At 43.8% G+C, this 69309-nt stretch overlaps 1 protein-coding gene across 1 annotated transcript; it reads right to left on the reverse strand.

Annotated features, from left to right (window-relative positions):
• Positions 1–35552: 35552 nt before the first annotated feature.
• Positions 35553–53002, reverse strand: DACT2 (dishevelled binding antagonist of beta catenin 2). Its single transcript, XM_006259392.4, has 4 exons — positions 52613–53002; positions 45305–45437; positions 41558–41845; positions 35553–38229 (listed from the first exon to the last, which is right to left on the reverse strand). Exons 1-4 carry the CDS (start codon positions 52823–52825, stop codon positions 36443–36445), a joined length of 2421 nt encoding a protein of 806 aa, XP_006259454.1. The 5' UTR covers positions 52826–53002; the 3' UTR covers positions 35553–36442.
• Positions 53003–69309: the final 16307 nt, after the last annotated feature.

Genomic DNA, 69309 nt, shown 5'->3' on the forward strand with positions numbered 1-69309 from the left:
TAATAGTTGTTGGATAAAATGGATGGAGGCTGTAGTAGAGAAGTTTCTACTAGGAACAAAGATCCAAGGTAGAATCCAGGGCTAGTTCCTGTCTGCATCCAGGGGACCAGCTTCAAGAGGAATGCTGGAGATAAAGCTAGAAAATGTCTGACCTGTGGCATGGTGCCTAGACTACTAGGCAGATGATTCAGAGAAGTATAGTTTCAAACCTTGCCTGGCTGAGTACCCCAATTGATTCTGAGGGGTAAAACATAGGTGAGGTCTCCTCCTCCTCTAGAATCTAACATCAGTTGATCATGGATTGCTCTCTGGTTGTGCTTTCATAACTTAGATGGAAGTACATATCCCAAATGGACATGTATACATGCCTGTGTGGTGCATGCTCAGTCTACATATGCTACCTTTCACAACTATGCTGCAAGGGAAGCCAAACTGGTCTGTAAGTGCAAAACTGCCAATTACACAGCAAGAAAACTTCATATTGACATACAAGTGGAAGTAATATTTTGCCCAAGGTGGGGATTTAGTGCTATGTTCTGCTTCCCCCTTCCCTTCATGCCCCCTCTCCTCCCCTCAGTTCAGGGCAAATAAAAGTATTTTTATTGATTGAAATCTCATTAAGCAACATTCACATGTTAGTCCTGTCTTGTTTGCACTGCAGCAGAATTACACTCAGTCACACTTGATGGAGAATCTGGAAAATGGTCTTTGACAAACCTCACACTTATCACATTGTGGGTGTGTCTATACATGCATTAGATCTGGGAGCAGTTTACTCACAAAATAAACTACTCATGAGTAAATGCTCCCAGGCAGGGATCCACACATGCAGGGAAGGGGGAGCAGATTTGCTGCTAATGGCAGCAAGCTGCCTCCGCTTCCTGGGTCCTTGCAATGGCGTGCCTGTTCAGCTTTATGAGAATGGAGTGGGTGGGGAACAAGCTCTCAGCTCATGATCTTTGAGTGGGAGCTTGGAGCTCCCTGCTGCCAGGACAGGGGAACATATCACTTGCCTGGGTTCTGCTGGTGGAGCCTGCCTTGGCAGCAGGCAGCTCTCAGGGGCAGGGAGAAATCTCCCACCCCCTGGTGGCCAACTGACTGGGAGCAGATTTGCTCCCAGTCAGGCATCTACACAAGCACTACTGCACAGTAACTAATCACAAGTAAATGTCCTACCTCATTTGCAGGTAGCAAATTTACTCATGATTAAATGAGGTTACCACATAGTAAGCAAGCATGTGCACATGTAGATCATAGTTTCCAACTTGTGTAGACGTACCCACTGAGTCATTATAGGTGCTCATATTCTAGAAGGGTATAGAGCTAATATCTTCTCGGTTTTACACTGAACATGAAAAAAGCAGTAAACAAAGCACGAAAATTTTGCAGGCAGGTAGAATTTGGTATGAAATATATAGTGCAAAATCTCTACTACTAATGTTCTGCTTTGTAATTACATTAATTACTGCTCTTCTCAGTAAGTTCCCATTGGTCCTGTTTAGGTAACAAATGTTGCAAGAAGTTAGTATTTAGAAATGTAGAGCAATAAGACCCTTTGTGATACGTGATGTATATATAAAAGAAAAAACCCAGTTCACTCTCTCTTTCAGCATACACTCTGCCACTGTTTGACACAGGATACTGGGCAAGATGGACTTATGGTCTGGCCCAGTAATTGGCAGTTCTTACATTCTTATATTAATGGATATCTCTGGTAGTTTTAACAAGTACTGTAAAGCCACAGGAGAAAAGAGAGTTTAAGGCAGTGAACATTTTATGTATAAAAGATGTTACAAGTCAAGGCCTCAATCCCTCCCATCCTAGGCCTTATGCATATATAATTAGGGAAGGAGGGCGAGAGTAGGGAAATCCACATTTAATGGAAACATTTTAATGGCAAGCTGATTTAGAAGTTATATCTGCTCTTTGAAGCTGGTATAATTCTTCAATAGTAATTATAAATTCCAAAGGATTTATGGGTATGTGGCTTCTTCTGAAGCCTAAAGATATGGGCCATGTTAACCCTACTTCCATCTAATTTGACTACTTAAATGACCATCTTTTCCCCCAAAGGTTATTTTTATAAGTTGTATGTCTTTCTGAGGTTAAGCTAATCTTGATCTGGTTAGGATTTCTTTAACAACCAAGTAAAGTACAATTTTAATTGACCATGTTTTTTGTAACAATGTATTTCAAAACATTTGATTGCAAAAAAATATGTTAACTGAGAAAGAGAGACTAAATTGAAAAAAAGGGAAAAACTTTCCAAAATGAACATTTATATTCATTAGAATAATTATTTCTGCATTTTTCCAAGCCACTCTTAAAGCAATCAGTCTGTTTAGGTTTTTGAGCTTATTGTAAAATAAAAATAGCTCTCGCTCCCCCCCAAAAATCTCTGGACCAGACCTCAGAGGCATCATTGTGCAGTAACAAAAGCTTTTATTGGTAATTGTAAAAGCAGGACAGTCTCCAGCAGAGAGTTGCTTGGCTGCTGACTGATGCCTTGACAGATAACAGACAATCAATGCAGCACTCCAAAAATTCAGAGAGAAAAAACAAAAAAGACATTTAATTTACAAACAACAACTAGGCATCCATTTAGCTATAGCTATTATGTTCTGAAAACTGCTCTGTGCTTTATAGACACACAGTGAATGTACTAAGAAATAGGGGAAGAATTTGGTTTTGTATGTGTGGGTAAATAATGAAGAAATGTCTATGACACTCATTAAAATCCCTGAACCTTTCTTATCTGTGGTCAAGCTGTCTAGTGTCTGTACATCAAACCTCACTGTTAAGCATGTAGGTGTACTGTGTCAAGCCCAAGATTAAACATTACTTAAAAGGTTTTTCTATCATTCTGTTTGTCAATGTATTATTTCCTGGGGTTTGATCTACTTTCCACATTTAAAAAGGGAAGAAATTAAAATGTAAGAGATACTGATGGGAATTAACAGAGAATAAGCAGCCATACAATAACATGAGAAGTGACAGAACGAAGACCCATTATCACTGGTATTGGACCAGATTCTTTTTAAAATGTGGCCTAATAGCTCGACAGCAATAAGGAATACAACACTAGCCTGTGTCTTAAGCAATCAAAGTGTTTGGTACTTGTTTTGGGGAGGATGTGCAGAAATCTAAGATTAAGCCTTTACCCAAAATAACTCCTCTCCCCCTAAAAACAACATCATGTCCCCTGTGCTAAGAGGGAGATCTTAGTTTTGCATACATATGCATATAGTCACTGTTCCTTTGCTCTCTGTTTAGGAGATTCTTATGGTTACTAGTTTTATTATCATAGGGTGCCTGTACACGTGTGGAACGCCTGCTCTGACACGTTCTACTTAGAACATTATTAAATCAAGTGTGTCTCGACAGTGTGCCTCACTGTCGTGTGTATTCAGCATCCCCCCCATTTCAAAATGGCGGTGGGGGCATTTTAACTAAAGCTCATCGTCTTCATGAGATGCTGTGGGCATTTTAATTAGAGTGGCTCGGGAGAGGAGATGGTCTTTGAGTCACATTTACAAATATTAGACAAGAGACGAAACAAAAGGAGAATGCAAATAACGTAGGAACTATCCAGCAGCATTGTCAAGGTAAGTTTCATAGCTGTCATAGAAATGGAGATTTTTAGGGAACAGTTTGAAGTGGAATAATGAAATGAGGTAGGAGATGTTTAGGAAGGGCTTCTCCCAGGAGTAAGGGGGAGAAGAGAGCATGAAGGTGCCCACTTCAAAATGCAATGAACAGGAAATGGAGGTAGTCATTAGGGCTGTATGAAATTTCACCTGGCGTTTTGTTTTGAAGCTGTTTCGATGCATTTTGAGCTCGAAACAGTGAAATTGAAATGAAACAAAAGCCTTCAAAATGAAACAAGGGAACTCAAAAATGTTTTGAAACTTCCAAAACGTTTATGTTTCAAAGCCAGGCTTACTAGCTTCAGTTCCCGTCCCAGCTGGCAGCACCCACCTCCTGTCATCCAGCAGGCAGATCTGAGGCCTGCTGACACCCCCGGGGAGGGCTGTGGGGGCTATGCTGGAGTTCTCCTGGGGGTGCTTGCCTCCAATCTGCCTGCCGTGTCTCTGATCTGCCTGCCAGAAGCTGGGTGCTGCTGCCTGGGGCCAGTGGCAGTACTGGTCTGCCTGGTGCTGTGTGCGGGCTGTGCCCAGCACCCGTCTGTCATCTGGCAGGCAGATTGGGGACCTGCATCCCCGGGAGGACTCTTGCACGGCCCCTGCAGCCCTCCCTGGAGTGCAGGCGAGCCCCTGATCTGCCTGCCTGCCTGCCGCATTTTATGTTTCCCCGGAATAACCTCTGGGCGAAACATTAAACCAGCAAAACAGTTTCGATGAAACAGTGCTTTTGAAATGAAACAAAACACTGTTCCAGCAAATAGTAAAAAACCGGAAGTCGAATCGGAACAGTGCTGTTTTGCACAGCCCTAGTACTCTTTGTAGGCTAACTGGAAGTATGAGTCTATGTATTCATAGTGGATGAAAGATGATAGTTATGAAAGACCTTGAAAATTAATACGAGCAACTCACTGGGTGTGATAAAAAGGAGGAGCCACTGGAAGTGTACAGGGAAAGATGACATGGTTAAAGCAATGGGCAAGAAGAATATTTTTTGTGATACCATTTTTAAAGGATATGAACAAGGCACAATTATGTAAGAAAATGATGCTGCAGTAACCAAGACATGAGTTGATGAGAGCTAGTCGGATGGATAAGAAAGGCTGTATCTTAGAGATGTTATGTAGTAATGTAGTTGGATGCTCTCTTCATTACATGTGTGGGGCAAAAATCACTTATTATGGTATTCTATATGGGCTGCACTAATGGAACACCTCTGTGGTGACACTCCACTTCATATCTACTTGATGTACTTCTATTGTCCCTATTATGACAGTATCTGAATTCACCACAATTTAACTCATCCTGACATCAACAACAACAACTCTGTAAAGGAAGCACTATCACTCCCTTTTTGAGGAAGGGCAATGAAAGAAGAGACAGATTGAACAGCTTGCCCAAAGTCACACAGGAAGTCTGTGGTGGAGTAGGAAACTGAATCCACATCTCCTCAGTCATAGTATCATAGTAGCTAGGGTTGGAAGGGACCTAAACAGATCATCAAGTCCGACCCCCTGCCTTGCGCAGGAAAGGATGCTGGGGTCATACGACCCCAGTCAGGTGTCTATCCAGCCTCCCCTTAAAGACCCCCCCATGGTAGAAGCAAGCACCACTTCCCTTGGAAGTTGGTTCCAGGTCCTAGCCACCCTAACCATAAAGTAATGCCTCCTGATGTCTAGCTTGAACCTGCTCTCTATCAACTTGTGGCCGTTATTCCTAGTTATCCCAGGTGGTGCCCAGGGGAACAGGGCATCTCCTATTCCCTGCCGATTCCCCCTAGTGAATTTGTAGATGGCCACCAGATCCCCACTCAGACTTCTCTTGTGGAAACTGAATAGGTTCAGGCCCTCTAGTCTCTCCTTGTATGGCCTGCCCTGCTGCCCCGTTCATGTGAGTGGCCCTCCTCTGGACCCTCTCAATGCTAGCCACATCTCTCTTGAAGTGTGGCGCCCAAAACTGAACACAGTACTCCAACTGCAGCCTGACCAATGCTGCATGAAGGGGGAGAATCACCTCCCTGGACCTGCTTATGATGCATTTGTGGATGCATGACAAGGTGCGGTTAGCCTTACTGACAGCTTCCTCGTATTGGTGGCTCATGTTCAACCTGGAGTCAACAATGACTCCAAGATCCCTTCCCACCTGTGTGCTGATGAGAAGGGAGTTCCCCAGCCTATAGGTATGCTGCAGGTTCCTTCTCCCTAGATGCAGTACCTTGCACTTATCCGTGTTGAATTCCATCCTATTCTCATCCACCCACCTCTGTAACCTCTCCAAATCTAGTTGGATTCTATCCCTCCCCTCCAGCATGCCCACCTTGCCCCACATCTTGGTGTCATCAGCGAACTTGGACAACGTGCTTTCCACCCCATCATCCAAGTTGTTGATGAAGATGTTGAACAGTACAGGCCCAAGGACCAAGCCCCGGGGAACCCCATTGCCAACATCCCTCCTCCAGGGTAAAAGGTGACTTATCCACCACCACTCTGTGCAACTCTCCAGTCAATTAGCCACTCACCTGACTGTGTAGGCATCAATGCCACAGTCACCTAGTTTTTTTTTTATGAGACTGGGGCAAGAGAGAGTGTCAAAGGCCTTCCTAAAGTCCAGGAACACAACATCCACCCCCATGCCTTCATCCAAGGACTTTGTAATCTGATCATAAAAGGAAATAAGGTTAGTCTGACAGGATCTTCCCTTAATGAACCCATGTTGGTTCCCCCTGAGCATGATCTCCCCTGCTGGTCCCTCGCAGATGTGCTCCTTGATAATTTTCTCAAAGGTCTTCCCCAGGACCGAGGTAAGACTGACAGGCCTATAGTTACCTGGGTCCTCCCTTTTCCCTTTCTTATAAATGGGGACCACATTGGCCTTTTTTCAGTCATCTGGCACCTGACCAGAGCTCCATGAGCACTCATATAGCTGTGCCAGTGGCCCTGCAATGACCCCCGCCAGTTACCTCAGCACCCTTGGATGAAGAGCATCTGGGCTTGCTGATTTGAACACATCCAGCCCCTCCAGAAGTTCCCCAACTATGTCATCCCTAACCTTGGGTCTGGCAGTGTCTCCCCCGAGTCCTTCCGTACTCCCAGTGGGGGAGATGTCCTGGTTCCTGCTCAGAAAAATGGAGGCAAAGAATTTGTTAAAGAGATCCGCTTTTTCATTTGGAGCAACCACCAGATCGCCAAGCGCATCCTGTAGGGGCCCTATGTTACTCGGTGCCGCCTTCTTTTTCAAATACATAGGGAGCAAGGACTTTTCGTTATCCTTAATCCTGGGCACCAGCCCCAGTTCCATCTCAGCCTTGGCCTTCCTAACAGCCCCCCTACAGCCTCGAGCAACGGAGGTGTGATCCTCTTCGGTAATAGCCCCTTGCTTCCATTGGATGTATGCCTCCTTTTATGCCTCAGGCATTCCTGAATGCCCTTGCTGAGCCATGGGGGCTTTTTAGCACTCTTACCTGCCTTGGTATGCATTGGGACCGGCTCCCTCTGGGCTCAGAGGATCGTCTCCTTGAGGAATGACCACCCGTCTTGGACTCCCATCTCCCCAAAACTTCGGGATCCCAATGCCTCTCATATTAGTCTTCTTAACTCATTTAAGTCGGCCCTCCTGAAGTCAAGGACTTCCACCCTATTGCTAGCCCTTGACACCCTGTGCTGGATAGTGAATTCTAGCAGGTGATGATCACTACTGCCCAAGTGGCCGAGAACCTGCAATTCCCTCACCAGGACATGGCCTGTGGCAAGGACCAGGTCTAGCAGGGCATTTCCCCTGGTGGGACTGTGCACCTCCTGAGTTAGGTGGAGGTCCTGTATCCTGGCTAGGAATCTATGTGAGCGGTCAGACCTAGCTGACTGCTCTTCCCAGCAGATGTCTGGGTAGTTCAGGTCACCCATAACTACTACATCTCGAGTTGATAGCCTCCATGAGCCATCTTAAAAATTCCCACTCCAGCTCTTCCCCTTGGTTGGGCAGTCTGTAATAGATACCCACCATTAAGTCTTTCCCCACGAATCCCTTGTATTCTTACCCAGAGTACCTAAGCCAGCCCCTCTTCTGACCCCACCTTGCTCATTGAGGACATGTATTGTTTCTTGACGTACAGCACTATACCCCCTCCTTTTCTCCCTGCCCTGTCCTGTACAGCCTGTAGCCCTTAATATCTACTGCCCAAACATGGGTAGAATCCCACCAGGTTTCTGTGAGCCCTACTATGTCTGGATTTATGATAGCTAGCAGGAAGGTGAGTTCCTCCTGCTTATTCCCCATACTTCTAGTATTAGTGTAGAGGCATTTAAGACCCCCTGTGGGTGTTTGTGCCACCCCCTTGTTCCCAAGTCTATTGTGGCCAATGTCACTTACCTGGGTACTTCCTGTGCTCAACACCCGGCTTGATTGTGAAGTGTCCTCCTGTGCCTCTGTGGCCCCGTCCCCTGGAGAGACTAGTTTAAAGCCCGCCATAAGAGGTCAGTCAACCTGGAATAAAAGACACATTTACTTTTTGGGGAAAGATGAAGCCCATCCCACCTGAGCATGCCCCCTGCATGGAAATGTGGGTTATTGTCAAAGAACCTGGAGCCCACCTGCTAACACCAGCTCCAAAGCCGCCAGTTGACCTCACTGATGCAGGCCTTGTCTGTGTCTACTCACTGGGAGAAGAGAATACCACCTTGGCATTCCCACAAATGATGCGGCCCAGAGCAGTACAGACCACATCATGAAGGACTACAAGGCTCTGGGGGCCAAGCTCAAGGAGAAGGGGATGCAGGTGGTATTCTCCTGGTGAGTAGATGCAGGGCACCACAAGGCTTGCATTGGTGAGGTCAACCTGTGGCTTTGGAGCTGGTGTTAGCAGGCGGGCATCAGGTTCTCTTGCCCATGATCTCAGTAGCCTGCCGTGAAGAAGACTTCAAAATATTATCTGATATCTTTATGAATCTGAGATCAACTATAACAATGTAATACCCAATGTAATACTGATGGCAGTTGGGGAGCTACGTGTAGCCTGCCCATCTATCGGCCACAGGAAGAGGAGGTGGATAATTCCTCTATATGATCTTTAATTAACATGAAATGAAGAAGCACTTGCTCCTGTACTTACTGGATGGGTCCCCACATGTAGGGGTGTGCAGTTTGGGGTGCCACAAACCACACATGGGGAATGTAAAACATGCGCTGCACTGCAAGTTTGCAGCACGCTAGCAAAAAAAGCTCTGGGGAAAAATGATGCAGAGCATGTTCCAGTGCCTGCTACTGATACAAACAAAGGGCTGGCCATCCAGAGCAATTCTCTGGCTGGTGGCCAGGCTCCATGCTACCAGATTAAAACCCTGCTGTACCAGGACACCAGGTAACACTGCAGGAACCATGCAGGTGCTGGCCCTAGCCTCCCCTCCCCAACCTGGGACAATTCACTGTGCGCCAAAGTGTACATGCAGGGGCATGCAATGGAGCACAAAGTAGTGCTGCTGCTATTTGTGCCCCTACAAGCACACACCTCTGCATGTGGGGACTCACCCACTAAATGCAATGGGAAAGCTGCCATTCACTTGAGTGGGGCTGGATCAGGCACTAACTTGAATTCTGGGATATCTGACAGGAAGAACAGAAGAAGTGAAGCCGATCAAGTCTTCATTCATCTATGGAAAAAAGAACCAAGCAGGAAATCACAACAGCTGGGAATGTTTTAGATGGACAGGAGGAGGGAACTCAAAGCAATATACTGTTGGAGTGTAAAAGATGACATTATGATAGATTAAATGCACCACAAAATGGACTTTGCTAATGGCTGTCATCTAATCTGGGAATATAGTTGGATGCATGCATATACATTTTATAAAAATCTGCATAAATTAAACAGTATACTGGAGGGAAACAGGAAATTACCAAAAAAAGGAACAGACCTTTCTAGATGAGATATGTTACAATAACTGACCTTTTGACCATGTTCAGGGTTTTTTTTAAACATTGTGCTGGAATGTACACTGAACAAAGGGAGCAGGGCTCTGTGAAAACAGGTGCATTTGAGCTGGGCAACAAAATACAGACTAAACCAAATGGGAATGCTAGAGAGATTCCTCCCTGACCCCCTGTGTGGGGAGCTTTCTTTTAGAACTGGAAGCAGTTTTCTGTTGCATAAGATACAGTGTAGCTTTGTGGCACCCTGTGGCTAAATGACCTGCCATCAAAAGTGATCCTAGTCCTTTGTCATGGAGGAAAATCAGGATCTCACAAGTCCCTCCCCATTCATATGTACAGTAAGAGCTCAGAGAGCTTGCAGGGACTGGATTTAAAATTGTTCTCTCCAACTTTTAGCACACATGTTGTTTATTTCAGTACTTAAGTTTTGATAGTGCTGTGGTTACTTTTGAGACATCTGCTTTCCACTCAAGGAAGGTGTACCTGAAAAGGAAAAAGAATATAATGTTAGCATTGTTCAGCCCACCCAGCTAAGAATCCTGCTGAGAAAATTCCAGTCTTTTTTACCATAAGCCTTTATTTTTAAAACTTCTTTTCTTCAGAGTTTGTTTTTTTACCTTTTCAGTAAATTGTCTAGACAAATAAGATGGCTTAAGAGATTGATTTGCTAATTGGTTGTGTCTGTATTTTTTTTCCAGCAGAAATGATAATGACAAGTACTACTACAAATGTACATCCCCTTCTGTACGTAGATACTTGTGATGGGCGTTCTAGATCAGTTTTGTTAAAGACACAAGTTTTCAGATGTTTACAGCTAAATCCTCGAAGACTGCAAAATAGATCCAAGATCTAGAGACTATCATTTTCCAGTGTCTTAACTTTGCAATTTGCCCTAGGTGTAAAGTGAATATGCAACTGATGTAAAATACTAGTAAGTCAATGGAAAAAAAATCAGGCACTTTATGTGAATCGGCTTTTTAGTTGGATTTTTACTACTGTGGCTTCCAGGTATGTCACAGAATACATTTGTGATGATAGTTTATATAGCTATGCAATATTCTGGCTGCATTTGTGTATGGCACCTTTAAATCTATAAGTATTCTGCTGTCTAAAGAAGCTGGCAGCTGTTTTGCGGCTACTTTAGTTGAGACAGCTATAGGAGATGAATATAGCACGCTTGTTCATGGAGAATTGACGAGCTTCTGTTTTTCTAATCTAAAATCACGATCACTTAGACAAAGTCTCTGATGCTCTTGTCTATGGAAAGAATGGGTGTTTTGGCTCTTTTGCATCCTGAAGGTATAGAGTCGTACATAAAAAAAAAACTAATAATCATAATAAAAAAGTAACCAAATTTTTCAAAACCTTTAAAGAGGAGTAACATTTTAGGTTTACCTTCGAATGAGAAACCGAGTAAAAGCAAGTTGGGCTCTTTGGCTGTCTGTGGTGCTATCTTACCATGCCAGGAGGCTGCTATTCTGAAACACTCCATGTTCTTCCATGATGAACACACACAACACTTCAGCACAGATGGGACTTCCCAAATCAGAAGTAGGTAACTATATTGGTGCAACACTGGGTGGGCTAATTAGCTTTGTTTCTGAAGTAATTAGCCCAACTGCAGCATCATATCCAGGCTGCTGCACTACTTCTGGTTTGGGATGTAGTGCATGTGGAACAGTTCTGATATTCCTGCATGATGTTGCTAGGACAGTAAGTTAGCTGTACAGATATGGCCACTGTTCTTGAATATAGAACAGTAACAGGATAGTTAAAACTTCACAAGAGAAGGCAACAGAAATGGATGGAAGTCTACAATTCAAGGGTAGCTGCTTTCCAAGTGTTATTGCTTTTACTACATGTTTGCAAGTTTGCTTAAGCTCTTCTCTCCTTTGGAGTGCAAATAATTTAATCACCTGTTCATAAGCAGAAAGTAAAACAAGCTTATGGATGACAACGTTTTACATTTCAGCTATTTAGCCTTTGACAGATTCCTGGTTTCTCTTTATTGTTTGCTGAATCCAGGGTTTAAGTACATCTTGCAACAGTATTACAAACCTGTGCTGCATAAACACTATAAACTAGAACTAATTAATTATGCCCATCTATATGTATTTGCATCTTACTTGTTCCAAAATATTATAACAATGAATAATAAACTCAAACGCAATTTGCTTTAAAAGACACAAGATTTTACACCGCACCTTTATACCATTTGTGAAGCTTTTAGACATCCAGTTCATTAAATGCAATCTAATTCTGCCCCACACAGCAAACAAAACTATGAAGACACACAAATTCCCTCCTTGAAAAGATGCCTAGTTGACTAGAGTTGGGCTACTGAGTGTGCTTAGAGACAATCCACATATTTAACACTGCCGCAGCTCAGTTGTGACCCAGTTCCACCTAGGAAATACATAAACTCCATGCAAGTACCATATTTGTTAGACAGCAGAGGGGGAAAAGCCCTCAATCACACTGATAGCAGAGGACTCATCCATCTTTTGCTCAGTAGCTTTTAACCTGCATCTCCTCCTTTCAAGGGAAGTACCTACTCCATATCTCTGTGGCCTAGACAGGGCTGAATGTATCCTCCCTGCCTCCCTCCTCTTGAATTTGGGCCACAGTAGACAGGAACATGAGAGTTACTGGGGCTAGCAGAGTACACAAGGAGCCTGGTTCTGTAGTCCAGTGAGGTGAGCACTCTCCTGGGCTTGGGTTTTGATTCCTGCTCTGTGCCCCCAACTTCACTTATGATTTTGCAATGTATAATACAAGATTTTTAAACAGCTGAGGTCAGAATCCAGATTCCCTCCCCGCCTGAGAGTAGGAGAGCTATACATTGCCCAGGGTGCCCAGGATGGAACAGGAGGATGCTTCTGAGGGTAAAGCCATGCTTTTTTGGGCTAGTAATGTCAAAGAATTAGGACATCTCAGAGACAGATTTTGGCCCAGATCATATTCTATCAATAGTATTTAATTTCTTCCATTAATTCTGAAGACAACTAAAACTACCTAAAACTCAGACTGTTACACACACACACACACACACAAGTCCATAAATATTTGCTTTTAAGGCACAGCAGGTAACTTCTGTTTTTTCCTCTCAGTTCACCAAGGGGGAAAAAAAAAATGAAGTGAGTCTAAAGTCAAGAGACACTTTTTCCCCAAATGAGAAATTGAAGTGCAGGAAATAGATTGAAAGATGCAAAGATTTTAAATCTCAAAAGGACCTTTAGCTCATCTAATTTTTCTTCCTGTGTATTGTACACCATAAACAAGGTGGGGAGAAAATCACTTTTGCAGAAAAACAAATAGCAAAAAGGTGCTTTTACTGGACAACACTTCCATCTAGAGAACAATTCATAGCAACAGACAATTTTGTTTGACATTCAGCCCATATTTTTCACAACTTAAAAATAGACCTTATTTATTGGTAGAAATTGTTGTGGTTCAAATTCACAAATGCTTGTAAGATTACTAAAGGATGGTTTATGCTGCAGAACAAGAAAACATGATAAGATTTTTAGAATCAGGATTTTTAGAAGATGTTTCTCCCCCACTCCTCCTCCCCAATCATTTATTTGAAAATGTTTAAGATTTCATAGCTAAGTACTCGAAGTGAATAATTGTAATTTCATACAGCCTCTTTTGTAACCAACTCATGGAGCAATAGGTGGCTCAGGTGATTGGCAATGAACTATAGACTATGACATTTCCCAGCCAGGGTTTTTGAATCTTGTCTCTCACACCCTCATCCTGCAACAGGATCAGTAAACAGAGATTCTGGTACCCTTTGAGATCACTGATGATGACTTGAGTTGGAGTCTTCCTGGGCGTACATGCATGCATTAGAGAAGCCTGTTGAATGACCGGGGTCTGAAAATAGGCCATTGAAGTATTAGAAGGTGTTACTATGCAGCCTACAGGAAGGAGAAAAATGTATTTGAGGCTAAGAAAAATGTGGCATTAAGATTTTTTTTTAAACTTAGAAGAAGTAACATGGTCTTTCTGTAGAAGAGTGAAAAAGTGATAATGTAATCCAAACAGGTCCAGCAGATAGTGAAGCAAATTGAATAATCACAAAACACAGATTGCACCGAAGAGTGCTAAAGGAACCGGCAGAGATGATAGTGCTACCACTGGCGAGGCTATTCGAGAACTCGTGGCACTTGGGTGAAGTACTTGAAGATTGAAAGAGGGCCAATGTGGTGCCCATCTTCAAGAAAGAGAGGAAGGATGACTCAGGAAACTAAAGGCCAATCAGTTTGACCTCTATCCCGGGGAAGATTTTGGAAAAAATTATCAAAGAAACCATTCTTGACAGGTTAACAGAAGGTAACATTCTGAGGAATAGCCAGCACAGGTTTGTTGCGACTTGGTCTTGCTTGATCAACCTCATTTCCTTCAATGACCAGGTAACGTATCATCTGGGTAAAAGGGAAGAGGTTGAGGTCATATATTTGGACTTTAAAAAAGCCTTTGACCTGGTGTACCATGATGTCCTCATAGAAAAATTGGGCAACTGTGACCTTGACTATTCCACAATCTGATGGTTGGGGAATTGGCTCCGAGGTCAGACCCAGAGAGCGGTAGTTGATGGAACCGAATCAACGTGGCACTCGGTGACTAGTGGCGTCTCCCAAAGCTCCGTTCTCGGACTTGTATTCTTTAATGTCTTCATAAAAATCTGGACACTGGCGTCAAAAGTGGACTGGCCAAGTTTGCTGACAACACTAAACTTTGAGGGAAGAATGTCCACACTTGAGGCTAGGCTGGTGATCCAGGCTGACCTTGATAAGCTTGCAAGGTGGGCAGATGAAAACCTAATGGCATTCAATATGGAGAAATGCAAGGTGCTCCACCTTGGGAATAAAAACCCCACATCACACTTATAGGCTTGGCAATGTTACACTCGCTAGCACCATGATGGAAAGAGACTTGGGGGTCGTGACTGACCATAAGATGAATATAAGCCACCAATGTAATACCGCAGCTGGCAAAGCGAATAAAACTCTGGCTTCCATCTACCAATGCATCTCAAGCAAGACCCAGGCTATCATCCTCCTGCTGTACTTGGCCTTGGTGAGGAGTACTGCATTAAATTCTGGGCTCCACAATTTAGGAAGGATGTGGAGAAGCTTGAGAGTCCAGAGGAGAGCCACATGCATGATAAGAGGGCAAAAGAACAGGCCTTATGAAGAGAGCCTTAAGCCACAGGTGACTGGTGTCTCCCGAGTCAGGGGGGCAACTGCCCCCCCAGTGACCATTCAGCAACTGTAGAGTCTGCCCCTGCAGCATATCAGCCACTTCTGGGTGGCTGAGATCAGCTGCAGGGGGACTGCAGGGAAATAGCTTCTCCTGGCACCCCCACTCCCTGGCTGGCACTCTCAGGGGGGGCACCAGTGCTCTTGCCTGCCCCTCCTGCCTGGGAACGCTGGCTTTCAGGAAGTGCACCAGCACTCTCAGGGGATTCACATGCACCTCCTACACATTGCCACTACTGTGAGCTATATGACTCTTCAGCCTGGAAAAGTGCAGGCTCAGGGGTGACTTGGTGGCAGCCTATAAGTACATAAGGGATGTACATCAGGATCTGGGGGAACCCCTGATCCCCAGAGCACCCCAGGGGATGACAAGGTCCAATGGTCACTCTGGGCACTTTTAAGAAACATTTGGGCATTTATCTTGCTGGGATCCTTTGATCCTAGCTGACTTCCTGCCCCTGGGGTAGGGGGTTGGACCTGATGATCTTACAACATCCCTTCCAGCCCTAATGTCTATGAAACATGCCTTATCTTATTTGATTTTCCTGCACTAGGAGTTTGTCTGTTCAACAACAACAACAACAACAACATGGGCAAGGAGATAAGCTACTGGTTGTCTGTTTTCTGGAGCTCCTTTAGCTTATGGTTTGTCAGTAATTGGATCTTATACCAGGGGTGTTATGAACTCTGACCTGAAGCCATAGACCTTATGAGAAACAGTATAGGTGACCTTTGGTTGCAGACAGCTTTTGTTGTGACTGGTTCTATTAAAGAATGAGATTTGGCTCAGGAAATGTTTAATTCCAAGTGTTTTTGGAATATAGATAAAAATGGGAGCTCTGTCATATTGTGGCAGGTACATTGCAACTCTAATGCAGCAACCAAGTACAGCTGGTGAAAAAACAGACAGACCAGTAAGACAATTATACTATGCCTAAGGAAGCCATCCTCTCCCCACAGTCCCTATGTATTTTAGAAGAAGAGCAAATGTAAAGTTTCTATATAGACCACTGTAAGGAACACCTTTGTGTCTGCATACACATGGTCACATTAAAAATAGTGAGGCTGGTTGTATTAGTCTTTTTGTAGTCACATTAGGGGGAGGAAAAACATTGGAGCCCAATACCTACAAGTACCCTGAATCAGTACAGCACAGACAAGGTGTAATGCAATAAAAAGATGCATCTTTGTCCTAGTTTACAGCTATTGGGGAGTCCTAATTAGCACTAATGGGCATTTATACACATACTTTTTTGACCCATGATTCAGAGATCCACCGCTTCGCAAACTCCACATGTGAGCCAAGGCAAACTGCGCTGCACCACATGCAGTTGTATAAGCAGCAAAATGCATGTCACCATGTAGAAAAATGTTGGTAGTGCACTTTTGAACTAAAGCACCTCCAGTGTGTTTTAGTTCAAAAAAGCACACAGCCACCATTTTCTCGGTGTTGATGTGCATTTTGCCGCTTATACAACTGCAAGTTTTGAAAAGCGCCTGGTGCTTGCATATGTAAAAATGCCTTATGCGATCGTGATTTTCAGTGGCATAGATACTTGGCCAGGTGAAGATATGAGGATTTCATCCATCTGACTGATTTTCCTATTTCTTTTCCTCCTCTTGTGTTTTCTTGTTCTGCTTTATACCCAATTGATAATGACAGGAGAGAGACACCAGGTAAAACATTTCTATGATTTTAACCAATAGGAGTACTTCAATTGTTCCCAGCTGTTAAGCAATGGATAGTCTATTTTTCCCTGAAACAACCTTTTAATATGCCAGGCTGGATCTAAAAAGCGAGGCCCAATTCTAAGAGGGAAAAAAAAGGAATACAATGCAATATGGTCTTCTGTCAGGCAGAACAAACAGTTTGTATAGATTTGTGAATTCCTTGCCCCTCTTGCATTGATGATTTGAGGAAAGAAGAAATTATGGGATATTGAATCTCTTTTACTGATGCATTTGATTTAGCATGCACTTTGCATCTCTTTCAATCCTGGCACATCCAAAGTGTTTAGTAATCTCTGCCTCTCTAGAAATTCAGATTAGTATCTTAACGAGATTTTCTGTAGGAAAAAGGAACGGGCAATTTTAAAGTACTTGAATAATCTCTCACCTCTCAGAAATGACTAGTTCTGAGTGTTACATTTTAGGGCTGTGCGAAGCTTTGGTCCCCGATTTCATTTGGTGGAGATTCAGCAGCTCAATCTCTGAATCCAGAACGAATCAGAGGACTCTCTAACCTTTCCAAATTGAATTGGAACCCTCCGAATTGATTCGGCGATTCGGACATAGAGATAGCTTTAGATGTTTTTTCTACATACCTCTAGGTAGCAGGGGCTTGTGAGTGCTGCGATGCTGGGGTGCATGGAGCATCCCACTGGAGCATAGGGGGCTCCTTAGTGTGCTTGGCAGCAGACCCAAAAGTGGACTAGTAGCACTTCCAGTCTATTTCTGGGTCCGCTGAGGAGTGCGCTGCCCCCCGACATCCCCATGTTCCCCCAGCTCAGCAAATGATGCCTCCTGGGTCTGGGGGGCCCCCCTGTGGCTGATGGCTGAGCTGGGAGATGCAGGGAGGCTCCGTGCGTGCTCCCTGGCAGATCCAGAACTGGACTGAAAGCACTTCTGGGTTCGCTGCCAAGCATTTGAAATTAGCATCAAATCTTAAGATTTGGATGAATCGAATCAGGGACAGTGATCTGAATTAATGAAATGAATCACCATCTCCAATTTGGGCCAAATCAAATTGAATAGGCCCACTTCTCACACCCCTATTATATATCCTAAAAGCCTACTCAAGAGCAAGATGTTATGCTGATTCTGGACCTCCATTTTTTGGACTGCCAAAATCCCCTAGAGTTTCTAGGAATGCTCAGAAGCTGTTTGGTCATGTGAGTACTTAACTCACACCTCAGCTCTTGTCTAATCCACTTTGGTGTTGAAAAAGCCCCTAGATCCCTGGGGGGTTGCAATCTGATAGACATGTTCCATGCATACACAACTCACATCAACAGCAAAATGATGGTGGTAGTGATTAGAGACCAGGTCCTGAAAGTAGAAGATGTGGGTTCTAAGCCCTCCTTGGTTGGAGGGGATTCCTTCTACTGCTCAGGGAATACCTTAATCACCAGGCTAAAGAAAAAACTGGTAGGGTATACGGTCTAGTCCACCTGTTGTAGCTGGGCTATTGGACAGTCATGGGGTCAGAAGGAAACCAAGCAAGAGGGTGTCCAAGTCTGTAGGCTAGGGTTTATAGCTCTGGAACATTTTGAAGACCTTCTCAAATCGAGAGTCTGTTATCACAAATCCCTTTGAGGTTAAGATGGGAGTTAAGCAAAGCCGTGTCATTGTTTCAACACTCTTCTTGATATTCCCTGCTGTGATGCTACATCTGACCACCAAGAAGCTTCCAGTCGGAGTGGAGCTAAGCTACCAAATGGATGGTAAACTGTTTAATCTCAGCCTACTCTAAGCCAAAACAAAGACCACCCTGACCTCAATTATTGAGTTCAGTATGCAGATGATGCTGTAGCGTGTGCTCACTTGGAAGCAGACCTTCAGGCAATTGCTAACCAAGGATGGCTGGAATACATTGCTACTGCCAGCCTTTCCTTTGCCTGTGTTGGGGATAACTTTTAGATTCAGATCGTAGAGAGGTCAGTGAGGGGGGGAAAACTCTTCTCCACTTACTGCTCACAAACAGGGAGGAATTGATTGAGAACGTGAAGGTAGAAGGCAAGTTTAGTGACTACAAAATGATAGAGTTCAAGATCCTAAGGGGAGAAGGAAGGAGAGCAGTGGAATAATGACACTGGACTTCACAAAAGCAAACTTTAGCAAACTCAGGGGCCCGGTGGGCAGTAATAGCAAGAAAATGGAATTTAGAGGTTTGCTTTGGGGAATTGGCTTGTAGGTTAAGTAGATATTGCATAAGAATAATGGTCCAGGTTAACAGCAAAGGTTAATTGGTTTCTAAAAGCCTGTTTGTGACAGTCTTCCTTCAAGGCAGCAGACACCATGTCTAAGGCTAACAGACAAGCAAGTGGACATACACAGGCTGGGAAACTGAAAACATGTACCACACTGTTCTGGAACATGAGATAAGGGGAATCTGCCGCATTGGCCAAGTCACATTGACCAGCTGGAGAGCCCTTGGGATTTCTGGTTTTGGTGGATGGACCACATTAAGATGCCAATAAATGCCCAAATTAAGATGTGTCCATGTGATAGGTTTGTTGGAACAAGGAATATGCCAACAGAACAGTGTGGACAGTATGATGACTACAGGGAAACCAGTCAACAATGCCTGGAGATAGAGTCAGAGGAGGAAAAGAATACAAAAGGAGGTATTTAAGAACAGCAAAGGGTCCCCGAGTAGGGAACCCAAGTCCACCATGGATAGAGGGCACACACCAGCCTGTCTCACCCACCCCACTGTAGAGGGATGGGCCTTGGCCTTCAACCTCCAGGCTGCTGATATTCAAGAGAGAACCACAGGGTGAAGCTCACATACTGGCCATATGCATCTGCCCTCTGTGACAGCCCTAGGCCTAGTAGATATAGAGGGAAAGGGTTATTTTGTTTGCCTTGCCGGTGTTATTCTTATGTGCTATTGTTGTGTATCAATAGAATTCGCCTTTTATCAAATAGAGAAGTTGGGATCGCCTGAGGATTTGAGTCTACCCAGAGCAAGGTATCCATGTCATATGTCCAGTGCCAACAGACAGGATCCCTTAGGAGGTAATTCCAAGGAGACAAGGAGTCCAGGAGAGCTGGCTGTACTTTAAGGAGGTCCTTTTAAAAAGGTGCCAGTGAGGTAGAAGAATGGGAATGCAATAGGAAACCAGCCTGGCTAGACAGCAATCTATTCAAAGAATTGAAATTTGAAAATGAATCCTATAAAAAAGTGGAAACTTTGTCATAGTTTGTCAAAGGGAGCAGTTTAAAAGTACTGCATGGGTATGCAGGGAGAAGATTAGGAAGGCCAAGGCACAGTTTGATATGCAGCTGGCAAGGGACATAAAAAAGGTGATAAAAATGGATTCTATAGTTATGGTAAAAATAAGAGGAAGACCAGAGATTTCATAAGTCTTTTACAGAATGCAGAAGGCAATCTAGTGACAGATAATGCTGAAGTATTTAATACCTTTCTTACTTTGGTTTTCAGAAGGAGGGGTAGGTACAAGTTGATTATTGCAGTTGGCAGCAGAGATAGGGAAGGAGCGAAATAGTTTAGAGTAAAGGAAGACCAGGTTAAGAATTAGAGAAGCTATATGTTTTCATGTCCACAGGACTAGATGGGATGCACCTGAAGGCACTGAAGGAATTGGCTGAGGCAATTTTGAAGCCATTGGCTATCCTTTTTGAGAACTTGTGGAGGTCTGTATCAGTCAGGCCCTGAGGGCGGCCATGTCACCTCTTAGCAGCCATCTGGATTGTGCCTAATTTGCCCCCTCTGGCCTCTCTGGGTCCAACCCCTGTTGTCTCACACATCATGCTTTGATGTTAAAATAGAGTGGGGAAGCTGCCGAGAGGCCAGTTGAGCTTGGGGTGCTATTTCTCCCTTGGCTGCATAGTTTTTCTCTGTCTCCAGGGCTTTGACTTGGAGGGGCTTCCCCTGGCTCCCAAACACAGCACTTGGCCCCTTGTGCCTTAGATCTTTGCTTGGGCCTCAGCCTTCTGCCCTTGGCCCTCTTGCTGTACCTGGGCCCCTTAGCACCAGGTCCACTGCTCTGGACTCTGGGTGCCCGAGTCCCCCAGCTGCAGTCTTGCCCTCCTGGGCTCTAGGCTGCTCAGACCTAGTCTTGCCTTCTTAGGCTCTGGGCTTGAGCCCTCAGTCTTTTGGGGTTCATACCTTCCTTCTACTTCAGTTCCTTCTGGGATCCATTGCAGGCTCTGGTTCTCCGTTTTCAGTCTGGTCCTCCAGCAATGAAAGCATCACACCCCTAGGTTCTGCCTGCAGCTCCAAGCCTCCTTTCACAGCTGCTTCTGGTCCTCCAATTTAAACTTAAATACAAGTGTAAGTTAAATGCTATCAAACCAAATTTCACCTCCAGCCTGGGTCTATGTCACCACAGGAATGATGAATAAATATATAACAACAGGAACTTTGATGCTTGGCACTGCTGGGGTTTCTTCTCAGTCCTCCCAGGGTCTGGAGCTCATTTCCCCTGCTGCAGTCTGGAGTTCTGCTCTTGCAAATCAGAGCCAGCCTCCTTTTACAGCCTGTAACCACCTCTCTGGGTCACCTGATCCACCATTTCTGCCCCAGGCCTGTCAATCACTGGCCTGATTGTGCTGTCTGCACCTGGGGTGAGTCTTCTTAAAGGGTTTTCCACCCGTTAGTCTGTCCAGGGACCTGCAGTCAACTGGTTGCTCCCTAGTACTCTCTTCTCTTCAGTAATGGGATAGGAGCCCTATTACAAGATTGGATGAGTCCCTGGTGACTGGAAAAGCAAAGATATGTGCCTGCCTTTAAGAAGGGGAAGGAGGACCCAGGGAACTACAGGCCAGTCAGTCTGACCTCTGTACCTGGAAAGGTCATGGAGCAGGTCCTCAAGGAATCCATTGTGAAGCACCTAGAAGAGAACAAGGTAGTCAGGAACAGTGAGCAACTTGTGCCGCACCAATCTGATTTCCTTCTATGAAGAAGTGACAGGCTTTGTGGATGTAGGGAGAGCAATGATGTGGCATACCTTGACCTTACCAAGGCTTTTGACACAATCTTCCATGACATCCTCATTAACAGGCTAAGGAAATGCAGACTAGATGAAAGTACTGTAAGGTGGATACATAACTGGTTGGATCATCATAATTAGCAGGCGCATCCACATGCTCCTATGGTGCCATAATTACTGCATTGTGCCAACAGTGCACAGTTATTTTTAGCTGCTACATTGCCATGGCAATGCACTACAGTGAGGGAGTTTGCTGCTATGGTGATGTAGCTGCGGCATCATGGTCTGTGTCTGCCAACGGTACAGTGCCATAGCAATGCGCTATGGCGACATAGCATCGGGTGTAGATGCACCCAGTGAGTAGTCCTTAATGGCTAGTTGGGAGGAGGTATCCAGAGGGGTTTCCAAGGATCTGTCCTAGGTCCAGTATTGTTCAATATCTTCATTAAATGATTTGGAGGATGGGATTGAGCACACACTTATCAAATCTGGGAATCACACCAAATTTGGTGGAACTATGGACACCCTGGAGAGCAGAATTAGAATCCAGAGTGACCTGGATAGACTAGAGAAGTGATCTACAGTCAGATTAGATTCAACACTGACAAGTGCAGAGTCCTGCATTTGGGACAGAATAAACTGCATGTGCAAACATGGCCTAGGTAACTATGCGGCAGTACTAAGCTGCACGCCTGCCGAGAAGGATCTGGGGGTTACAGTGGACCATAAGCCGAATACAAACCCGCAGCGTGCTCTTGTTACAAAAAGGCCAGTAACATCCTGGGTTGTATTAATAGAAGTGTCACTTGCAAATCAAGGGAAGTGTTTCTTCCTCCATTCACCACTGATGAGGCCTTACCTGGAATACTGTATCCAGTTGTGGACCCCACACTTCAAGTAATATATGGAAAGTGTCCAGTGCAGGGTAACAAGAGCCTGGGAGGCAAGACTTATGAGGAAAGGCTGAAAGAACTAAGGTTATTTAGCCTGGAGAAAAGACAACAAGGGTGGGGATTTGATAACAGTCTTCAAATACCTGAAGAGTGATTACAGAGTAGCTGGAGATGGGCTTTTCTCTATGTCTGTAAGTGACAGGACTAGGAGCAATGGCCTCAAGCTGCATCAGGGGAAATTTAGGCTGGAGATTACTAGGAAGTTTCTGACTGAGATGATCAGGCATTGGAATGGGCTATCTAGAGAAACTGTGGAATCGCTATGCTTGGAAACGTTCGAAAGGAAAGTTAAATAGAAGCTTGGCTGGGATGAATTAGCCAGGATGATCCAACTCTGAGCAGGGGGCTGGATTAGATGAACTTGTGAAGTCCCTTCCAGTCTTACATTCCTATGACCGATGCAAGATGCATAAAGAGTCCTGCAGGCAGATTGCCAAGTCTAGTGGTGTGCCCCTCCCCTTGCAGGGGCATGACTTGGTTACACTCCCTGGACTCCTTATGCATTTTACATTAGACAGCCATTGGTTACAAGTTAGATATAACCTGGGCAGAAGTTTCTAACCACCAAAACTATTGGATGAAACATTGGGCACTACCACCAGTCAGTTAGGCATCTATCCTCGGAAGTGAGACTACGGGTTTTGAATTTTAAGTGAGCAGAAACACCCAATATGTAGCTCAAGTGGTGTGGTAAAGTTCTGGGTGTCAAAATTCTGGAGCAGAAAATCAGACATGTAGGGAACCTAAATTGCTACTTCCTTGTGGGGATCATTCGCTTTAATGCAAAGTAGGTATAAAATATTGCCCATTCAGATATTGGAAGAATTGTGCCCCTACCTTGCAATGGGATGTGTGACTCCACTAGAAGAAAAACAGTATCTTTAAATTTGTATTTTGCCATGAATACCCCTGTGACCAAAAAATAAACCTGAAGTCCAGAAAACACATTTCTAAAGGTCAGGCACTGTGGGGGGATTGCAGATAGATGTCCAAACATTCCCTTATTAACATTTCGTACACACACCAAGGTTAATCTTTACAATTTGAGGAGCCTCCTGAGAGAGAGAAATTCCTTCAGAGATGATCTCTTGCCAATCTACAGAGCATTCCCAGCTGCAGGGAAGCCTGACAGAGAGGTGATTGAATAGGAATGGAGGAGTAGTGATGCTGGGTGGCAGGGAGGGAAAGTAATCCCTTGAGCAGCTGTCACCATAGGTATAACTTGGAAAGAATCCTTTGCCTGTTGATGATGTAAACACATCTGTCAGTCTGTAACTCCAAATGCTTGGCTTCCCATCCATTTGTGTTTATACAACACACATGCCTCCTTGACAACAACATCCATGTTACTTAATTTGAGAAGTTGTCTGGTGTTTACATACTAACCACAGTGTCTGCAAATGATTAACCCTTAAATAAAAACATTTTAAGCTAGCCTTTTCCTTTATCTGCTGCCCCATCTACCTCTATCAGAGTCCTTCGTTATCTAATTACATGTAGTGTTTTTAGTTATTTATTTTTATACCACCCATCCCTATATTTTGAAGGGTTTTTTTGTTTGTTTGTTTCAAGTGCTAAGACATTCTTCTGTCTCCTGAGCTCTTAGGCTCTTCCCCCCCCACCCCCCAGGCATCTTCAGCGTATATTTTGAATATTGGCCATTAAAACTGCTATAACATGTCACATAATTGGGGTACTGATGGAATATAATGATGACTCCTTAGTGACAGTGAAGAAACCTCAGAATAAAGAGAAAAGATTGAGAATGAACAAGATCTAACAATAAAAAGAGCTGTGGAGTTGCAGTGGCAACACAAATAAAGGCATCTCAGTACAGTGCCAGAGGTCTGAGTTTGAACCTTTTTGTACTTGTGATGAGGATCACCCTCAACTGAACCAGCTGTAAATGGGTTCTTCAGAGTATAGACAGGGGCAGCAAAAGTGCATAGATAGGACACTAGCCACATCACTCCTTCATGCTGCTATAGAGATGGACATGCCTTAACTGCACAAGCCTGGTGGACCATTATGCTCAGGCAGTTAGGTGCCTCAGTGCGGCCTCCGATAACCCTCCCCCTGTGCCCACCCCTGGAACAAAGCAAGTCCTGGACATTTGGGAAGGGCAGGGCAGGAGCTGGGGCTGCAATAGGGCAGAGGCAGTACGATAGGGTTGCAGGAGGGAGGTTGCCTGCCCCTCCAGTAGGGGAAGGGATGGGGGCCCTCTAAGGGCAGTGGGAAACTCCACGGCTGGCTGGTAGCATGGGAGTTGGTGCCTGTGCTCACAGGGGCTGAGCAGCCAGGAGATGCTGCCTGGGGTGGGGTAGAGAGGAAAAGGAGGGAGTGGGGCTGTGGCCAGGCTGCCTGGCGCAGTACTGCAGCCCCATCCCAGGGCCAGGGGGTGCCACAAGCCTCCTCTCCTCTTCCCTCCAGCCTGCGCTGGGGCCCAACACACATCTGCCACCACCTGTGTGAATTGAAGCTGCTCTGCTCCAGTCTGGTCAGGACGGGGACAACTGGGGCCCCTCTGGCAGGGCTGGAGGTGGAGAGGGTCACAGGGTTGCAGGTCAGGAGTGAGGGGCACTAGCAGGGCTGGGTAGGGGGCAGGGGCTGCAGGTCAGGAGTGGAGGGCACAGGAGAGTGGGGGACTGTGGGTTGGGGCACTGGCAGCCTGAGGGGGCTGTAGGTCAGGAGTGAGGGGCACCAGCAAGAATGGGGGGGGATACCATCTTGGCCCAGGGGGCAGGGTACTGTGGTTTGGGAGCAAGGGGCACTAGCATGGCTAGGGTCAGTGGGTCAGGAGTGAGGGGCAGCAGCAGGGCTGGGGGGGAGGAAGGGGGCAGACTGCGACTTGGCAGTCAGGGGCAACAGACTGGGCAGGGGCCAGGCACCAGCATGTCACTGTCCTCTCAGTCATACTTTCTGCCCCATACCACCCACCCCCTGCATGTGACAGATGCCCTCTTTTTTGGTCCTGGAAATATGGTAACCCTAGGTTCCATCTCACCCCTCATGGCTTTGCCTTCACCCCAGTAAGGCAAAGTATCTCCTCCTCTAGAGCACTGGGTTTACCTTCCACAGGCCCCTACTCACCCTTACAGGGCTCAGAATAACCACATGCCCACCTGGCACCACTGGGATCTCCACCTCCCCACCAGCCCCAATCTGGCCCTCTAGTATAAACTATAACAAAAGGTAAACCCCTGGGCTATAATGGAAACAGTAAGTACCCTCCTATAAAAAAAATAGGGCTCTTTACAAGCATTCAGTTTCTTACTTATAGTCCTCAAGTCAGACAAAGCCCAGTCACTCACTCAACCACAAGCCTCTCCATACAGAACTCCTTCTTTGACAGTTTTGCACATCAGACTGCCTCCTTATATGCTGCCTAAGCCCTACCTGTTTTGGGTCATGTGGCTTCCTAGCCACTCACAGGTGTTTCTACTTAGGCAGGCTGCCCTCCAGAACAGCGTACAGCTGCTAGGTTAGGAAGCATTGCCATGCCCTAGCTCTTTAAGTTTGGCTCTGCTCTATGATACTATTCTATAGCAGCTAGCTCTGCAATAGGTGCTCTGTGACCCCAAGCCACCTCAGCCCTATGGTACTACTGCAGAGCAGCTTACTGTACATTAGGCACTCACAGCCCCTAAGACCCTAGCAGCCTAGTTCTCCTGTAGCCCACAAAGCAGCCTAGCCCACCCGGGGTCCTCCCTACTGCTGAGTCTCCCTTAAAGTAACAGGAAATCTCTGCTTCTCTGTGACACCCCCCACTTCTTATGTAACATACAAAGATCCTATAGCCAAGGATAGGAAATCTCTCAGGCTAAGAGCTTTGCACTCTTCCATTCCGCTGATAACACTGAAATAGTGAAACCAGTGATATACAAGACATTCATGTGCCTACATAAAGGCATGGTGAGCCATGAGTTAACTTAACAAATATGGATACACAAGAAAATCTCCTTTCTTCCTTGCACACAAATCCCATTCATTTACCCTTTGCTATAAAAACATTTATGGGGCAAGCGAGACAAGGAATCTATTTAATTTCAGTGGTCTCAGCATGGGAGGCTTAGGTTATGCTCCTAGCAATTAACTTGTTTCACCTCCTTCTTATGGAAAGAAGTTAAAAATGGTTCCTGGTTTCCAACTCACATGTTAAGATGCAATCAATTTTCATGCTGGCTGCAGTTGTTTCTGCTACTGCCTTTGTATATCCAAGTTCCTCAACATAGCATGTCAGGTCAGGTGACCTTCCTAATGAAGAATGTGAAAATTAACTTTGAACATTCTTAAGGTTAATAGCCAGGACAAGAAATCAGTTAACTACTGAGACACCAGCTAAAAATTCCATGCTGGGTATCTCCATGTTGAATTAACATTGCAATGTTCTGAGACTCTTCACAAGATGTCCACACTACGGCTTGCTGTGGATCTGGTTATAAGCCAGCTTGGAATGTCTCAAGGAAGAAATGGTTTTGCCTACAATGGAGGTAGAATAATTGTATTTTCCTTTCTCTTTTACCCTTTTCTGAAAGGTCAACTTCTTTCTGTTCAGAATAGATGGCTAGTGGTGGGTTTCCAAAGCATTGCAGAAGGGGGAAATTACATAGGTAGGCAAGAGATTTCTGATGATGAAAGGAACTTCTCCCACTCGATCCTCCACCCTAATATCAACACTAACCCAGCTTTTCAAGACCAAGAATTGATTAGCTCATTTTTTTTTCTCTCCTTGTGTTCCTCTGACTCAAGTTTTCCAGTTCTCAGTCAGTAAGGAGGAGAAACAGTGATGGACTACACAAGAAGCTGCTACATCTCTATTGTCAGGTACATTCAGAGAAGCATTCTGATTGGAAAGTTACTTCAGAACTGCATTTTTGGATTTTTGGAAGTTTATCCAACTCAAGTTCTGCTGGCAAATTGTGAATGTCTCATACTGATGGCTCCCTTATGGTGACAGAACCCTTTCTTTTTGTTAACAGAGCAATGCCAGGTCTGTGAGGGACAGAAGGCTTTGGCTGTCCACAGAAACACTTATAGAGGTGTCCACGCTTTTCACCACTTTCGGCGGCCCCTTTAACAGATGGTGTGTCTCGTAGTGCACTATATAGCCAGCTGTTAAAACTCCTGAGTCACAGACTCGACAGAGGCCATGCAGTTGTATATATGTGCTTTGGCAATTTTCTTGTGGCAGTTTCTGCGTGCCAGCAGATCTTCTGCTAGTAGAAGGCCTGTAATGTAGACAAGCTCCTAGTTTTAGTTTGAACCATTGCCATAGAATGGTGTTGCTTCTGCAATGTCTTGAACATTTAGAAGTTGAATAAATAATAAGCCTTCATCCTTCAGTTGTGGCACTGAGAGTGGTGCAAACATACCTTATGAAGGTGTTAGTGCTTCAAAGTGTTCCCGGTGGATATTCAAGGCCTCTGGCTTTAGGCAAAGTAAGAGTTAACTTGAAGGCATTTGGAAAGTGTGAAAGGATCAAGTAGTTTGATGGGGAGGGGTAGAGCATTATTTGAGAGCACTGTTAGGTCGGTGTTTTCTAACTTGGGTACCCATCATTAGACACCCAGAATAAATGACCTGATTTTCAGAGGTACACTCACTGAAGTCCCCCTGAGTTTGGATACAAAGGTTTGTGATTTATCTCCTTAGGTTTCCTGTGGGATATTGGGTAGCCAGGTCTGCAAGGTTAATTGGGTCTGTGCTTACTGTCTTCTCTACATTCATGACTTTGCGTGGATGGGAAGATTTCCAGTTGCTTTTATTTATTTCAGTTTGAGTTTTTCAATCCAGAAATGAATAGGAAGAGTCACCATTTTGCATAGCCTCATTACCTCCCTCACTCTGCCACAAATAACATCAATAACCCTGTCTCTGGCTATCCCTTAGAGCAGTGGTCCTCAACCTTTTTTGTACCAGGACCCATTTGTAAACATCAACAGCCAGTCCTGACCCAGTGCCCCTCACTCCTGACCTGCTGCCCCCACCCCCACGCCCACGCCCCAGCCCCACAGCATGTGGAACTCTGCCAGCCTACAAGGGAAAAGTCACCAGTTCCCACATTTTTCTCCTTTAAAGGAGAATCCATTTTTAAAGTTTGTTTGCAAGCCTTTCAAATATTTTTGCAACCCACTTTTGGGTCCTGACCCATGGGTTGAGAAATGCTGCCTTGGAGAAAATCCATGCATAAATGCTGATATTTCTATAGGTTGTGGCCCAATAAAAAATGAGAGAAAGTTTCAAAATCCTCTTTCTCATTCTTCGTCTGTTATTCCAATCATCCCACTCCCTGACATTCTGAGGCTTACATGTGCTAGGACAAAGTTATCCCCATAGCATTTCCACTGACTTCAGTGGGCTTACGCCAAGGATGAATTTGACCCACTGTGTCCTTAAGTACAAATTCTGAACTCATAAGCAGCTGACAGAGGATGAAAAAATACTGGAACTCTATTTTGTTATTTTGTTTTTAATCAATATTAGGCAATAGGAATCCTTAGCTTCTGTTATATGTTGAATTAACAGAATTAACGGCCATTAGATTCTGCTCTTTTATCAACACTAGGTATATCTACATGAGACGTTTTACTGCAGAGTTGACTAATTAGCTACTAGTAAAGTATCAACATCTACACATGCGCCCCTATTAGGCTGGAGTAAATAATTAATTCTGCCATGGGATAGTACTGCTGAAACAAGTACTATCTTATGGTGGAGTTATTTACTCCATTGAAAAGCACATGTAGACAGTGACAGTGGCTGGGGCACAAGGTTATATAGTGTAGGGCTCCCTGCACTGTAGCACCCTTGTACCCCAGCCAGCCCCTCCGCAGTATGTTGTGCTTGCTGGGGTGGAGCAGCTCTGGGCTGGCAGGATGACCCTCAGGGCCCACTATCAGCTGGAGCTGTGCTGCCCTGGCTCAGCATGCTCTGGTCTCAGGCACACGTGTAAATGCTGTGCCCAGGAGCCATAAACTCTGGCACGAAATGCATTAATATCATGTGTAGACATACCCTCTTACTCTAGAAGGTATCATTACTGGAGTGCAGTTGGAAATCTAACAATGATTTTAATTCTGAACAATATTAATAAAATAAATCTCAGCTTAGCATTTCCTGACGTGTCACCTTGCACTTCTGTCTGAAGGGCTAGTGTTCCATTGCTATATGCAGAATAGGAAATGATTGTAGTATCCCAGATTCCACTGTGCAATGACTGTGAGAAAATGCTCAGTTCTAAATGCTTGGTCAGTATACGTGACAGGTTTATGTATTTCTCCATGGCAAATTTCAGAAGTCTTGAACTAATTTTTTCAAGACTTTTTTATAATGTCATACAGGTATTCAAAAGATGCATGCCTCAAAATGATTTTGCTGGGAGTGAGCTTGATATGAAGGGTTGGATTAATTCTTTGTTGAATGTGGGATGCCCATTACAACTTATGGTGGTAGGTGGCTAGCTCTGTCCAAGGATAAATCATCTTGTGGCTGTACAGACAGGCTTTGCACGAACTATGCTACCCTTCTCTACAGATGTCACCAATGGCTGGCACCTTTGATACCGAGGTGGGGTTTTATAGGAGTCCTTAAAATGAAGGCTACCTGTATTGAATCTGAACTGTGCTTGGACATCCTACCTTCCCTGCCCTTTCTTGGGGTGTGGCTAGTTTGAACCCACTCCTATGATGGAGGTGGGATTTGTGGACTCTTTGCTTTGCATCAAACTTTATCTGGGCATACTTTCTATCACTGCAGATTGTGTATTCAGGATTATGTCAGTGGAAGCCAGCAGAATCCAAGAGGGAAACTGGTTTGCAGGACTCTGTGATTTACTGTATAGGTAAACAAAGAAGTGATTTATGCAAATAGGAAAAAATCCAATATAGCCTTGGACATTTATTCAGAGCAGGACATAAGCTGGCTGGCACGTAAATTATGCATTACTGTTTTCAAAGAGTATCAAGGGATCTGTACTTTCCACTTGAAAAGGCATGGTAGTTGACAAGAAGTAATCCCAGGCTGAAGTTTTAATAGAAGGATGGCATCTGAATAGGATAGTAGTTTCCTGATATTGCTCTATAGGGTCAATACTGGGAGCTATCTCCCACTGTGCACTCTGTACTTGAAAAATGTCAGTATTGTGCTTGACACACACACACACACACACACACACACACACTTAATCTGATGGAAAAATAGTTTGTGTCAAGGCCAAGACAGTCTGTAATTATCTAATTCCAACATTATTAAAGCAATAAAAGAATTAATGAGTCATTAAGCTCATCATTGTGATCTATTCTGTAAATTCCTCCTAAAACTCCCTTAATCCTCCTTCCTTTTTAATGTTTAGGAGCAATTTGCTCTGATACTGAAGTGTAAACTTCTTTCTTTGACAAAGGAAGCTCTTGAACTGCTCCATACATTTCAGTGATGGATGATCTTGATTCAGTAGAGGTGTCTGGCAACAACAATAGATGTTAGCTGTGGCAGTGCAGAAGCTTCAAGAAGTTATTTCTAACCCAGCCATTTGAACTAGACTTGCTAATTAAAATCACTGCAGAAGTGATACATTTCTCACCCCTAAAATGCAGCAGGCTTAGTGCTAGACATCACCAATTGACATATTTTGCATTCTTTCAAGCCATTATCATCCTAGACTAGAGAGTCAGAGCTGGAGGATTTTGTGGATTTCTTCTATGCAGAAAACAAAAGGGGAAGTGTATTTTTCATTGTGTGTTGGTTTGATGCTGAACATCCTCAGTTCTCCAGTCATTTTGAGTTAAGGGGGTCAGCATCTTGCAGAATGAAGCCTTAAACAATCAGAACTATAATAATTGAAATATATTTTACAATCATTTTAGTATCTCTGTTTCAAGGAAAGTGAAGTCTTCATCTACTGTGGAGTGCCCATCCTTTTCAGCACGAGAAATCTCTAGCAGGTTTTACCCATTATGGGTGGGATAGTAGAAGAACAGAGAATGATTTAGGTCGGGATTAGGAAGTTTGTGTAGAACTGCCTGGCAGGGAGGAGGGAAATGTGGGTATTCCTCCATCTTCTTTTTTTTCTACGAAGAAGTCTGCCTCCCCCCTTCCCAAATAAATTGGCACAAAGTGGTAAGGATGAGAGAAACATATTTTTCTCCACATGGTGGGGATTTTTTTGTTTTTATTCCTCAGTCCCAAGTCCTTCCCCTATATTTTAGCCCTCTACCTGCAAATCTATTTTCCTTTAACAAACAAAAAAGAAGCAAGCAAACAAACACCTGGGGTTTTTATTTTTCCTTTCTGTTACCAAGTTTTCTCTTCTGTCACAAGTTTTTTTGTTGTGGAGAACAGGGTGAAGTCTACAGCCCAGTTAAGTAGGTAAGATTAGGCCATGATACTGGCCCCTCCTAGTCTGACAGATCTATGGATTTTCTATAATTTCATCTTGTTATCTTTCTCTTTTGTTTTTTCCTCACCCTCTTAAATCAGTTCTCCTTTGCCTCTTTTTCCTCCTAGTTTTCATATACCCATATTGCCTTACTTTCTCCTTCTCTTTAACCCTACTAATTTGCATTTTGGGCTGGATTATATACTGCTTTCCTCTTGGGTAGTCATCCACACCTCTGCAATGTGGGAAGGCAAGGCTACTCACTTGTGTGAGTAACTGTTTACTAGTGTCATACAGATGCAAATGACAAAATACCTGGCAAGGTATTGAAGTATCAGAGACATTGCAGTAGATTATTTCACTGATAGGGATCAGACTAGTACTTAGCCATATAAGGCCCAAATACAATTTCCTTTTAGGCAGATAAACAGCACTTATGCAGCTCTAAGTAGCACACTGCATAAGTGGCATTTTGGCATGCTCAGAAGAAACACCTTCAGTCACTTACACTAGATGCAAATCTTATTGTACTTGGAAAAGCATGTAAACACTAAGCCCCACTTCCACCCACCAAACCCCCCCCATCTCAACAAGCACCTGTTTGAAGGAGGAGGGGGTCTCACACTTTTTAGTGACTATTAGGACCCTTGACCAGAGAATGGGAAACCCAGTTGTAACCCTCCCACCCAACACCCCTACTTTTCAGCGGTGCCAAGAGCACCCTCCATTGCTCCTGCAGAAGCTGAACAACCACTGAACAACCAGAAGGGAAAGACCCGTAGGGCCAGGAGACCAGGTCAGAGAGTGGCAGTAGCCTGGAAGGCCATGGATCTTGGGGTTTGGCCCCGGCCCCCTGATAGGGATAGAAGTTATCTCATTGTTCCCTACCAAGTGACTGGTATGCAGAAACACCATTGGTGGCAGAATCATGGCCCAGAACCCAAGACATTTTCCCTTCCAGCGGAGGTTTACAAATCCATCCCCAGTTATAAATGATGGCCTGTCACATAGAGCAGTAGAATTGTTACTAACCTTTAAAAAAATCAGCAGAGGGGACTTGTTTAAAAACAAACAAACTAGGATTGTTTTTTTTTAAATGAAGGGAAAGTAGATTTAGACCCTTATCATGTACTAGATTGCATGTAGGGTACAACATGAATTTCATAGTTTGTGAGAACATGTACCCAAAGTATGGTATTATACTCTATTTAGACTCAAGGCACTCCTCAAAAAATCCCAGCTCTTAATTTTCACTTTTATTTTGACTAAAGAGCATTTTTCTATTTCTTAGAATGCAACTGAATCCTCTGTGAAACTCTGGGCTCATACTGTGAATCAGGTTTGTTCATCTAACAGTGCTAACATTGTGTGGCACCCCACAGCATCCTTGCAAATCTCTCAAGGCATCCTGGGTTGCCACAGCATCCTGGTTTAGAATCAGTGCTTTAAGATGAGGCCTCTTCTTGTAGGCTGGAGTTAAAGTGGCTTCACAACAGAAACTGCTAATGTTTAAGTAGAAGCAAAGGTGACCTGCAAATACAGAAAATCCATTAATTTGAGATTCCTTATGTAACATTTGCCATGGTCTCTAGAGTCAAAGCTTTTTCTTTCATGAAAAAGTGCTGAGGAAAGCCAACATGACATAAATTACTATCTTGATAGTTTTGCAGGTAAACACAGAAATACGAAAACTACTAACAGAATTGTGAAATGTCACTATTCACCTTACTGGAATGTTAGTGTGTAAATCCATGTTGGCCATTAAATGCTTGCATTTTAATACCACTTTGTCTGAAATGGAGAGTCAGCATTAATCACAGAGAACTAAAAGAGCAAGTAATGGTGTCAATGTATTCATTTTTAGCACTGGATTCTGCTTAACTGGGAAACTCCACTGTTAATATGTAAGTGATTTCTGCTCCCCTCAATTATAACATGAAGCAGGAATGGTCTTAGTAGGGATAACGTCAACAGAGCAGTGAGGAAGGATGATCTTATGGGAGAGGCCCAGGTCTAGGACTCAGGACATCTGGGTTCTTATCGTGGCAGGGTTCTTAGAGAAGTTCTGGAAAAAGTGATCTGTACCTCATTTTCCAAAAATATAAAGTGTTTTAAAGCTAAAGCAGAGCTTGCATGCCAACAAGGAATAAAAGACCTTGGTTAGAAGTTCAGTCATGATTTGGTCTGTTAATGAATCATTGGAGGAAACAAACATTCTCATGCAGTTTCTGCTATAAACCTGTGTTTATTTCGGATCCAGCTCATTTATTGACCAAAGTAATTGAGATGCCCTACATCTCTGACAGGAATGTTTCTAAGGGGGTACTGAGATATAGGGTGCTGGGGGTTGACACTTGGATGCTAATAAACAAGGCATGAACTTGAACTCCATTTCCACCTCCCTGTGCCAAGAAAAAGAATAAAAAGTGATTACCTAAAGGCACAAATTGCATGCTTTTAACCTAACAGCAAATTCACTTTTGAGTATGCATGCTTATACCAGTTTAAAGTGGGTTATGTCAGTTCAGATTGCACCTGTAAATGCAGAAGTGTAAGCTAAGCCTCTGTAAACCAAATTTAAATTTATAGTCTCCATGCGCATATTTGAAACAACTGAACAGAATTGGTTTGAAAAATCACACTAGTGTCACTTTAGTCAGAGATTCAAGTTTGGAAGGGAACTCAAGAATCACCTGGTCCACTCCCTTGCATGAATGAAGGAATGCTATTCATAAATCATCCCTGCCCAATGCTTCTTCAGCCTCATCTTGAAAACCTCCAGTGAAGGAGTCCCCTGCTGATTTATTTCTCTAACAGTAAGGAAGTTTTTCCTGATACCTAATCTAAATCCACTTTGCTGCAATTTAGAACCATTGCTTCACATCCTGCCCTCTGCAGCACAGGGGAATTGATACCTCTTCTCTATGGCAGCCTTCTAGATATTTAACATTGTTATCATGACTGGCTTTAACTACCTCTCTTCCAAGCTAAAATGGACCACTGTTGATATAACTCCCAAACTCTCTGCCTGAGGCAGTGCAAAGACCAAACTGAAAAATGGTTGCTTAGGAGTTTATATAATGGAGTTGAGCCTAATGGGTATGTCTACATTGTAGTCATGGAAGTAACTTCGTTTTAGTCACAGAAGTGCTTCAGCTAGCTTTAAACTACTTAGCTCAGGCACTGACACTGGTATAGGTACTCCAGCATAAAGATCAACATGGACTGGAAAATCCACCCAAGAAACAGGGTAAATTAGCTGGCACTGCACCTCAGGGATTCTACAATTGGGCTTCTACTGGTACTTAAACTATCACTGCTGTCTGTATGCTGCATGGTTGAGGGTATGAAGATGCATTCTAAAACTGGGGAATTTTTTAGTTTATTTACCACTTAGGTTTATAAGCAACTGTTATAAGCATCAACCCTTGAAGAAAATACTTTGCCGAATCTTTTTTCTAAAACTGACTTATTCTACTAGTTAACTGGCATGTTCTGGGCATCTTGAGCTGAAGGCCCAAAGGACATTGTTAAGTGATAATGGTCAGCCATACTAGGATGACTCTTGACTGAAGAACAACTTATCGGGAAAACACACAAAAGCAATAGGAAACAATGGACTTCTCCTTTCTTCTGGTACTGCTGGCAGGCATCACACTTTAAGAACTTTTGAAGTTCAGTTCCACTCCTAACAATCCTGAAAGACAGCCAGACACAGATTGTTTTCAGGAGAACATTAAATAGTATTTATTGAGTCTGCAATGGCAAGGGGAAAACTGTTACACTGTAAGCCACAGCTATGGTACAGTGTTCTTTTTTGCCCATTCAGGAAACAGTCCATCTTAACGCATGAAAAAAATGGCAGACAGGTTTTTTAACATCATATTTATGCCTTCAATTTTGTATATAGCAAACTATCGTTAATGTCTTCTTCTTCTTCATCAGTACATTCCCCTCCCTTTTAAACTTGATACCTCTTAATGATTGAGGGTTGGCTGGGAATGATCTACCAAAGTGTGGAGGAAACCGAACCAAGTGCTCTGGTGGTGCTCAGTTAGAGGAGCAGAGTGACAGATGGGCATTTAATGGGGAGTGAATATGACTCAATGAAAGGGAGATACTTTCTTGTGAGTTGAGGTCTCATATTATGGAGAGAATCTCGGTGGAGGGAGGGAAGCTTCAGGGTCTTTATCTGGAGAATAGTGAGGCCTTCTTAGGAGGCCTGTGTCTCAGGCTGGGTCAATTCTCTGTATGCCCCTGGACTACAAGCCACCAAGAGGCTTCTTACAGAATCTTGTGGCAGAGCCTGTTCAAACATGTTAGCTCATATTAACATTTCGTTTTTAACACGGTGACCTCTGAAGTATTGTAGAAAAGACATTGCCCTATATACACAATAGTATTTACAGACTAAATGGCAAAAGAGGAAATTAGATACAGTGACATTTATATACAGGCATTAGCAAATGAAAAGGTCCCTTGTGTTGATTCAGGGTTGTTCACAGTTCGTTTAAGAAAATCCTTTTCTTTGAGCATCAGCCCTTTTGTTTTGCAAACGAGCCAGAGCCAGCTTGATGTCTCATTGGGAAATACAGATGTTTGCTCTCACTTAAACCATGGTCATAACCTTTAGAGAAGCAGGTTGGAATCTCCTAATCTTCTTCTTCAGTGCTTTCGAGGCTTTAATGCGGCAGATTTTGGGCATGGGGGGAAGAGGTTTGGAAGAGGTTTGGACAGCTGCAGATTGCCGGACAGATGTTTCAGGCCAGATCAACTCGCTGTCATCTCCATCATCATAGTCAAGAGTGAAGCTACTACTATGGCTACTGCCATCTGAATCACTTTCACTGGACTCACTGTCCCCAAAGCGGTTGGCTGTGTAGTCACTAACCTCACCTTCACTGGTCTCTGCAATGGTGGAGTGAAAGAGGGAAGCACATTCAGCAGAGTACTCAGAGTGGTCTGACTCACTTTTGGCATACGTTTCATGGTGGTGAGGCTTTGAATGTGCCCTCACGCTCACAGCACGCAGGACCCCTGCTCTCCTTATGGGCTGTCTTGGGGGCCCAAAGCCAAAACCACTGGCAATATGGGCCTTCGCTGAGATCTCCACAGTGGACTGCCACTTGCGCTGTTTCTTCTTGATGGCTGTGTCTACGTAAGTAGTTTCAAGAGAATAGAGGGCATTAGAAGATGCCCTGTAAAGGTCAGGCCTGGATGCCACAGGGGGCATTCTGAATTGCACAGGGAACAGGCTGGATTCTGAGCAAGATCTGCCTGTAACCTCCCCAGCATATGTAGGTCTCCTAAGAAGGCCCTTTGCTCCATGCTGCCTCTGAGGCTGATGGCATTCAGCAGGGAACCTGGCAGCCAGGTGGACTGCCTTTGGCTTTTCTGTACAATAGCTCAGCTTCCCAGGCCTGGGCAACTTCTCACTGTTCCTCCTCTTGATTTTCACAGACTTCATTTTGGAGTTGGCAAACCTCACTCTAACTCGATGGGATTCTGCAGGGACAAACTGGGCATGGACAAATTCACTCTGAGCTGGTAGCTCATGACCTCTCACATTAGCCACTTTGAGGCTGCTGCCCCTTCTGTTAGGCTTTCTGGGCAGGAGGGCTTTCATGTTGAAAGTGCCCAGCCTGTCATCCTCATGGCATGGCTGCGAGCTGGAAGAACTGTGCTCCAGGCTGCTCTCCCTCGTTTCTGTCAGAGGAGAACTCCTGGCAGTTGACTTGGCAGAGTAACAACTATTTACAGCTGATGGCTCTGTGTCAGGCATGGTGGATGCCTGCTCTGCATTCACACACTGCACAGTCTCCTGCTGCTTGGCACATTCCCCCTCAGGCACCTCTCTCTGCAGCTTCCCTTCAGCTTTGTTACTTTCTAGAGAGCTCAGTTGTTTTTCCAGCTGGCTGTTGCTGCTGTTAATTTTCACTCCGCCAGCACTGGGGGTTATAATGAGTCTCTGGTGCATTGTGGATGGCTGGCTCTTTGTTGAAACCCGCTCATTGGCAGCGGCCTGATTATTCCCTCTGCATCTTGTCAACTGGAGCAGTTTGTTGATGTAACCCCCTGGCCTGGTCTCAATGACTGGTCTAGTCCTAATCAAGCTGGGACCTGTCACAGCAGGTGTGGATTTACTGGGGGGAGCATGATTGTCTGTTTCCAGGGGCACCCCCACCAAGGAAAAAAGAGGGCTTTGTAAAGCCACAGCATGAAGGGGACTTGGGTAAGGGTAGACATCATTGCCGTTCCTGGAGATCAAGTCATTCTGGTATTTGGGGTCTACGTTGTGGAACTGATGTTCTCCTCCATGACAAACAGGAGGCATAGATTTGGGGTCTGTTGCTTTCTGAAATGCGGTGTCTGCTGATACAAGCTGTTCTAGGTCACCTGGAGGTTGGACAGAAATTAACAAGAGAGGTAAAATCACAGGTCATGCCACTTTACCTTATATTTCAGGGGCATAGTTCAGAGGGAGATGCCTGTGGATGAGGAAGTATCTAACACTTTCATTGGCATGCAAGTAATCATGACAAAAATGAGCTTCAATCCTTTAAGAGGCCCACCCTCTTTTGTACAATCTCTTGCAGGCATCTTAAAAGCATGAGGAAAACATGCTTTACAGATCCCTCTATATAAGAGTGATAAATGCAGTTGGCCAGGCTGTGTTCTGTTACCCACCTTGTAAATCCTGTGTAATATGCCTTTAGTGTGGATTTACACTGCCATAATGGAAATCTGCATCCAATTCCCCTGATTTTAAATAACTGAACCTGTGCATTACAGATGGTTTATACTGTGATCGTTTAACATTTGTGCACATAAAAAAAAATTTGACCTTTAAAGATGCATGCTCTCACACACACAAAACCCAAACACATCCAAAAACTTAATTATTCTTATTTTGTGGAGAAAGATGGGGGACAAAAACAAAATAGAGGATCTAACTACAACAAAATCTAAAACTGAGGTCATATAAAACAATCCAAGGAACTGTTAATCCTTCTTCCTTCTGCACTAGCTGAAGACTCCCTCAGGGTTAGGTTTCTCAAAGTATCTGAGCAAACAAATTCCTGAAATTCCCAGCAGGTGAATATCTTTGGAAATCTGTAGTCATCTACCAACTGATGTATAAGGGGCTTAAATAGAGCTAAAAGTAAAACGTCCCTTAACCTTGTAAGTGCTGGAAACTATGGCAGCATTCTTCTATACTGTGCTTCATTTAGGCACTACTGAACACTGGCACTTTAAGTACACTGGAAAGCCATTTAAGATCCATGTTGATTCAGAAACTTGCCATGTGAGGAAGCAAAGAAGATAGTTACCAGTTCTCTCCTCCAAATTTAATGGAATCTCTAGACTGGATCTTTCGGGTCACTGGGTAGCAAGGTTGCAGTGCCTTGTACCTTTCTGAAGAGAACTGGTTACTCGTCATTCAAGGCTCCTAGAGTCTTTAATTCTAATAGCCAACATTCGGGGATTTTGTTAAATGGGAGAAAGAATCGGATGTTATGTTGTACATGCGTGTTTTTTTCAAAAAGGCAATTTGAGGAATGGGCTAAACAATAATCTTTATTTGCCAGAGAAATAAAGGACAATGGGCTAAATCCTTAACTGTGTAAGAGACATCCCTTGAACTTGGGAGTTTCTGGGACCTAGTCCAGACCTCATCATACTTGGGAGTAACCTGTAGGCTGTTTGAAGTTAAACTTGGTTGCCCAAAGCCCCAAGGATTCCCTTTCTTCCAGGAAAACCTCCTTAGATTAGGGACCAGGAAAGGTGGCTTATAGCTCTTCAACACTGAGGGATTCCTTTGCATGCAAGATTCCTCAGACTGGAACTCTTAGCTGAATTTCTGTACAGTTTTTCACAGCTGCAAAGTAAAGGGTGGTCAGTTGATTTTCTTCTGGGACTGATACATTTTAATTTGTCTTACACAACAGCTTTAGGCCCTTCCTTTGCTTAATTTTAGACATATAGATGAATCCAGGATTTCTTTATATGAGGAAATATTCCTAACACTGTCTGAGCTGGAATGTGGAAGAATTTTAAAATCCAGTGCTTTTGTCCCTTTTTAAATGAAGTGGAGAGAACAGATTAATTTGTTCCATGCTGTAGTCAGAAGACAGCAGTAGATACCAGAAGAACTGTTTCTATTATATCCATCAGCACAAAATTAAAAGTCAGACAAAAAGACACTAGTGTCAAACCCTCCTAATAATGTCCTAAGTCTAAAGGATTCTTATTAGGAAAGTATTCTGTTTAAGATTACATCCTGATTGTTAAATTAATATGCATGCAAATGTCCCAGGTACAATACTGTACAACAGAATTTTCAGTTGAATAGCTGCAGACAGCTTGACATTTTTAAGTGTCCCAAGAGATTTTTCTCATAGGACAGAAAGCGTCCTCAGAAACTGCAGAGCATTTCTGGAGCTTTTTTTTTTTTTGCTTTGCTCTGTAAATGCATACAGGTAGAAAGTTAGCTGATCTAAAAGTATACCTACACTGTAAACTGCAGTGTGGTACAGGGAAAAATCTTAGCTGGTTTTAGAAGAGCTAGGTGTACTATAATAGAGTTCTGAAGGGGCTGATTTACCCTGCTGAGCAGCATTCTGCCAAAATCAGATGAGAGTTTCCTGTTGTAACTTCTGGGATCCTGGCAAAATAACCAAAGGGTAAAGCACTACCTGTGTAAAAGAATAAATGTGAGCCTGAAAAGCACAAGTGCTTGAGTTGAGAGGCTTTGATATAATTTTCCTCTTCACCCATCAATTTGCAAATGTTATATAATGTTACAACTGGGTAAACCAAAGATTTAGGAAGATTAATGGGTGTGCTCAAGGACACAGCCAGAGTCCAGATTTGAATGCAAGATAAGCTCTCAGGTTCTTGCTGAATGAAATAGGTCATAGCACCATCCAGCCAAGGTCAAGTGACCTTTCTGTGTAGATCACCCCCCACCTAGAAATAGTAAATTCTGAAAACAAACATGGGTTAGGTTGTCCACAGTATTTTGAATGTAGGTGGAGTGGTATTACCATCCTCATTTAAAACGCATTAAGAAAAGAAATAATATATTAATTTAAACTATTCCTATATATTCCTTGGTTTTTCTGAGCTCAGCAGTATACTCCCTAAACTCTACTCAAACAGATTAAGAAAAGACATATCATATTAAATGACTTGCCCTTAAGGCACACTATTCTCTACAGAGGCAGAATTTCCTATTTAGATTCTGGTAATCTTATTCTGTGTGTGTGTGTGTGTGTGGAAAAAATCAGGAAGAACAATGTAACTTATATATATATCTAAATTAGATTGCTCTTCCTGATTGCATTTTTGGCACCTTTTTTCCCAGGACCCATGCAAGAGATTTCCCCTACTAGTTGCAATATTGCTTATTTCACAAACCAGTAATCTTAGTAAAATTATTATACACAACTATGTATAATAGCTTGGCCTTCATATGCTAGTTTTATTTTCCTTGTATATGTCATCCGCTCCTACCATTACATAAAATGTCTGAGTATGATATATCTGAGCATAGGTTAGTAAGTTGTTTGGAGTAGTGTTTTGTTTCCTTTGCTTTGTTTGCTTCTATGTTTAAAATGAAGCTACTTATTAATTGTATTTTTCATGCATTATCTTAGGGTGCTAAAAGTGAAACATGGGGCTCTGTCCTCTTAAGACAGCATCCAGCTCTGCAACAAGTTACCTGTGGAAACTGGCCTTGGTCTGGATCTGGTGGGAGTCCCAGAAATGACTGTGCTAGCCTTCATCCGACATCCGTTGCCGATACAGACTCCTTGCTGCTGGAACTTGGTGGCGTGTACCGTGGTTTCATCTGCAGACTTGGGTCGGTAATCAAACACACTGAGCCTTGTTTTAGGCTGCTGAGCACTGGGCAACAGACTGGTGTGGGACGAGGATATGGACTCACTGTACACAGATGTACAAGAGTTGGACAGTGAGCAGGAACCACCATCACTCAGGTCATAAAAGCCTGTAGAATTAAAATAAATAGGAAAATCTTTCTGATTTACCCTGATTTAACAGGCTGAATAGGAGAACAGTACAGTAAAATCAAGTCAGTCCTGAGGCTGCTGCAACCACTGGGGCATCTTAGATGCACCCTCTTTTGCTCCGCCCTGTGTTTGGATATGGTTGTTGTAGATCTGCACCTCGACCCATCTAGTATGAGGTTAGTTGACTTGCTTTGTGTCACTGGTGATTCTTCAGGCAAAGTGACCTGATGAAGCCCATCTCCTTTCCAGGTAGAATGGCTGTTGGCTCACAGGGAGTTCATCCCCGCCCTTTGATAGGTCTTGTTTTTAGTCCTGCTGGGTGTCCACACACCCTCCTCACCCAGGCTAGCTCAGGTGGGGGCACCAGTTTATTTGCCAACAACCCAACTATGGAATAGACTGTTCTGGTTTATATGTTATGAGATAGCAGACCAAGAGAGGCCTGGTGTGACAGGCAAGACAGTGCAGCAAATAAATTAAATCCCCTTTGCCACAGGAGTATATTTACAATTGTTTGGATTTTGCATATTTCTGAGACATAATTCTCATAAATATGCTATAATTTAACCAGAGATTACTGGGATTGGTAGAGTTCACTCAGGCCTCAAACTAGCATTACATGCAAACACATTTAATTCTATACCATTAGGATTATTTGCACGCTGAAAAGGACAATGAGAGATGATCTATTTTGAAAATATGGCCATATGTCCCAAAGTAGCAGCCTAGGTTTTCAGAAGGGACTAGTGATTGTGGAAAGCTCAAATTCAAGTTGTGGGTGCCCACGTCAGACATCTTCAGAATAGGTTGATTTTTAGGGACTGGGTGCTCAGTATTTCCTGAAAAACAGGTCCCTTTAAGGTGTCTTCAATTTAAAAATTGTAGGCACCCAAAAATCCCTGGGCAGTTTTGCAAGCATTTGCTAACTTTTGTATTAAAAAGAAGAAATTGAGATTGACCTGATGTCTCAACTGGTCACATCTGATGATACTACAGGGGACACTGGGAGGCATGTTTCTCTTGAATGATGATCCCTAAAGTACTAGGGGTTGTGGTCAAAGCAAGGGTAGCATGATTAGCTCCCATAGATACATTGTTTGTGGCTTCACTCTTGACACACTAGGACATAGTACAGTACAGAACAGCATTATAGCTCAAGAGTAAGCATTCTTGGATAGATGGTTCAATTATTATCAGTGACTGTGTCCAGATGAGTGCGGCTGTGATTTATGTGGTGCCGCAGACTCATCTGTGGTGCCACATACTGCACATTCAGAGGTTCGGGCTGCAACGGAGCAGTGTTGGGGTGGGGATGGGGGAGGGCTGACTCTTGGATATCCAGGGGATAAAAAAACCTGCGCAAAAAGCAGAGGGGCATGTGGGGGCAACATGTGCCCCTCAGAACCAGAGTCCGGCCAGCCAGAGCCATACTCCCGTTGCCAGCCAGCCTCCAAGTGGCAGGATCACTGCTGTTGCAGCCCCAGGCCTCTAGGACCCCAGGTAAGGCTACTCAGGCCAGCGCAGTGCTAGCCCCATCCTTCCCTACCCCACCTGGGGTAACCTGCCATGCACCAGAGGGTGTGTGGCACAGGCATTCCTTAGGGACAACTAGCAGCAGCACAAGGTATGCCACTGCTAGCTGTCCCTGGGGAACCAAATGTCTGTGTTCGTGTGATGATGGTATCCTAGGATGATAGGATGGATAAGAATATTATTGGCTCCAGCTTAAAACTTTAGGCCTTAGATCAGTGGACTGCAGACCTTTTTAGCCATGTACCCCTTTACCTGAAAAATATTGCTGCTCATATTCTCTATACCTGATGTGTCTCTGCACGTTCATTTCTCAGGAAGAGTACTGACACTGATGTCAATACATGGTGGTGCCATTACTCACTGTACATTGACCAATCAGAAGCTCCATTGCCATTATTAAAATTTAGGCACATACCCTTTGGCAAAGTGCCACATACCCCTCGCATGTGTACCACAGTTTGAAAACTACTGTCTTAGAGGACAAAGAAAAAACACAACTCCATGGCACCTATGTCAAATAGGCAGCAGTTTGACAGAGTCTGTGTGAAGGGATGATAGTAAAAGCAGCTATTTTCCTTTGCACTGTGTATATGCTTCCAGCCACACAACTCTTCAAATTAAGCATTCCAGAAAGCTGTCAACTTGTACAGTCAATATATACCACAAGTGCCATGTTGCCAAATTATGTATGAGAAAAGCAAAAATTGCACACCTAGGAAAAAGAGTCCTAATTGTGTCTGAAGAGGAAGTGAATGGCAGAGAAGTGTCTAACTTCTGCTCAGCTCTCACACAGCACTATAAAAAAGTATTAATTGCAAGGATTTTCAATAGATATGTAGAGATGAATGGGACGAGGTTGTTCTTATCTCATGAAAGTTTTCAACAAAATGCTTCTTTTATATCAGGGAAAAAACTAGAATTTTCCTGAAAGGGGAGACTCTCACTCAACCCAGCAATTGCAGTGCATACAGGGAATGAAGAGGACCAAGGTGCACATAATTGGTTTGCCTGAGTCTAATCAGGGACTTGAACCTCAGTCTCTCACACCCCAGGTATGTGGTCTACCCAGTGGCCAATCCAGACTCTGACTGACCACTTGACCTTTTTTTTAATAACAATTATTCATTGGGCCAGAAAATGTAACTGCCTTATTTCAGTGTCTGTGGTACTCAAACTGGATTTTTGAGATGGCACTTCAAAGCCCTAGACTAAATTCTATAGAGTAGGAATTTGAATCTTGATTTTCCACATCTCTGCTAAGTGTCTTAGGCAGCTAATGGTTACTCTTGAATGGATGAGGCTATTCATCTTCTTCCATCTAACTTTTTGAACAGAGTATTCATCTTTGTCAAAACAATAACTAGAGTCCAATGGAAAGCTGTGGTTTTGGTGATTTGGTATTTTCTGATGAAAAAATATCCTTGAAAAATCCCTGATCATCTTTCTGAGTACAAGCTAAAATATTCCAGTATTTTTCCACATCACACCAGCAATATCATGTTCACTTAGTTAATAAACCAAGTTTCTTTCAGCAGTTCACATTTTTTCATCAGAAAATACCAAATCACCAAAACCACAGCTTTCCATTGGGCTCTAGTTATTGTTTTGACAAAGATGAATACTCTGTTCAAAAAGTTAGATGGAAGAAGATGAATAGCCTCATCCATTCAAGAGTAACCATTAGCTGCCTAAGACACTTAGCAGAGATGTGGAAAATCAAGATTCAAATTCCTACTCTATAGAATTTAGTCTAGGGCTTTGAAGTGCCATCTCAAAAATCCAGTTTGAGTACCACAGACACTGAAATAAGGCAGTTACATTTTCTGGCCCAATTAATAATTGTTATTAAAAAAAAGTTCCACTAGACCTACAGTCCTGAGAGCAAACGATCAAAAATATGTTACCTGAGCTGGGACGGCTGTCACTGTCCAGATATTCGCTGGAGGTCTTACTAACATCTAGCTTCAGTTCACTGATTTGCTGGTCCAGCTGATCCAGGTGACTTTTCAAGCCAACATCTTGTCTCCTTAAACGAGACTGTTCACAGATTGTGGAAGGAGGAAATAAAGAAAAGTCATAATTAGGATCTCAGGGACACCAAATAAATTTCCCATTTGTTTTAGGCAAATTCTACACTCCTACAGCTAAGCTGCCACTTAAAGCTTTGCTTTGTTAAAGACTACAAAAATTGGTTGCATGCAATTAGCCAAAATCTAGCAGAGGTGTTAAGCACAGTACTTAGCACAACCTAAGTATTCTGCCTGTCTAAACATTTTCCCTGTATTTTTGTGAAGAAGTTAGTTTTCTCTTTCCCTTCTGGAAAACACTGGGCCTTATCCAACTTCTAGTGAAATTAATAATTCTGGCCAGGAGCAATTATGACATTTGGTACATTTCAGTATAGGCTGTGTTATCGGGGGGGGGGGGGGGGAGGGGAGAGAAGGGGGGAAAAGAGATGCACTTTAGGACCTTTCCTAATTAAAAAAATCAAGTGTAAACTTATATAATTGTCAGACAAAGCACAATAGGCATATTTGGTTTTCTTGCAAAACTCAAAATTTTGATGGATTTATTTGTAGCTGAATAGGTATATTGCATGAACTGTATCTTTTCTGCTTTACTAAAAGTCTTCTTTGTATAGCTCATGATTAGCTCTCTCTGAAAGTTTTATGCAGGGAAAACAGTATTTTAATTCTTCTGCAATAATTCCTATATTTAAAAGAAATGGTGGATCAAGCTAGAAAGTGACCCTTGAAAGGAAGCACCTTCTTAATCAGCAAGGGCCTCATCCCACTTCCACTTCAGTCAATCACCAGATGGATCTTGACTTCAGTGAGAAAAAAAATGTGGGCCGTTGTGCTGTTTTTTTCTGTATATTTTCAGCATAAATAACAAGTGTGCTACACACGTACGTGATTTAAAGCACCCTAAAAATGGTTTACATATAATGTAGAATATTTTCATTGCTGATTTAGTATGGCACCTTAAATTGAATATATACCAGGTCAGGGCTAGGATTGACAATCGTGTGATGGTTGGCTCGGCTAGGGTCTGCACTAGGGTTTTGAACTGGCCACAACATGGTCTCTGGTAAATTACTGACTGAAAAATTAACTGGTTGTTGGTCCCAGCCAAAGCCAGCAATCACCTGATTGTTGGCCTGAGTCCGGACCACTGGGGTGGTTTGAGACTGGCGCAGTCCCTGGTCAGAGCCAACAATCGGGATTGTTGGCTCTAGCCCTGGACTTGTGGGCACCCAGCTTTCAACTTGTCAGGGCAGGAGGACCCCAGGATTATGATCCTGGGCTACCCCTGCACTGGTAAGTAGAAAGAATGTGATTGGGATTTTATCCCTGATTCCAAAATTATGGCTTCTGCCATGCATGTGTGGTATAGCAGGAGGCACAATTCTTGGAACTGGGGATCAGATCTCACTTTTAAATGAATGTGTGCCAAGGGCCTTAGATTTGATTCTCTGCTCTGACACAGGTTTTTGAGGTGTAGTTTTTCACTTAGGCCTACATCTATAAAGTTGATTATGCCCCTAGCTACTGTTGAGATGTCTAACTCCCATTGAAACCAATGGGAATTAGGGATCTAAATATCTCTGTGGATGAATGGCTTTGTGCTTTAATGTCCCATCTACTTAAGTGGTAACACTAGTACTTCCCCAACTTGCACATGTTGTGAAGATCAACATATTAAAAGTGTGTGATGTGCTTAGATGCTATAGAAATGCACTGTTTAGGCACTTTAGGGAGGTAAGTTTAGCTACTAAAATATACTTTTGCTCTATTTTACTCCTTTAAGTCCTGCACAGCCAAAACAGCTATGCTATGCAGGTCAGTAAGCTGGCTTGTGTGTCATCAACAGAACCATTAACTATGCTCTCATGAAGAACATTAATTGCTGCTATTGCAAGCCAGAAAAAGGTTTGATTTGATTTTCAAATATGGCTAATTTGACATTTTTATACTCACTTCTCAGAGTTACCTCAGCAATCCCCAACCCACAGCTTGCAGGCAAAATTACCTCCCCATGTTGCCTCTAGGTACAGGAGAGTGAAAACTAAGTTTGACTAGAAATGTCAAAGCATGATGCTCCTCAAATAATGTTATTTGCTTGGTATGGTTCCTTGTGGTCTAACCATTTGGGGAGGGGATCCTGTCTAATGGTACTTCATGACTGCTTTATTGAAGGAAGGGACTAACAACAACTGCTGCTTATCCAGCGGAGACCTTGACACTTATAACGAATGAATACATCCATAATAAATATAATAATAAATAAATATTGAAAACTTTCCCAGTGGGAAGTCCCACCAAAGTTAGCTGGAATGCTATGTTCAGAGTCCTTGAAGGACCAGGTTCCCAGTGAAAGTGAAAAAAATAGTTCTAGGTTTTTTTCTTCTTCTATAATACATGTTTTAAAATATGTATTAGTGCTCCAGGTGCTAGTCCACCCAAAATGTTCGAAATCCATGGGTATAGACCTCCAAACTAATGAATTGAGCTAAAAATAATAAGAGAAGCAAGAATTTTTGTGGTTGATATATTTGATTGGACTAACTGTGTGGCTGAGAGAGATTCAGACAAGCTTTTGACTGCAGTATATTCTTCTTTAGGTTACATCTATCCCAATCATGCAATTGGTCCAATGAAAGATATCACCCACTCACAAAAATCCTTGCCTCACATATTTTTGGATCACTAACATTACTTCAACACTACCACAAAAATAATGTGATTAAATATATATATTCAAACACATGTTGGATTATTTTTGTTTGCCTTCTAGTTTTGAACCTTTAGGATTCTTTTTTCCAGGATTTTTCCCAACCAAAAGCTTAAAAGCTAACACTTAACCAAACGAGCTTATGATTTTTACTCTTCCCTTGGAAAGAGAAAACCAAAGACAAGACCCAAATAGTAAATCTCTGTTTTCTCTCTCTGCATAATTATGTTACCTTCTCTGTTTGTCTTTATTTCCTCTCTATTGTTTTGAAGAAACAAAAATATATTGTGCCTACTTCAGTCCCACCTAGTCAGGAAATCACAAAGTTTTGTTTCCATGGCTGGAATTAATTGCTTAATGATTAATGTTTTGCCAGCCAGTCCCCTCAGTCTGTGGTTTCTGATTAATGGCAGGGAGGCCAGAAAATGTTCAGCAAGGCTCTCAGGTATTCAAAGATTATTTATTACACCTCCAGGATCTGTCTGTGCTTTCACAAGGCTTTAACCAACATACTTGATTTACATCATCCTTGTTAACCCCTTCTAATGTCCCCCACCATGGGGTTTTTCTTGTTACTGGGAGACTTCACACCTTTTATTATGTTCCTTAAACCAGTCAGCTAATTAGGGGGCTGCTGTTTTCTTTCTTTCTTTCTTAAAAAAAAAAAAAAAAAAGTACCAAGCAGCACACACAACAATAAAATCTAAATGTACTATTTCTCCAGTAACAAAATTATCTTTTTTCCAAGAAGGAACCCTGTAGGAGAAACTGTCTATCTTCTTTAAGCAGTGCAGATATGAAATCTGCTGCATGCTACACAATGAAGAGGCACTGTGCATGCTTGCATGGGGAACATAGGGAAAGATTTTCAAAGCCAACCAGTGTTTTCATGGATTCTGTTTTTGGTGGTCCAACAATGCTCAGATTTCAGAGGGCAGGTCCTTGGAAATCGCTTCCCCCCGCCATTGGTTCAAGTGGGCACCATGAATTGATACGCTAAGATTCAAATGTCAATTTTGAAAGTCTTGCCCAACAATTGTTCCCTTAGTGCTTAATCTTACCTCTTTGAAGTCAACAGACTGTGGGTCTAAATTAGACCCTAACATTTATCTAACTTCACTTGGTGTTTGTACATGTTTAATACATTTTTTTAAAAGTACCCCTCTCTTTCCCATATAAAAGTAGAGACAATGGAATTCTGCAGTACACAGAATCTGCTAACAGCCAAGAAACTGGAAAAAATTCTTACCGACATTTTGGTGTACATCTATCATTTGATAATGTCCTTAGAAGTATATAATGCAAAATAATAACACAACCTGGCCTAATTGTATTGATTTGATTTCCACAGTTGAGAATATTTGGCTATGTTCATTCTGTCTGCCTGCATATTTAAAATCACAGAGCTTTTTCTCTGAATCAGCTTTGATTTTACTCTTTCCTATGCTTTCTACTTAATTCTAGCAGGTGACTATGGTGTTGCTTCTCATTACCATCTCTGCAGCAGTTTGCTCTTATCTACTTTTAACAAAATTGTAACTGAATAAGCAGTTACCCAAATAGTTTGATCTTTTTATATAGATGGAACCAAACTGTACTTGAACTAGGCTACAAACCTACTAAAGTCCAGGGCTGTAGCACAGATCAAGAATATACTTAAAATTTGGTCCCACTTAACTGCAAAACTAAATTATATTACTCTGTGACACCTAGCTACACCTGAGTTTCCCTTGTCTGCCAAGTCTGAAAGAACATGGAAAGGATTTTACCTGGGATATTTTCCAGCTTGGGACCAGAATCTGCCACAGCTTATTTAGGAAGTGTTGTGTGTTACTTCTCAAAGCACAGCATGATCAAATTTCTATGAAAAGTCAACCTCAGCACAAACGCTCAATAGCCTTTTGGCACCCAGCCACACTCCAGAAAACTGATCTCTTCTGATTTTCCATGACTGCAATGACACCTACTGGTGAAAGCAGCCCTCCTCTTAGTGGTGATCTAGGGCCAGTTCATTTCTCTTGATTCCTGGGGCTACACTGGCCTTTAATACCAGAAGTAGACTTTTATGGGCTAGTTTTCCCCATCTCCTTTAGAGCATAATACATTGCCAGCCAAGTCCTGATAAACTAATCTTCCACCTTCAAGTTTTATTTGGAAAATACATAAACACACAGGCAATTGCAGCATAATACCCTCTGTCAAACATGAATAGATCACCTTGGACAGAGATCACTGCCGAAGTTAACCCAATGGCCTTTCTATTAACCCAATGACCTTGATCAGGCAATAAATGCTTTATATCATCTTTTCTTGTTGTTAAAAAAATAAAGTGGAGGCATTAGTTAAAATTATCAATGACAGGTAATCAAGTGGTTGGCAGTATACTTGTGCTACAATTTTTACTTCAATCATGATATGCTTGCTTCTGTTTTCACACATGGTGCTTGGGGTTCCTGGGAAGGTTAGAGCCAATTTTCACTCTGAGATGCTGTCTGATAAAACTGCCTACAGTTAACGAATATCTTTTCTGTTTTCACACCTGATTGATAACAGATGACCAAGTCTAACATCAATATGGGGAGAGGGAGAGTTCTGAATTAGCCTGGAGATTACTGAGGTGTGTAATTGCCAGTACTAGAGATTAAAGCCTCTTGCCTTTGATTGTAGGCTCTTTTATGAAATTAGTTTCAGTCCTAATTTAGATTTTTTTTCTTTCCTTCCACAAAAATGAACAAGTGTTAAATGCAAGGCTCATGTCACACAATTTAATTATTTCCCTCTTTTGATCAGAAAATCCATTCTAAGAACAAAGGGTTTAAGGTCTTCAAGCCAGAAGGTTTCCTGATCTTTTTTTCAACCCCCCCCCCCATCTACATACACACATACATAGCTTTTGATCTTCCATTCTAAATATCCACATGTAATTAAAAGTGGGAGTCTGCTATGTTTATTACTTAAGTTAATCAGCACCTGCACTTCTTGCACCTCCAAAGAACAAGGAGCCAGGTCCTCAACAGTCTGCTGTGCACCAAACTTTCATGTTATATTTATATTGTGTATATTCATTTTAATGCAAAACACTCTACAGAAACTTCATATGAAAATGCTTATCAAATTGGGGATGGCTTTAACAGCAGTGAAAGGCATGAGTGGTATAACTGACTGCAGCACAGTCGTGTATTATGGCTGGTACCCAGGAGGGATGCCAATATGACCTGCTACTTCCAGTAGCATTGTTTGAGAAGCACCTTTTCAAAATACCTGGCAAAGATATAGGTCACTCTTAGAACTATAGAATCATAGAAAAGTAGGTTTGGAAGGGACCTCAGGAGGTCATCTAGTCCTTCTCCCTGCTCAAAGCAGTACTAGCCCCCACTAGATCATCCCAGCTAAGGCTTTGTCTAGCCAGGTCTTAAAAACCTCCAAGAATGGAGAGTCCACCACCTCTCTGTGTAACCTGTTCCAGTGCTTCATCATCCTCCTAGTGAGAGAGTTTCTCCGAATATCTAACCAAAACTTCCCTTGCTGCAACTTAAAGGTGCTCATGTAGCACCTTAAAAAAATAAGATTTCCTTAAAATAGAACTTTAGAGAAAGAGAGAAGGAAGCAAAAAGGGTCAGACGCAGTTAAATTTTCCCTAAAACTAAAATCCCATGCCCCTCCAACAACCCCAAGACATTTGAAGCCGGTTTCCGTGTTAACTGACCCCTAGTAGACGCTGAAGATGTGTGCTTTTACTAGTTAGCTCAGCACAAGGGCGTAGAGACAGACAGACAACCAGGCAGAACACAAAGAGAATGACATACTACATGCCCTTGGGCATGTGGTGGGAACCCTGCCTTTGATTCACTCTGCCAAGCCTTATGCTGTGCCTGCAGAAAAGACCTGCAAGCCAGTGCCCAGCCGTAGCGCTAGCCTGTAAATCATCCTGTGCAAAAGGAAAGCTGCAGCCTCTGCCTTCGGTGCAAGCAGGCTGAACTGCAAGGAAAGAACCTGACTTGTACTATTTTTTTTTCCTTAAAAAAACAAAAAACAAAAAACAAAAACGGGGGGGGGGGGGGAATAAAAAGAGCAGGTTTTAATACAGACTTTCATGCCAGGCTCAAATCCCCTTGGACATGAGTTATCCCTGTGAGGCTGGAAGGGACCTCGGAAGATCATGGGGTCCAGCCCACCACACCAGGCAGGAAAGACAGCTGGGGTCCGGGTCCCACACCTCCTCCTCCAGCAAGGGCCAAGCCCGGCTGCGATCCCCCTTGCTGGGTGCAGGGAGCTCCGTCCTCCCTCCAGCCCTTGCCGGGGAGAAAGTCGCCTTCCAGCCGGGTCCTGGCAGCCGGGAGGAGGGCAGAGTCGCTTCGCCGGGGTGCGGGGCACAGGACCGGCGCTCCCTTCCCCGAGGGCCGTGCAATGGGTCCGTCCCCTCCCCCTCCCCCCGATGCAGCGCGCCGGGCACATCTGGGCGCGCAGCTGCCCCTTACCAGCTGTTCCTTGAGGGCGCTGAGGGTGGCCTCGAGCCGCTGCTCTTTGCTGGGCGCCGCCGGCGGGTGCTGCATGGCCAGCGCCCCCCGCACCAGCGCCCGCTGCCTCTCCCGCAGCACCTGGAGCTCCTGGAGCCCGGCCAGGGCCGCCCGCAGCCTCTCCCCGACCCGGCCGCGGTCCCAGGCGCCCGGCCGCGCAGTCCCCGGCAGCATCTTCAGCGCCTGGCTCCGGCCCCGGTCGCAGCCCCGGCCATGCCCGCCCGCCCGCCCCGCAGGGAGTGAAGCGGAGCCGCGGCGGCCCCGCCGGTTTTGGAGCGGGGGGTGGGGGGAGAGGCAGGGCGGCGGCCCCCGGCAGCCCTCGGGGCCACCTCTCGGGGTGGATCCCTCTGGGAAGGAGCCAGAGCTCGTCCTGCCTTCCTTCCCCGCCCTCTCCCCCCTCCTTTCCCTCCCCTTACGCAGGTCCCCTCCCCCTTGTGCTGGGGGGTGCTGCCCGCCCTCTCTCCCTCAGGACAAACCCAGCACCTTTTCGTGGTGCTGTCTGGGCGCCCCGGGGTTGCCGGCCCTCCAGCATAGCCCTGGAGTCTCCAGGAGTCAGGTATCCATCTCCGGGAGACTGCTGGAGACTGAGACTGGTTAAAATAAATACGAAATGTTGCGTCCCATTCAGACAGTAGTCCAGCAGGGCTTTCAAATGTAATAGTCAGGGCCGGCCCGCAACATTTTGGGACCCCTGCAAGATATAGTTTCAGGGCCCTGGAGAAGCTGGCATTGGCACAGGGTGACAAGTGGCTGAAGAAGCTGGCAGCAGCAGCATCAGTGGTGGTGGTGGTGGGGAGGGGGATGGCAAGGGGCAGGACGTAAAGTTGGCACCATCAGCAGTACGGGGGACAGGCTGGTGAGTGCCCAGGCGTGAAGTTGGCGTTGGTAGCATCGGCGGTTGGGGGGGGGATGGCGAGTGGCTGGACGTAGGGGGCCTCTTGGCTGCAGGCCCCCCTGCAGCCACAGGTTTTGCAGGATAGGACAACCCTGGTAATAGTAATGTGCATTTGCCTTCCTGGCACAAAGTCTACACACCATACTCCATAACTGGGAGACACAAGCACACGGGCACGCTGGCGTTCTGGAAACCTCCCAGGATAGAATCAAACAGAACTGGCAACCCTACCCTGTCCCCAAATGCCCCTTAGCAATGGGGTTACGGGGGGGGGGGTAGTTTCCAAAGATGGCAATAGATCAGCGTTCCTCAATCTGTGGGTCACAACCCAAAAGTGGGTGGCAAGAATATATGAAAGGGTAGTGAACAAAATTTAAAAAGGAATTCTTTAAAGGAGAAAAACACAGGAAACTGGCTTTTCACTTGCAGGCTTGCAGTTTCAGACTGTGAGGGGCTGCTTGAAGTCCACTCCCTACCTCACATGCGGGGGTAGGGGGCAGCTGGTCAGGAGCGAGGAGCACTGGATTGGGAAAGGCCAGTGATGTTTACAAATGGGTCCTGGTACAAAAAGGGTTGAGAACCACTGAACTAGACTGTTCTCAGTGGTGGCAGATGACAGGACAAGGAACAATGGTCTCAAGTTGCAGTAAGGGCAGTTTAGGTTAGATATTAGGAAAATCTCTCTCTGGATGAGGGCAGTAAAGCACTGGAGCAGGTTACTCAGAGATGCTCTGGAATCTCCATCCTTAGAGGTTTTTAAGACCTAGGGGGCACATCTACATGAGAAGCTACTACATGGTCGTTACTGTGCATTTACTTAGCACTTGTATTAGCAAGTACTAAATAAATGCGTGGTAACCAGAGTCACTACACTAAGAGTAGCAGTGGTGTATTAGCACTGCCTATGCTGTGATGTGCTACTGCGCTGTGCTGTGCTGTGCCAGTGCAAAATATCCAACTCTCCTTATGCTCTTCCACCTCTTTTTTCCTTTCTCTTCCACACGCACATATTTTTCAGCTACCGCACAGTCCGTGTCTCATGTAGATGTGCACACTTAGACAAAGCCTTGGCTGGGATGATCTAGTTGGGGCTGGTCCTGCTTTGAGCAAGATGTTGGACTAGATTGACCTCCTGAGGTCCCTTCCAGCCCTCATTTTCTATGATTCTGTGAATCTGAATCCTGGAGAATTCTGGGTGAACATAAGGTCATAGCCTGAAAGGTGGTCCTGGGGAGGCTGGCCTTGGAGATGAGCTTCCTCTGCTTTTAATTTCCCCATTGCACTGGGAGAAGAAGCTTGCTGGGTAGGCACCTTTCCCCACCAGCTAGTCCTACTTGAGGTGCTCTTGCGAGGCAGGCATCCCTGCCACACATTACATATATTCACAGGTAAATCATGCCATAAATGTAGAGAGTGCAAAGTCATTATCACAGGATAAAAATGACTTTCCAGCTACAAAAAAAGCTAGCCAGCTATACAATTAACACTTGACAATTGTGTAACAGCTCTATAGGTGGTTTCTATCCAGCTTTATGTTGAATTTGCAGTAGGGCTCAGAAGGACCAATTTGCTCCAGGTGAATCAGGCCCAAAGTTTGTGGGCCCAATTCTGAGGACTGGAAGTTGGCAGGAATGCCACCCAGAGGGAGAGCGTTACCTTCAGTTAATAGTAGCATAAGGGAGATCAACATCTGAATCAACAGGCTGTCAATGTATGCTAAAATCTGTCCCAATCCAGACAGTTTCCAATGCAAAATATCCAACTCTCCTTATTCAACTCCCCTCACCTCTCTTTTTTCCTCTCTCTTCCATACACATATATGGTGGTCTGTTCTCTAGCTGTCCAACAAGTGTTGACTCATGTCTTTTAGATATGAAGGAGGACATTGGCTGCCACGGTTTCCCTACTTTATCTGTGACAGATTAAGGTGTTCGACCTATGTTGTGTCAGGTTTGAGGGTAATCTTATGTAGAATTTAAATTATGGTTTGTATGGGGGGGGGGGGAGAGTGGGGGGTGTTGGATAGGGATGATCCTGCCACAAGCAGGCGGTTGGACTAGATGACCTCTGAAGGTCCCTTCTGCCCTTACTTCTCCATGACTTTATGTCAGAAATTGCCTTCCAAGTTGCAATAGAGGTACTCCCTAGTCACCCAGATAGCATGGCAAAGATCTACAGCAAGTAACTGATGTAGATGGAGTGTGGGCCCCCTATCAAAAGGGGTCATATGGAGGGTTGAGGATACAGAATAAATGGTCCCTGAAAAGACAGCTGATAGTAGAAACCTAAGACAAAAAAGCTGTTGCTACCATGCCTTCAGTTAAAGTTTCAAACAGGCAGCAACAGCATGCAGGAATCTTAGGAGACAATTTGCCAGCAGGCAGCAAGGCTAATACACAGGCCAGCATAGTGGAGAGGAAGAAAAGAAGCACTAGCACTATGGGGGTCTGATGAACACAATGGACACAGATGAGGCACACTACAGGAAACCAATTTGCTCCTACTGCCACTGAGATAGGAAGCATTGCTGCCCACAGACCCCTTGTTCAGAGGTCACTGTGTGCAGCATTCAGTGACAGAGAAAGTTTCAGAGAGGGAATATGCTCTCCCAAAACAAAATGCCCTCGGACCATGCTTCCCCTCCTTGGCCCTGTGGCACATTCTTTAAAGAAGGCTCACATTATCCAACCTTGTCCTGGAGTATGTAAGTAGGGAGATCTCCAGGGAAACACACTGCGCTGGAAATCACTTTTCGCATACGTTCCCTTCAACACTTTTGTAGTGGGTTACATGCACTCTTAGGTTGCAGTTACACTAGTATTTCCTGGAGAAATCCAGTTGTAGCTATAGGAAGAGAGTTAAAGTTGATAGGACACAGGGCCTGCTTAGAATGGGTTTCATACTAGAAGTGCTTGAGCCCTGTTTACACTCATGCCTCTGCCATTTGCTGCCTTCAGTGGAGCTGGCTGAATGGTTATACTACAGAGGGGGATTTCCTGAAAAAAAGCTGCTTTAGGTAAGGCTAAGGAGCTTAATCTGTTTTACCAGCAGAACCATACTGGGTGTGACTGGGTTATTAATATGGCTGTTCCCTGAGCCACTTGCAAAACACTTCTAGTTTGTGTTGTATGTGGAGCCTTGTCTTATTTTTACTATTCCTCTTTCTAAGACATTTATGTGGTTTGGATTATGGTAATGCTACTATGCTACAAAATAGAGATATGATGTAATGAGGCTTGTAATCATGTTCTCCCAAAATACTTCTCTTAGTAGTAGTATGTATCTGGGCATAATTGTTCTTCACAGTATCACAGCATGGACTTGAAGGGCTAGCTATGTATGGTGATCAATAAGAATGCCTTGTATGTGCTTTATTATCTCTTCAGTGAATATTTGCTCTGCTTTTTCTCCCCTCACTGAATCCCTCTTGTGTAGAGCTCAGCAACCAGGAAGACCGGGCTTTAAGTATTAATATATCCAGCTGAAACAAAGAGCGACCAACTTCAAAACATAACTACACTTGAAGCGTGCTGACCAGAAAACATGAAATGTTTCCACTTCTGAGGTAGAGGGTAGCAACAAACCAGCAAGAAGCCTAAGTGTTTTTTTGCAAATCACACCACTTTAACAAGTCAAATTCATTTACTTAACAAAAGAGATATGCAAACATATTCTTATTTTATTCAAACCATATTCTAACCTAATGAAATATAAGGCATACTTACTACAAGAATTATATTACATAGGGCATATAAGTTTGTTTCTTTCTCTCTTTCTTTTATGGAGAGCTATTACTCTTTGCCCTTTGTTCTTCATTGTCTTTCATCTTTTATCTTTCTATATATTCAATCCCAAATGGAGAATATCTAAATGCTATCTTTATCCTAACCAGCTTCCCAGCTATCTCCTTGGATGTACTGATTACTTTCTTCCTCAGAACCTTTTGAAGATGCCAATCAATCTTTTTCCCTAGCTCAACAAATAGTTTGTTGTGATCTGTTATTTATTTCTCAGGGAGAGAGTCAAAGGTGGGAAGCCACGAAAAGCTAAAATAATGAGACTGAGAGCTGGAGTAGCAGTGATAGGAACTGTAAAACTTTCACTATACTTAATGGATGAAGAATAGAAATACATTAACAAAAGAGCTATGTAAACATATTCTTATTTTATTCAAACCATGTTCTAACCTAATGAAATATAAGGCAGTGTTGCTAAGCAGCATTGGTATATACTGAAACCTATAGTACTGACATTTTCCTTATACTGTCTCCTCACTTACGAGGACATTAACTCCATTGATTTCAAAGGCAGTCTTTCATTCTAATTTCCAATCCAAAGAATCCAATCTAATTCATACTAATTTCCAATCCAAAGTCTTTGAACACTGTAAATAAATTACATACTCTCTTCCCTATACTAAACGTCTGTTAAGGTTACAAAGTGAAGTGCTCAAAAGTTAGAACGTGCCAGAATTAAGGCTGCCTGTGCAAGCTTGTTCAGGCACTTGGGTGCAAATGCATTATAATATGGTCTTTAATTATACAAACACATGCTGTTTTTTTTTTTTTTTACCGAAGAACCCCTGCCTCATTCTGTTTACTAGATGGATGAGGCTATGCAATACTTGATTTTATTCTCAACATTCATGCCATATTTATTACATTTTATTCAGGCTTGCTCAGACTTATTACTTTTCTCACATTTGGCGCTGTAGTACCTGAGTGCTTCACACACATAAATAAATGTCCTTATGCTGCATAATCTGTGGGGCTGTTATTCTCATCTTCAAAATTTGAGGAGCTGAAGCACAGAGAGTAATCTGAAAAGCTCATGCTAATTTTGAGTGCCCAGTCTAAACTGCCTAAAGTCTGTTTCTTTTCAGAATAGTTAGTATTTGACATGTTCAAAGCATAACTCCCATTTACTTCAGTAGCAGTTGTGAGTGCTCTGCATTTTCTGTAAATTGGATCTCATATCTCTCAAACAACCACTTGAAAATTAGGAGCCCACAATTAACACCCACTTCTAAAAACTTTGATTTAGATAATTTGCCCAGCATCACCTAGGAACTTGTGAGTTAGATGCTGGGACAGAATCCACCTCTTTAGGTCGGCATTCAGCTGCCTTAACAAGACAGGAAACAGGACTGAGTGGGACTTCTCAGACAAGTATAAATGCAACTATAGCATATAATCCCTTTAAGAAATTTACCTCATGCCTTAACTATGAGACCATCCTTTCTATTCCTGCAGTTCACTGCCTCAATCACAGTTTACCTTCCACTTCTGTAACCAATAAGGTTGTGATCCTTCAGATGATAATCATATTCACTACACAGCACAATTTGTTCCCAGGACATCATTCATATAGGAGCGCTCTGGAAAACATAGTATGTGATTGTGTTGTTGGAACAAATCATAATATTCATGTACAAGGGGGTCTGAACAATATCATCTCTTATTGCTCACAGCTTCGTGCAGCTGTAGCTTTGGCAGCCTGGCTTACACGGGTGCTACTTAAGCTCACTTAGTTCTGAGAGTGGCTTCTTTACTAAAAAAAGGTTCTCTCTCTTTTATGTTTTATCTTTGAGCTGGCCATAGAAGGACACATTAAATTCTGTTCTGTGGAAACATCAAAGTTTGGAATGTTTCTTTCATTCATGTTGGGACCAACACAAGACCTTCTAAATGAAATTGAATTGAAATGAGCCTTCTGGTTAAAAATTTCATCAAGAGAGGTACATTTCTGTGAATTTTATCAAAATGGCACTTTCTGATAAAAAAATTGTCAACAGTTTTCTGAACATTTCTAGTCTATATAGATTCTAATATATATAACTATTCTCTTCCAATTCCTGTAGCATATAGGAACCTCATAAATCACTGGCAGACAGGGAGGCATTATTAGCCCCATTTTACAGCTAAGCAGTTGAAGCACAGAGACCTTAAACAACTTATCCAAGGTCACTCAGGATATTTGTGGTAAAACTTGGAAGTCAACTTAAATCACCTGAGTCACACATCAGTTTCTTAACCACAAAACCAACTTCCTCTATTTTGTGTTTATATAAGTCAGTTGTTACAGGGCTGATCTTTGCCACAGCCCAATTTGTACTGAACTTTTGAGTTGAGGGGCAAAAAATCAATTTGTTTCAGAAGCCCACACATGGACATCAGGCAGATATGAGTAAACTGGTAAACTAAATTTTGGGGTAATATTTTAAAACTCATCCTCTTTTTTTGTCCAAATGACATGTTGTGGAAAGGAGTCTTAGGATGACAACATCACTCTAATACTACCATGTTGTGGAAAGAACTGTTAGCAAATATCCTGAACATTTGCAGCACCAGGCACTTGTAAAGGTGTGAATACTTTAGCCTATTCTTGCACTCTCCAGAACATCTTCCAGAGCCCAGCAGAGTTCTCTGTGTGCCCTAGCATTCACACACTGCTGCAGCAACTTCTCTGTTCTCTGTGTTTTACTCTTGCTCTGTGGGGGAGCTCTAGCCATCTGTTGGCTCTCATTACACTGCATTGCAAGTCTTGGTCAGGGGCAGCCAAAGGTGACGTCCTAGAAGGGATCTTCAGGACAAGGATGAACAGCTGTTAGCTTCTAGCAAAGCTAGTAGCGGGTTATCTAGAGGAGCCAAAATGGGTGAGCATAGATCTAGCTGAGCTAGCTCATGTTTGACAACCTAACCCAGCCATCAATTTTTCTTTTAATGAAATCAAGGCCCAAGATCTTTTCCCTCATTCATTTTGCGCACTTCTCACATACTCAAGAAGATTGCAGGCTTATGACCTCTGACACAGAAGGGTTAGAGAATAGTTTAAGGGGGAACTGAGTTAGAGTTGTCTTGGGGTACAGTGTGGGGATATAATTTTCAGAGGGATAAATAGAGCCACCCTGCTCCATACAGTGGAAAGGCAAAAAACATTGCTAGATGGCCATAAATCTTTGTTAACAAAGCTTTGACAGTGAATGAGCAGCATTATTCACTCTTATGTGGAGTGACTGTGAGTAAACTAACCTTCTTTGAGCATGATATCTGGTTGGCAGAGCAGTTGCCTTAGAAAACATTCTTCTTGAAGGGCTGATGTCCTAAGGATTAGACAGAAAAAAAAAAAAAAGACCTGGTGACATGGTCTCTTGTCAGAGTTCAGGGAATTTGATTTGAATTGAAAACAGTGACTTTTTGACCGAAGCTTATAGGGTAATGAACAGGGGATTGGAACATAGCTGACAACTACAGCATCTGTTAGAAAAACAGATTTTGGTTGATAGCAGTGTTTGGAAAGGGGACTCTTCCAAAAAAATCCTGCCTTAGGCTAGTGAGGATTAGGAGATGTCCATCTGGTTTTTGTGATTATTTCTATTTATTTTTCACAGTTTGATTCTTCTGTAGCACTCCGAAGCACAAACACAGGGGTGAGGTTTCCTATACAACTGTGACTTATCTAGCATTCAACTTACTACTGTTCATTCCTGTCTGTTGCCCGTTCACACTTTTCAGCCTTAATCTCCATATCTAAATGCCTTTATTTCAGTTAATGCAAAAGATACACATATATATATGCCCGGAGAACATAAACACATACTTCTACACTACATCAATATACACAGAGGACAAGGGCCATGTCTACAGGAGACACTGAGTGTGAAGTAGCTTATTACAACTGCGCAGTAGTGTCGTGTGGCATGAAGCACGACACAATGCTACTAGGGCTGTGCAAAACAGTACCGTTCTGATTCGGCTTCAGTTTTGACACTTCGATGGAACAGTGCTTCATTTCAAGTTTCATTTCATTTTGAAACCACTGTTCCGTTTCATTTAGTTGAAACTGTTTTGCTGTTTCAACGCTGTTTCGATGTTTTGCCCATAGTTATTATAGGGAAACATAAAATGCAGCAGGCAGGCAGATCAGGGGCTTGTCAGCACCCCAGGGAGGGTTGCAAGGGCCGTGCCAGAGTCCTCCCAGGGGTGCGAGCCTTCAATCTTCCTGCCAGATGAGAGAAGCCATGTATGCTGCTGCCTGGGACCAGCTGCAGGAAGATCAGTGCTGCCACCAGTCCCAGGCGGCAGCACCCAGCTCCTGTCACCTGGCAGGCAGATTGGGGCTCGCATCCCCAGGAGGACTCTGGCACAGCCCCCACAGCTCTCCCGAGGGTGCTGGCAGGCCTCCAATCTGCCTGCCAGCTGAGAAGAGATGGGTGCTGCTACCTGGGGCCAGCAGCACAGGGCCAGGGCAGATCAGCTGGTGTGGGGACCTGCTGCCCTGATCGTGGGGTGGGGGAGGGTCCCTGCACCAGCTGATCTGCCCCGGGCCCTGCACCCTCCTCCAGCCAGCTCCAGTATGTGGCCGGGGCAGATCAGCTGGTGCAGGGACCTGCTACCCTGATCTCGGGGTAGGGGAGAGTCCCCGCACCAGCTGATCTGGCCTGAGCCCCACACCCTCCTCCAGCCAGCTCCAGTATGGGACCAGGGCAGATCAGCTCATGCTTGTCCTAGGGGCTTGCAGCAAGAACAGGGGTGAGCTGAGATGCAAAGCAAGCTCCTGCGCAGCACAATGCACACATCCTCCAGCACCCGGGCACCTTGATTACTCCACATTCGTCAACTGAACTTAGTGTGAGCCAGGCTGGGTTGTTCCTATGCCTTGCAAGCCATGGGAATGGAAAGAGTGCATGGGCTTGGGGTGGGGGCAGAGACTCATCCATCATTTTCTGCAGAGCCCTGGCAATGCCCATGTTCCAAGGGTATCTTCAAAGTAGCTGAAACTGCACTTCCCTTTTGGAGAAAGCAGCACAGTGCTGCCCCAGCTGGGATCCGCCACACACACTGTAACATTTACCTTCTGTCCCCCCAGAATGAGAGAATTGTCGCTTTAAAATGCATAGAAAGGTCTTTGGTCAGGAAAAAGGGCAGCAGCCTGGAGGCAATCCCTGCAGTCAGCTCCTAAGCTTTGAGGAACAGCTTTGCACATGGGGGAATGGTCACAGCACCCACGAGTCATCCCTTTGCTGGCATGCCCCCCTCTACCTTCCAGCACTTGGTTTTTCCAATGCAGCCTAACTTGGAGGTGGACAGAGCTGGATGAAGGGCTGCCATGTCCTTCCCTGCCCCGGGATCGTGGCAGCGGGTCCCCACAGCAGCTGATCTGCCCTGTACCGGAGCTGGTTGGAGGAGGGTGCGGGACCTGGGGAAGATCAGCTGGTGCAGGGACCCTCCCTCACTCTGGGATCGGGGTAGTGGGTCCCCACACCAGCTGATCTGCCCTGGGCCTATACTGGAGTTGGCTGGAGGAGGGTGCGGGGCCCAGGGTAGATCAGCTGGTACGGGGACCTTCACCAGCTGATCTGCCCTAGCCTTGTACCGGAGTTGGCTGGAGGAGGATGCATGGCCTGGGACAGATCAGCTGGTGCGGGGACCCACCCTTGCCCCGGGATCAGGGCAGCGGGTCCCCACACCAGCTGATCTGCCCAGGCCCCCTACCTGAGGTGGCTGGAGGAGGTTGCAACCACTTGCAGCCTGGTGCAGGGGGTGGGGTGCAGCCCTGGGGCTGTGCTTGGGTCCCAGCCGCACTGGGCTTGGGTCCCAGCCGCTCACAGCCCCTTTTAACTCAGCCTGGTGGCAGGAGGCAGTGCAACCCCAGCTCTGCCCGCCTCCCACTACCGGGCTGAGCTCCATGGGGCTGGCAGAGCCCATCAGAGCACAGCCCGGTGGTGGGAGGTGGGGAGAGCCAGGGCTGTGCTTCCTGCTGGGCTGAGCCACATGGGGCTGTGGAGCGCAGCCCTGGCTCTCCCCTGCCTCCCACCACCTAGCTGCTGCTTCGAAACTTGAAATGTTTGGAAACTTTCAAAACACTTCAACTGGCCGCGTTTCATTTCAAGGCTGTTTTGAAGCCCCGATTTGCTGTTTTGAGCTCAAAATGAGTTGAAACAGCATCAAAATGAAACAGCCAGCGAAATTTTGCACAGCCCTAAATGCTAGTGTCCAGTAACAACAAGCTACTGCACAGTCAAAGTCACTTAAAAGCCATTTGACAATGCTACTTCGCAGTAACTCTAGTTACTGCAAAGTCATTTAGAATGTGTTTATAAAAGTACTAAATGATTGTGCAGTAATGACTGTGCAGTGAGTGTCTTGTGTAGATGCAGCCAGTGAGGAGAGGACATGAGAGCTAGTGAATGAATGAGGAAGCAAGGATGCATGAAAGGCCCAGGAGATTTCAGGAGAGAGACTAGAAGCCTGGAGTACATTTAAGAAACTTTATATTTCAGTAGGTAGGGTGAATTAGGCTTAGTGTGGCATGGAAAAAAGGAAACCCAGAGGATAAAGTGATGGATTGGAAAGGGCCTAAGAGCAGACTGAAAAGCAAGTGTAGCCTGGGTACACCCAGGGGTGTGCCCTGTCTGCAGTTGGAAGGGATGGGGTGGTCAGGCAAGAGTACTGTGAGAGGGGTATGCCATTGGACAGCAATTCCCTCTTTTCTCTATAGAGCTAGGCCAGGACAAAGCACTTAACTATACACAATTTTATTATTGTGTACTCAAATCCTTAAATAAAAGAATAACTATTAATATACAATTCAATATGAATATTTACAAATCTATAGTGGTCATAAGTAAATAAATATATACAATAGCCACAGATAAATATACTTAGACAATCAAACACAGATATCCACAAATAAATTCACATGTCAGTTGGATAACCCAACCCAAATCACATTAACATCATAACAACATTGATATATATATATATATATATATATATATATATATATATATATATATAGTCTTCATATAGGGGTAGAATGAATTAAAAGCAATATGACATACAAAAAACTAGAACTCGTGGTTCCAAAATGATACCTTTTATTAGACCAACCTTGTATTAGTTTTATAAAAGTATACCTTTTTTCAGTTGGACTAATAAAAAGGTATCATTTTGGAACCAAGAGTTCTAGTTTTTTGTATGTCTTTTTGTCTCAGACCAACATGGCTACCAAGCACACCCCTTAAAAGCAATATAGTCCACAAGCCCAACTCTCTTCTCATATATATCAGTTTTGCACTCAGCTAACTTTCCAAATTTCCATGGATTTTTTCCTTATTTACATTGGAAGAAATAACAGGAGAATAATGTCCCAGGACTAGAAGATAGGAAAGATGACAAATTGTTGGATCAACTTGAAAACATGACATACCGGGCATGCCTATGCATTCATTAACATGCAGCAATTACTGTGCATTTAGTTAAGTACTTGCTTAATGAAATACTAACTAAATGTGCAGTAGCTATAGTTACAATGCAATTTTATATATATATAACTGTTTACCACATGGGAGGCACAAGTCTTCTCTCTGTTTTCCCACATACCCTATTGGTGGAGACCCTTCAGCATTCCCTTAGGGTGGAGAACCTGGCACCTCCCCTCTTCCTGCAGGAGGGGAAAAGGACTTATTCTCTGGGTACTCACAAATCCAAGAATCTGACTGGGAGGGGTTTCCCAGAGTCATGGGTGCCTTGTTGTGCTGCCCTGGACTCTGCCTTTTGTCCTCTGTCTGGGCTCAGACCGCCTCATGCAGGTCCCAATAACCTGTTTTTGCCTCTTGCCTTCTGTTGGGGCTTGGGCCGCCTCGTGCGGGTCCCGAAACCCAGACCCCTAGACTCCTGTCACACCCCACTGGTGCCTCCCAGGTGCCTGGCCTCATGCCAGGGAAGGGGTTGCCAACCTGAGCAGCCTAGTACTGCTCCCAGGTTTTGGGATGCCGTGTACCACTGTGTGCACTGGGGTTCTTGGCTGCACACTGAGATTGATCATGGGCGGCTCTGCGGGGCCGGATGGCCCTGTGCACCTCTGTGTACACTGAGTGGAGCCCGAGCAGCTCTTTCTGCTCCCAGGACTGGGGCTCCATGCACCACCGTGTGCGCTGGGTGGAGCCCGAGTGGGCTTTCCCTGCTCCCAGGGATGAGGCTCTGGTGGTGGTGCCTCCAGCAGTGCCTTCAGGAGCCTAGGACTACCACAGCTCTCCCCAGCTGGGGCAGCTCTCCCCAGCTTTTCTCAGCTCTGCTCTTCTTTAGTCCTCTGTCGCATCTGCCCAGCATGCTCTCCTTTTATACACTTCAGTGGTTCTGCCCCTGAAGTCTGGTGGACCTGCTGTGCTGCAGTTCACAATCAGGTCAGGGAGCTCCTCTCCCCCTCCCCTTAGTACAAGGGCGGCGCCTGCTTTCCCCAGCTTGTTTCTGATTGGTGGATTGGCTCCACCAATCAGAAGTGAGAATTCTTGAGGTCCAGGACATGTTGGAGTTCGGTCAGGTAAATCTGTCTCACAAGAAAGGGAAACCAAGAAAAAGTAATGCCATGTTGCACTGATAGCTGCTTCCAGTCAAAGTTCTAAGTAAGTATTGTCATCCCTATTTTACCAACGAGGAAACTGAAACATAAAGAAACTGAATTTCTCAAGGTCCCACAAGAAATCTTCAGCAGAGCGAGCAACAGAATGTTGGCCAATATCTTCTTGAAATCAGGTGTGCAGAACCAAATACAGTCTGTCCTGTGTTGTCTTACATGCAGCCTGAAATTGGACTAGTCTTTTTACTTATCTTTTTTGGTTTTTTGCTTCTGTGCCACAACAGAAATTCACATCTGATTGTCTGCTGGTATGTAAAAGTCTCTTCCATCTTATTGCTTTCCACGTTACTCTGCTTTGATTCTAGCTTGAATTTTTTCAAGGTGAATCTCATTTTTCCTCATGGTTTTGATCTACCTAGGCCTCTCCACATTCTTTCTCTGTTCTTGTTACTGTTTATAACACCTCCCAATTTTATATCACTCACAGATTTCATTAAAGTATCCTTTAAATCCTTTTCCAGATCATTAATATTAAATTAAAACAGATACAGCGCACTGCAGTATTATATTAGGCACACCTCTCAAATCAGTATTAGGTCTTCAACAAGTTCTCAACAAAAATGACCATGTTCACTTATTCAAACTACTATTCTGTTTCTTTGTATATCTTATTTAAATTTCAGTGCTTATAATAACCAACTCCAAGACCTGCTATTATTCTCTCAATCTTTACCTATTGATTAAAAGAGGACTTATAATTTTTGCTAATGTTGGAATGTCTTCTTTTCTGTGAAAAAATTATCCTCTGAATCATTTTGAAATGATTCAATAGACTATGCTGAGCTGTACTTGTTACAGACCTCTACTACTCTATGGGTGTATGTACACAAGATGCTTAATGTGCAGTGGCTTAATAACCCTGCACAGTTTTCTGCCGGGCAAAAGCTGTGCTAATATGCTACTGAGCAGTAGTATGAGGCTTAATGTGCAGTAAGTGTCACTGAAAAACTATGTCAGTGCTCCTGCATAGTAACTATAGCTACTGCACATTTAGTTAGTATTTCATTAAGCGAGTACTTAACTAAATGGACAGTAACTACTACACATTAATGAATGTGTAGATGTGCCCTGTATGTCATGTTTTCAAGTTGGTCCAACAATTTTTCATCTTTGCTTTCTTCTAGTCCTGGGACATTATTCTCCTGTCATTTCTTCCAATGTAAATAAGGAAAAAATCCATGGAAATTTGGAAAGTTAGCTGAGTGTAAAACTGATATAAATGAGAAGAGAGTTGGGCTTGTGGACTATATTGCTTTTAATTCATTCTACCCATATCTGAAGAATTACCTCTAAAACTCTTAACATTCATTTGCACATTGCATATGTTCATAAGTGTGTTCATTCATTTGTTTCTTCCTTCCATGAGGCTGGGAGGATGGCTCAGTGAGAGGGAAAACTGCTTTGGAAAGATAGAGTTCTTCATGCCCAGTAACTTTTCCACATCTTGCATTTAATATTTGTTAGATTAAGTGGATCAATAATAGTGGGATAATTTCTGCTTCAATGGAGATAAGTGCCAGGGCCATCTTCTCCTCTGGTATCAAAGAGTCACTAAGTAATGTTTTTTCTCTGACTAAAGTTTGAGGGTCCTAAAAAGGGCCTTTGCCTGCATGGTGAACCACTGAATAATACTGAATTCCTGTAAAGAAAAAACCCCCAAACATTTCCTATTCCCTAGAGAGCTCAAACTTCAGGCTCAGGTTTAGCAAAACACATATACATTGGTTTTTGGAATGTCATGAATCTGAGAGAGAAAAGTGAGGTCATTTCATTGAGATCACTGCCGAGTTTAAACATGGCAAAAGTTCCTGGGGCACGGTGGATAGAGAGTTCTGCTGTAGCTCAGCCAGGTACTTATGCACTCACCTGACTTTAAGTGTGTAAGTCGTTCCTTGGAAGCCAATGCAATTACTTGTGTGCTTAAACTTAGCCATGTCCTTTAGTATTTGTTGAGCTCAGGTCTAAAGGCTTACTGAAGTTAGTGGGAGTCTTTCAATTTATTTCCATGTGTTTTTAAGTTAGGGGAAACCAAGTGAAGGAATGAAATTCCTTTTTTAAAGATAAGTCAATTAGTTTAATAATTTCTAGGGAGAGGATGGAAAGAAAGAGGAATTTCTCGTGTTAAGGGTTTACAATGTGCTGATATTGGTGCATGTTTCTTTCCTTGAGATGGAGCTCTGCATAGGTAATGAACGCATGCTTGCATTTCAGAGGTTATTAGGCATTACAGTCTATTAAGAAGTAGCCTAGGACATTTAGCCTGTTAAGATATCATAGCTTCAGCTTGGTGGAAGCGTGTGAGCTTATTTCCTTTTGGTAGGTTCCTTTTTGCAAGAAAACATCTCTTTAAGGCGGTGATTATTAACCAGGGTGCCTCCAGATCCTTCCAGTGGTACCACGAGGTGTGAGGAAATAAGCAGATACGCACAGGCTCAGGCTTGTCCCTTCCTGGCTGATCCCTCACCTCCATTTCTAGGCCTCTCTGCAAGGAGGTAATCACTGTGATAATATAAATTAGTTTTTTGAAATTGGGTGCCACTCAATTCACAAAAGTTATGCAGGTGTGCCCTAAGTCCAATGATGGGTGCCTTGAGTCCAAAAAGATTGAGAACTGTGCTAAGGTATACAAAACTTTACTAGACATCTTTTGGATTAGTAACTGTGAAATATTCTCTCACTGCCCAGTAGGAAGAGAAAGAGTGAACTGAACCCTGTTAACTTCATTTACCAGAATAGCCTCATTATGGTAAATGGGAGCATCTGGGCGAGTAAGGCAACATCTGATCTTCTATGAAGTGCAAAACAGTATCTTGTGTACAGGCATCATGATGCACATAAAGAATGGTAGAAAAGGCTGAGCTTAACAGTTTTCCTTCAGAAAATGTAGTTTTGTTAATGTATTATGTTTCTTGGCAACATTTATCTTATTAAAATTAATATAACATTACATTCTTGCACTTGCCTGTCTGCCTGTATCCATCTATTGTCTCTTTTTTAAACTTACTTGGAAAGCGCTCCCAAAAAGGGGCCATCTTTTTGTTCTGTGTTTGCACAGTGACTAGCAGAATGGGGTCCTGGCCCACGCTTAGGGTATCTAGGTGCTACAGCAACAACAACAACAATAATGATTTGACATTTTTCAAACCTGGATATTTTTACCTTACCAAAATGGCATTATCAAGAATAAATATTTCAAAGTTTCCAAATAGGAAGGTTTCTGAATTTCCATCCTTTCAGATATTTCCATTTTTTGTCTGATTTGGCATTAAAGTACATTTCAAAAGTTGAAATTCCTGTGGCATTGAAATTTCATGTTTTGTCCAGCTTTACTCTTCACTGAGCC

Source organism: Alligator mississippiensis, chromosome 1 (genome assembly GCF_030867095.1).
Source record: "Alligator mississippiensis isolate rAllMis1 chromosome 1, rAllMis1, whole genome shotgun sequence".
Classification (NCBI taxonomy): domain Eukaryota; kingdom Metazoa; phylum Chordata; order Crocodylia; family Alligatoridae; genus Alligator; species Alligator mississippiensis.

Coding starts and splice junctions, on each gene's coding strand:
- DACT2 (XM_006259392.4), bottom strand. CDS start 52,825: ATGCTGCCGGGGACTGCGCGGCCGGGCGCCTGGGACCGCGGCCGGGTC. Junction 45,438..52,612: donor GCGCCCTCAAGGAACAGCTG/GTAAGGGGCAGC, acceptor ATCTGTGAACAG/TCTCGTTTAAGGAGACAAGA. Junction 41,846..45,304: donor TGACAGCCGTCCCAGCTCAG/GTAACATATTTT, acceptor TTAATTCTACAG/GCTTTTATGACCTGAGTGAT.